Genomic DNA, 72,089 nt, shown 5'->3' with positions numbered 1-72,089 from the left:
TGCCTATACAACAATGCACCAATACCCCTACTCATTAAAGGGGATTAATGCACATTGACAATCAAACATCCAGACCACCAACCTGGCGTTCGGGCATCAGACCAAATACGCACTCAGGGTTCAGATGAAACTTGACAATGCTCTGAGATAACCATACATAAGGATCCCAAAATAGCAATGTCCAGAAATGTGGAAAAGGAACGATCTCACCCGTTTCGGTGTGGCCTATTCCCACAAGGGCAGCTTGTCCTCATTATAGGCGCCTCCACGACCCCTCATAAACTGGGCCTAGGATCCCTTTAGAGAACTTGCTGTCCCATCCCAAATTCTCCCCCTTCCGACGCGTTTCCTAATTTGTTATTCATCAGGGGAGCTTCAAGAGATAAAAGGTTTCTAGTGTGAAAACCTCTCATGGGTTAACTAGAAAGAGAAAAAAACGGGACAATAAAACAGGGGTTCCATAAACAACAATCCCCTATATACCTTTCCCTTAACTAAGAAACCAGGAGAAGCAGACTTACCAGACGGTGACAGTATGAATCATCTCCTGCTGTACACCGCTGTCAGCACTTGCCATGTTTAAATAATCGCCGCTCTCCCGCCGGTGTCTGACGTCACATCCGTAACTGCGCTCCCCACGTCCGCCTAGCGTGTTGGAACGCATACATGGACCGCACGTCCCTTAGGATGCGACGTCAGAGCCACCCGGCGCAGTCATGACATCACCAAACTGAGGCACATGACCAGAACGCACTAGCGTCCACAAAGTCCGCCCCTCCACAGATAAGAAGCAGCGCCCTGCATATCACTTCATTGCGCATGCGCTGAGACCTTAAAAGGGCAATTCCTTCTGTGTATACATTAACCGCTTCTGTCAAATAGAGCGGAAAGGTAGCGGAACAATAAATTACCAGATAATATGTACAGGCCTACAGTGACCCAGGGATTGCTCAAATATGAACTGAATCTTTTGGAAATTTCTGGAGGGAAAAGCCTAACAAATAAGATAACTATTCATTATTGGGGACTCAATAGGTGATAGCAAAAAAATAAATGCACTGTGTCTATCAAATTAACATGTAATGTTACAACATGTCTAGATAAATAATGTGCTAGATGCACACAGTCCTTAGAATCATACAAAGTGTATATGCATATTGCCAAACTATACCCCCTAATAACAACAATGAATGCAGTATTAAAATAGCATCAAGCCCATGCACTAGTGCATATATAATAACCAAAAACGTCAGCGGAATGCATATAGGATCCCCCTCTCTTACACCTTTCACGTGGGCTTAATCTTCAGAGGCACCTGTAATTCCTATACAAATACTAACCTAGTATATATTAAAGGTTGCTCTTAAATTTTTTATTGATATGTGTATAGACACTATTAACACGTACTGTATATACAGCTGAAATCAGAACTTTACATCCACTTTCTATAAAGACACATCTGCAGATATGTCTTTATAGAGAGCGGAGGGAAAAACCTGCAGATGTGTCTCTATAGAGAGTGGAGGGAAAACCTGCAGATGTTTCTCTGTAGAGAGCGGAGGGAAAAACCTGCAGATGTGTCTCTATAGAGAGTGGAGGGAAAACCTGCAGATGTGTCTCTGTAGAGAGTGTAGGGAAAACCTGCAGATGTGTCTCTGTAGAGAGCGGAGGGGAAAACCTGCAGATGTGTCTCTATAGAGAGCGGAGGGAAAACCTGCAGATGTGTCTCTATAGAGAGCGGAGGGAAAACCTGCAGATGTGTCTTTATAGAGAGCGGAGGGAAAAACCTGCAGATGTGTCTTTATAGAGAGCGTAGGGAAAAACCTGCAGATGTGTCTTTATAGAGAGCGGAGGGGAAAACCTGCAGATGTGTCTCTATGGAGAGCGGAGGAAAAACCTGCAGATGTGTCTCTATAGAGAGCGGAGGGGAAAACCTGCAGATGTGTCTCTATGGAGAGCGGAGGGAAAACCTGCAGATGTGTCTCTATAGAGAGCGGAGGGAAAACCTGCAGATGTGTCTCTATAGAGAGCGGAGGGAAAACTGGCAGATGTGTCTTTATAGAGAGCAGAGGGAAAAACCTGCAGATGTGTCTTTATAGAGAGTGGAGGGAAAAACCTGCAGATGTGTCTTTATAGAGAGCGGAGGGAAAACCTGAAGATGTGTCTTTATAGGGAGCGGAGGGAAAAACTTGCAAATGTGTCTGTATAGAGAGCGGAGGGGAAAACCTGCAGATGTGTCTTTATAGAGAGTGGAGGGAAAAACCTGCAGATGTGTCTTGATAGAGAGCAGAGAGAAAAACCTGCAGATGTGTCTTTATAGAGAGCGGAAGGAAAAAAACTGCAGATGTGTCTTTATAGAAAGCGGAGGGAAACTTCTGGATTCAACTGTAATTCATCTGTATTTTTCTAACTGGTTACCCTTGAAAAATGTCTTACTACGCCATTGCATTATAACTGATCTGTCTGATTTTCTCTAACCTTAGCATCACATGGACATTATCCATCTAATACCGTAACTTTTTAGTTTATTACAATAAATGGATTATTTTTGACACTTGATGTTCAATATATAACACATGCAACTAAAATAAAGAAAAAAGTGTTTGTTTTGTTGCGGTATAATCACTCGGACATAATGTAAAATTCAATTATTATTTCAAAAAGTTAAAAAAAAACTGAACGATGCCATCATAAACAGTTATGAAAACCTGACGCACTTCTGGTGCTATTGCAAAGGTGCCAGAAACACGTCAGTTCTTCATACCTGTTCATGATGGCATTGTTCAGTTTTTTTAACTTGTTGAAATAATAATTGGATTTTGCATCATCTCCGAGTGAGAATGCCGCAACAAAACCCCCGTTTTTTTCTTTACTTTGGCTGGACTGCACCAGCGGGAGCGAGCACCTCCGGAGAATATACAGCGGATGGACACAATTAACACAAGCTTTCGTGAGCTCCTTGACCACTGAGGAAGGATCTCCGGTCGTGATGGTTACTATACCCCTTAAAACATACATCCCTTTTTTAATAATTCCTTGTTGTCTTCCTGTTTTCTTTTTTTTTTTTTTTTTGAACATAGTTAAACAACTCACAAACACAAAAAGGGAGGGTGGGCGGGAATCTGTCGCCGTCCGGAGTCCAAAAGGGGAGGTAAGACCCTCCCTCATCGCTTTTATACTCCCCCCCCCTCCCCTACAGGGATCCTTTCACCACCAATCCCCTATACCTTCCCATAATGCCCCTCATTATAACTTTATTAACCCCTCACTCCCTCCCTTCCCTCTGGTCATGTCGCCCCTCCCCCCTATGGGGTCCATGGCTTTCTTGACCACTGAGGAAGGATTTCCGGTCGTGATGGTTACTATACCCCTTAAAACTTAACCTAAAAATAATACACCGACTGCATGCGACTTGGTTAAACAAATTGGCCACAGCAGCCTTTATTACCTATTATTAACATACTACCACAAAAGGGGGCGCCGTCCAACGGGCGACCCCAAACACAGAATAATAGGTAACACATAATAATAAACGGTACATGAAACCCTATGTAGGCCCGGTCCAGAAACCCTTTTCTACACCAATATCCCTGGCCGCAACACTCCGACCCAGAGATGAGGTATTAATCACCCCACGGATTAATACCCCCCAAACTTTGCAGAACCCCGTGCCTGCAATTTCCCGAAACCCAGAGACACCATACCAAGACAGTGCCTCTCGGTCCAGCTACAAAATCCCTTCCAACCGCTTCTGGACCAGACCTACCCCCGCCACAGGACAGGACACGTGACACCTTACGTGGCCTGGACCCGCCACACGCCCAAGGCTTGCTCCACACCATCCCGCAAACCCAGGGCCCATAAATCAGAACCAATGTCATTAAGATGAACCCCATCACCTCTCCGAAACTGCCACTTCGCCGATTCCAGGTCCACATGCCTCACCACCACGCCGCCGTTTCTCCGCACGAAACGCGCAACCACCCTGTTCACTTGTGCCCGGGCGCGATTAATCTTCTCAACCGACCGGGCCCCCCTCCACCATAATCTGGCCACAATATCCGACCACACCACTATCAGGCCCGGATACCTTGCCCATAACCGCAGTAGGTCGATCTTAATGTCCCGAATCAGATCGCGGGATGCCCGCGAACCCAGGTCATTCCCCCCCACGTGCAAAACCAACACGTTCGGGGGTCTGTCCATCCTGCAATAGTACTCGAATTCCGGCACGACCCTGCTCCATTCCATGCCCCGCACTCCAATCCACTTGACCGATGCCAGCGACCTGTCCAGACCCAACTGCCGACCATTCGGGCGAGCGTCGGCCCGACGGGCCCCCCAAAAAACGAACGAGTGCCACAGGATCCAGATCAGACACACTCCTACAATAAAGGAAACAATTTTAACAACAACACCAGCATTCCAGATTGCAACAAAGAACAACAAAAACCTAACGGCAGAACAAACAACTCCCCACCAGAGCCCTCAACGAGATAATAACTGCGGGCGCACATAACCACGAAAACGAGAGGACTCCCACCGACCAATCCGTCTCACCATGTCATCTCCAAGACCCCAACGAGAAGCCTCGGTAGCCGCCCCAATCCTGAACGAATGGGACCCGTAATCCTCTGGGCGCTCACCCGCCCAGCGCAAACAACTCCTCAGCACTGCCACAAACTGATAACGAGACAACCAAGCCCCGTCCTCGTGACGTAGCAGCGGGCCCGGAAGACCGCCCCGCAGACCACAAAACTGACTCACCACCTGCACCGGGCACAAGCCATCCCCTTGCACCGCATACAACACTACCAACCTGCCCCGACCCATCTGGTCCGTCTTGGACCGCCGAAGCCGACACTCCACTCTCCGTCCCACTACCGACACATCCTCGAATAGCAAACCACCCCCAATCACCCTTGACGGGCTCACCAATTCTCCTATCCGAAAGGCCCCGAAAAAAGCCAACACGAAAGCAGTTTTAAACAACACCGTCTCATACGCTGAGACACAAATGCCCTGCAAACCATCCACCAAACGCCGTAACAAGTCCAACGAAATGGGCCGCCTAGTGTCCCGCACCTTAACCCCTTTCCGAAAACCTTTCAATGCTTGCCGTACCCAAAAGTCCCTTGAAACGTCCTGCTCACCCCTAACCTTTAACCAGAAGGCCACGGCCGCCACCCTAATCGCCACCGCCGACGCTGACCTCCCAGCCCTAAAATCCTCACTCACCAATGCCAAGAGCGCCAGTAAATAATCCGCTCGCCCGTTACCAAACATCTCACCCAGCACTGCCTGCCACTCAACCCACACCTTAGCATAACGGCACCAAGTCACCTCGGTCACCGAATTCCTAATCAAACCCGCAATCACTGCCTCACCAGGCTCCACAATTCCTCTGGGCACACCGCTCCGACCTCGTCCGCCCCCGGCAGTAACTCCCGAAACCTGTGGAACTGAAAACGAGATAAAGCGTCAGCCACCCCGTTATCCACCCCAGGCACATGTTTTGCAACCACATGAATATTCCACAGCAAACACTTGAGCACCAAATGCCGCAAATATGCCACTACAGGTCCAGATTTCGCTGACAAGCTGTTGATTGCATGTACAACTGCCTGATTATCGCAATGGAAGCACACCTTACGTCCCGAAAATTGCGACCCCCACAACTCCACCGCCACCACGATTGGAAACAACTCAAGCAGGGCCAGATTTTTGACCAGGCCACCCTGTCGCCAATCCTCGGGCCACCTTCCCACACACCAATGACCCTGAAAAATGGCGCCGAAACCCGCCGACCCGGCCGCATCCGTATATAGTTCCAGAGCATCATTGGGCACCACCTTCTTCAACCACAAAGTGCGGCCGTTAAAATGTCGCAAGAAGACGTCCCAAACCAACAAGTCTGCCTTGATCTCCCGCGTGACCCGCACGAAATGCGCCGATGACCGTACGCCTGCCGTAGCTGCCGCCAACCTCCTGGCGAAAACACGCCCCATCGGCATAATCCTGCATGCAAAATTCAGCTTTCCAAGCAAAGACTGTACCACCTTAAGCCGCACTTTTTTTGCTGCCAGCATTGCTGCAACCGCACTCCGCAAATCCACAATCTTGTCCTCTGGCAACCTACATTCCATGGCCAGCGAGTCGATCTCAATCCCCAGGAACCGCATAACCGGCGCCGGCCCCTCCGTTTTTTCCTGCGCCAAAGGGATCCCGAACCGATCCGCCACTCTCTGTAAGGCGAACAACAAACCAGCGCAAACCATGGAACCCGCCGGACCAACACACAGAAAATCATCCAAATAATGAATAATGGACGACAAGCCGGACACGTCCCGCACCACCCACTCAACAAAGGAGCTAAACGCCTCAAAATATGAACAAGAAATCGAACAGCCCATGGGCAAACAACGATCAACATAAAACTTCCCGTTCCACCAGCAACCCAAAAGGTGCTGACTCTCCGGATGCACCGGCAACAAACGAAACGCCGATTCTACATCCGCCTTTGCCATCAATGCACCGCGTCCTGCCGCCCGTACCAAGTCCAACGCTTTGTCAAACGAGACGTAGTACACCGCCGACAATTCCGGCGCAATGCCGTCATTCACAGACGACCCCTCCGGAAATGAAAGATGATGAATGAGCCGAAATTTATTCGGCTCCTTCTTTGGCACCACCCCCAGCGGGGACACCACCAAATTACTGCACGGAGGGCTCTCAAATGGGCCCCCCATCCTGCCCAGCTCAACCTCTTTACCCAACTTCTCACCCACAACCATAGGGTGGTCCCTTGCCGACCGTAAGTTGCGACAAACCGGAGGCAATGCCTCAACCGCCGACGGAATCCGAAAACCGTACAAAAAACCAAACCGCAAAAGCGACGCCGCTGCCCCGTCCGGGTACCTACTTAAAAACGGCGCCATCGCTTCTATTTTCACCGGCGTCCTCCCTTTTTCCAGACCCGTCCCCAGCCTTGCCTCTCCCTTTTTTAAAGCATTTGGACAAGCTATGTCTCCCCCCGCAGCCGGAGCACTCATGCTTGAACATACACGCTGCGCCAAATTTGCACTGGCCTTCGTTAAATTGCCAGCACAATCCCTTTTTCTGAATCCCCGAGGGCCCGGCTCCCGGTCCCCCGGCACCGCCATGAAAGGGCTGGCTCGGGGCCGCCATTAAGCGCATCCATAAGGAAATGTCCTTATGGTCCCACCGCATGCCGGGCCGCAACGCCTTCCGCTGCCTAAACTGCTCATCATACCGCAGCCATGCCAAACCCCCGTACGTGCGATACGCCTCCCCGATTGCATCCATATAGCCGAATAGAGCCGAGCAGTGCTCCGGCTCCTTTTCCCCTACCACGCTAGCCAAAATTGCGAACGCCTGCAACCAATTGGAAAAGGAACGAGGAATGAGCCTATAACGGCGTTTTTCTTCCTCCTCCTTTTCCTTCTTGGAATCGCTCGGCTTCACCTTGTCTAGGTTAAATTTTTCCAGGGGCAGCAGGGAAAATATCTCCACATACTCCCCTTTCCAAATTTTTTCCCTCACCTCTTTTTTGAGGTGCGCCCCTAGCGGTCCCTCAAAGCACACATACACCTCGCTCTTAGCCCTATCATCCAGCCGCACCACCTCATCTTCCTTTTCCTTCTCCTTTTCTCCCGCTTTATCGCCTGCAGTCTCCACTACTCCGCTACCTACACCCGCCCCCACCGGCACCTTCTCGCCGCTAGCCGCCGCCGCGCCATCCACCGCCGACCCTGTCCAGGCCGTCGCCGCCGCCGGCGCTCGCGCTAAACCCTGCAAAAGCCCCAGCAACTGGCTAAGCAAAACTGACCCCTCTGGCGCTGCCGTGCCCACAGCCACCTCCCCAACACCCGTACCCCGCGCCGCAAGCAATGCCGAATCCACGGCTAGCTCACCCGACCGTGACGCGGAGACGGAATTCGATACTTCGATGTCGTCCGCCAGCGGCTCCTCTAATTCATCCCCCGACCTGAGGGCTCCTTCTTCCTCTTCGCTGTAGCCGTCCTCCACCGTCCCAGCTCCAGAGGACGCAGCCGATGCGTCCCCTCCACCACAGCCACCCTCCTGGGCAGCCGCGTGGGCACTGGCGGTGGGCGTCCGCTGTTTTCTTTGCGGCGACAGCCCACAAGACCGTCCTGTCCCCTGGGCCGCCGCCGACCGAGTCCTCTTCCTGGAGGAGCCTCTCCCCGAGCTCAGGGGGCTCCCCACCGCCAGTTCCCGCCCTCCCGGGCCTCCGACCGAGACCTCCCGCTGGGTCCTCCCCCCCGAGGGAGACCGCGTCCGCCGGGTGCAGAGCTGATGACCTGAGGGACCTGGCGCGCCCTGCGGGGGTCCCACCGTCCCTCCTCTCCTCCGCAGCCGTGCAGGTATCCGGGTGGCGCCTGCCCACACCGGTCCCCCTGCTGGCTGCCTGCGCTCGGCCCCCCCAACGTCCCCGGGGAGTAGTGCTGGCCTCCATCCCAAGCCGGGCCCGCTCCTGGTCCGAAGCAGCCGCCGGGACGTGCCCCACCGCCGGGGGCCCGGCGTCCAGAGCAGGCCCCAGGCTGGACACGCCCCCTCTCCGTGCCTCCGGTTCATGCTGGGCACGGCCCGGTCCCCGGGCTGCCGCCGGCCTGTTAACTCGAGCCCGCGGCCTGGGACCGGAAGTAGGCCCCAGGCCGGGCCCGCCTCCATCCAGGCCACCGCTGGCCTCATTCCATCGCCGGGCTCGCTCCCGGCCGGGAGACGCCGCTGGGCTCTGCACTCCAGCCCGAGGCCTGAGACAGGAAGAAGGCCCCGGGCTGGCCACGCCCCCTTCTCGGCCGTCGCGGCCGCGTCGGAGATTCCTCCCGGCGGCCGGAGCGGACGCAGGGAGCTGCCGCTGCCCGCCCCGCCGTGGAGGGTCCCGGGGGGGGCTCTCACTTGGCCTCCTTGCTCCCCCCGCACCCGGAGAGTACCGGACAGGGGGCCTGGAACGCCGCCCACGGCGAGGGGGGGAACAAGGGGCAGGTGCCGACGGGGACACAAAGGCAGCCCTGACGTGGGATTGCACTGCCTGGGCCCCGTGCACCGTCATCGCCGCTCTAATCAGCCGATTCAGCTCCTGGAGGTCCGCCATGCTGGTCCTTGTGGTCCTGGTCCTGGGTCTCCAATCTGTCGCCGTCCGGAGTCCAAAAGGGGAGGTAAGACCCTCCCTCATCGCTTTTATACTCCCCCCCCCCTCCCCTACAGGGATCCTTTCACCACCAATCCCCTATACCTTCCCATAATGCCCCTCATTATAACTTTATTAACCCCTCACTCACTCCCTTCCCTCTGGTCATGTCGCCCCTCCCCCCTATGGGGTCCATGGCTTTCTTTTCTTTAACTCGATTACATGGAACTAATCATGTGCCATTGTTAAAGGGAACCTGTCATCAGAAATTTAACTTGAAACCTAAATGTTTCCCCCTCTGCAGCTCCTGGGCTGCATTCTAGCAGGTTCCTGTACTTTTTGTGGCCCCTTTTAAACCAAATTAAATACTTTATAAACTTGTACCTTTTGCTATGTAAATTTTGTAAATCGTCCATGGTGGCGGGCTCTCTGCTGACCGTTGCTGTTCCTCCAGCACATTGACGCCGTCCCCCCACACTCCATTTCATCCATCAGGACGCCGCCCACTGCGCCCGAGGTGCCGCCCACGCCAGGATCGCTGGTGACGTGTGTCACAATCACAAGATTATGGGCGGCGCTGTGATTGCATCGCAAGTGCCCGCCCATAATCTCGTGGACGCACTTTCCGCCACTGCCTTCAGCATTCTGCGCAAGCGCTCGCCGGCCAAATGACCCAACGTCACCTCTTTCCCATGTTACCCTGCAGCAGGGCAAGATGGGAAAGAAGTGATGTCGGGTCATCTGGCCAGCAAGCACTTGCGCAGAACGCTGGAGGAAGAGGGGAAAGTGCGGTCACGAGGTTATGGGCGACACTTGCTGATGACACTCACAGCGCCGCCCATAACCTCGTGCCTGCGCAAAACGTCACCAGCAGTCACACGTGCACACAGTGCACAGTACCGCTACAGTCACACAGCACATGCGCGGGACCACGGGCGCCCAGGGGCGGCGTCCTGAGATATGAAATTCAGCGTTGGGGGGCGGCGTAAATCTGCTGGAGGAACAGCAACGGTCACCAGAGAGAGCCCGCCCCCATGGACAATTTACAAAATTTACATAGTAAAAGGTACATGTTTATAAAGTATTTAATTTGGTTTAAAAGGGGGCACAAAAAGTACAAGAACCTGCTAGAATGCAGCCCAGGAGCTGCAGAGGGGGAAACTTTTAGGTTTCAAGCTAAATTTCTGATGACAGGTTCCCTTTAAAACTTTTTCTATTAGGCTATGTAGGCAATTTACAGTGCCTTGCAAAAGTATTCAGCCCCCTTGAATTTTTCAACCTTTTCCCACATTTAAGGCTTCAAACATAAAGATAAAAAAATTAAATGTTCTGGTGAAGAATCAACAACAAGTGGACACAATTGTGAAGTTGAACAAAATGTATTGCTTATTTTAAACTTTTATGAAAAATAAATAACTGAATATTGGGGCGTGCAATATTATTCATCCCCTTTAAGTTAATACTTTGTAGCTCCACCTTTTGCTGCGATTACAGCTGCAGTCTCTTGGGGTATGTCTCTATCAGTTTTGCACATCGAGAGACTGAAATTCTCGCCCATTCTTCCTCTGTAAACAGCTGGAGCTGAGTGAGGTTGGATGGAGGCGTTTGTGAACAGCAGTTTTCAGCTCTTTCCACAGGTTCTCGATTGGGTTCAGGTCTGGACTGTGACTTGGCCATTCTAACACCTGGATACGTTTATTTGTGAACCATTCCATTGTAGATTTTGCTTTATGTTTTGGATCATTGTCTTGTTGGAAGACAAATCTCCGTCCCAGTCTCAGGTCTTTTGCAGACTCCAACAGGTTTTCTTCAAGAATGGTCCTGTATTTGGCTCCATCCATCTTCCCATCAACTTTAAACATCTTCCCTTTCCCTGCTGAAGAAAAGCAGGCCCAAACCATGATGCTGCCACCACCATGTTTGACAGTGGGGATGGTGTGTTCAGGGTGATGAGCTCTGTTGATTTTATGCCAAACATATCGTTTGGCATTGTGCCTAAATAGTTTGATTTTGGTTTCATCTGACCAGAGCACCTTCCTCCACATGTTTGGTGTCTCTCAGGTGGCTTGTGGCAAACTTTAAACAACACTTTTTATGGATATCTTTGAGAAATGGCTTTCTTCTTGCCACTCTTCCGTAAAGGCCAGATTTGTGCAGCGTACGACTGATTGTTGTCCTATGGACAGACTCTCCCACCTCAGCTGTAGATCTCTGCAGTTCATCAAGAGTGATCATGGGCCTCTTGGCTGCATCTCTGATCAGTCTTCTCCTTGTTTGAGATGAAAGTTTGGATGGACGGCCGGGTCTTGGTAGATTTACAGTGGTATAATCCTTCCATTTCAATATGATCGCTTGCACAGTGCTCCTTGGAATGTTTAAAGTTGTGGAAATCTTTTTGTAACCAAATCCAGCTTTAAATTTCTCCACAACAGTATCATGGACCTGCCTGTTGTGTTCCTTGGTCTTCATGATGCTCTCTGCGCTTTACACAGAACCCTGAGACTATCACAGAGCGGGTGCATTATACAGAGACTTGATTACACACAGGGGCTTATATTTATCATCATCAGTCATTTAGGACAACATTGGATCATTCAGAGATCCTCAATGAACTTCTGGATTGAGTTTGCTGCACTAAAAGTAAAGGGGACAAATAATATTGCACGTCCCAATTTTCAGTTTATTCTTATTTACAAAAGTTTAAAATAAGTAATAAATTTCATTCACCTTCACAATTGTGCCCCACTTTTTGTTGATTCTTCACCAGAACATTAACATTTTTATCTTTATGTTAGAAGCATGAAATGTGGGAAAAGGTTGAAAAATTAATGGGGGCCGAATACATTCGCAAGGCACTGTATATGTGTAAAGCAATGACACGAGGAGGTAGTTGCAGGTGAGGGATTCCCTGTTTTAGGCCCTGTGCCCCAACTCACAGGAAAAGTGTTGTGGTACTTTCTGGGTGTGTGGATAGGTGCGGTGCTGTTCATACGTTTCAGGAGGCCGCATGATGCCGCTGTTTTGGTCAAGCCAGGACCGGATCATGGAGGCAACAGAGGCAGAGGCTGCTAGTTCTTATTAAACATCAGTCTTTTACTTAGGCGGGCTTTGCACGTTGCAACATCGGTAACAATGTGTTACCGATGCTGCAGCGATAGTCCCGCCCCCGTCGCACGTGCGATATCTAGTGAAAGCTGCCGTAGCGATTATTATCGCTACGGCAGCTTTACACGCACATACCTGCCGTGCGACGTTCCTCTGGCCGGCGACCCGCCTTCTTCCTTAGGGGGCGGGTCGTGCGGCGTCACAGTGACGTCACACGGCAGGCGGCCAATTGAAGTGGAGGGGCGGAGATGAGCAGGATGTAAACATCCCGCCCACCTCCTTCCTTCCTCATTGCAGCCGGGACGCAGGTAGGAGATGTTCCTCGCTCCTGTGGCTTCACACACAGCGATGTGTGCGGCCGCAGGAACGAGGAACTACATCGTACCTGTCGCTCCCCCGGCATTATGGAAATGTCGGAGGCTGCAGCGATGATACGATGACGACGATTTTGCGCTCGTTCATCGTATCATCTAGGATTTACACACTACGACATCGCAAGTGACGCCGGATGTGCGTCACTTTCGATTTGACCCCACCGACATCGCACCTGCGATGTCGTAGTGTGCAAAGCCCGCCTTAGTCTCAGGATGATAATTATACACCAGATGTAGCGGGCACACTTCTTCCTGGATGTTCCTTTAGCACAAAGCACCATTATACACACTTCCTCCAAGTTCACCTCAGTTGTTACTGTCCTGGTTGTTCCCAGACCTTTTACCACCACCCAGCTTAGCATAACAGATGCAACGTCAAAGTCATTGTTGTCCATCTGCGGTTCCGTGTCCTCCCAGCCACAGGGAGTAACGATGCCCTCGGATCTGCCTCAGAGGACGGCATACTAATTTTGTGTCCAACACCATTCTGGCCCATTACCTCTCAGCTGTAAGCTACACGGGGCCTGCTACTAAGCTTCCTAGTCTAGGCCCTAACCACAAGGGTCATGTTTGGCTTCTTTACCATTCTCAGGTTTAGCTGTTTATCTCTGTTCTGGGTTACAACCACCCTTCGTGTGTCTGTTCATTCTCTCACTCTATTCTTGTTTTGTATCAGCATTGTAGCCTGCACAGATCACCCACAGAATGCGACCAAAAGACGACTCAACAAAATGTATGTCCATCTTACTCACTAGCTGTTCTCTATCTGAATTCTAAGTTGAAGTCTATCTTTTCCTAGTGACTGCTAGTCTTCCTGTGCACTAATCCCACTGCTTAACTGTTTCTTGCCCTGCAGTCAATTACTGGATAACCCATCTTACCAAAACATCCTACATAACTTTTCACCTATATTCTTATAATGTTTAGCCACTAGATGGCGACGTTTACTTGCAGACACTATACATCTTTATACTACATTGCTTAACTAACACTGCTACATCGTTAAATTACACTACATCTTATGCCTTCCTATACCTTACGTTACTTTCCTACTTAACATTACTTCATATCTTATCACACATATATATATATTTAAGAGCACTTTTGTTGTCTTCAGGGGTAGAAACTCGACCACAATCTTACATGTTTTTACAGCCATAGTTTAGGATCTGCTTTATCATCAAAATTTCTTGCCATGTGTTTTAATGTTTTTATGTAATCATTTATTGATTAGCAAAGTATTACATTTTAAAAAAAAAAAAGTTTCCTCTTTTTAGTAAGCTTTTATTTTTAAAAGTGTCTTGTCAGGATGTGCTGCAGAAAACTGAAGAAGATGTAAGTCTTCAAAGACGAGCTATGGATGTGAAAAGTCATTGTTGCATCTGGAGAATTTGAAGAAAAGAAAGAAAAGGACTCCAATCAGAGACAATATTACCTATAAAGTACCTGGATGTTAATGCCTATTTGTAATACTAAACAAATATCTTCAGTACTATTGTTCCTGTGTGGTCCGCAGTCATAAAATGACTGATAACTGCAGCTCCCAATATCTGCGTACTATTGTTAAGGAAGTACCGGAAGTTGTAGGTTCTTGCAATACATATGTATATGGATCTTACCTGACATTACCATTGATGTACCATGTACTGATGGTGGTTCTTGTGATGTATTCCTGAACTGATGAAGATTGTGATGCTGTATTTCTCTACTGATGGGCATTCTAGTGATATTTTACTTTAATGCTGGTGGTTCTGGTGATGTATTTCTGTACTGATGGTGTTTCTGGTGATGTATTTCTGTACTGCTGAGGTTCTAGTGATGCATTACTGTACTGTTGGTGGTTCTGGTGTTGTATTTCTGTACTGATGGGAGTTGTAGTGATGTATTTCTGTACTGCTGGTAGTTCTGCTGATGTATTTCTATACTGATGTGGTTCTGGTGATGTATTTCTGTACTGTTGGTGGTTCTGGTGATGTATTTCTGTACTGATGGGGGTTGTAGTGATGTATTTCTGTACTACTGGTACTTCTGGTGATGTATTTCTGTGCTAATGTGTATTTTAGTGATGTATTTCAATACTGCTGGTGGTTCTGATGATGTGTTTCTGTACTGATGAGGATTGTGCTGCTGTGTTTCTGGTGATGATGGCGCTCCTACTTATGTATGTTTGTACTTCTGGTGATATATTCTTGTGCAGTTATTAATTCTAATCCTGTACATAGGTAACAATCCATAATTAGTAAGTTTACATTATACAGGGCTATGTTAATAAAGTATACAGCCATCGGAGTTACAGGTTACAATATTAGGTTACAATATTTTTTTTTAATATACAGTGCTGGCCAAAAGTATTGGCACCCCTGCAATTCTGTCAGAGAATACTCAGTTTCTTTTTGAAAATGATTGCAATCACAAATTCTTTCGTATTATTATCTTCATTTATTTTGCTTGCAATGAAATAACACAAAAGAGAATGAAACAAAAATCAAATCATTGATCATTTTACACAAAACTCCAAAAATGGGCCAGACAAAAGTATTGGCACCCTTAGCCTAATACTTGGTTGCACAACCTTTAGCCAAAATAACTGCGAACAACCGCTTCCGGTAACACTCAATGAGTTTCTTACATTGCTTTCCTGGAATTTTAAACCATTCTTTTTTGGAAAACTGCTCCAGGTCCCTGAGATGTGAAGGGCGCCTTCTCCAAACTGCCATTTTGAGATCTCTCCACAGGTGTTCTATGGGATTGAGGTCTGGACTCATTGTTGGCCACTTTAGTAGTCTCCAGTGCTTTCTCTCAAACCATTTTCTAGTCCTTTTTAAAGTGTGTTTTGGGTCATTCTCCAGCTGGAAGACCCATGACCTCTGAGGGAGACCCAGCTTTCTCACACTGGGCCCTACATTATGCTGCAAAATTTGTTGGTAGTCTTCAGACTTCATAATGCCATGCACACGGTCAAGCAGTCCAGTGTCAGAGGCAGCAAAGCAAACCCAAAACATCAGGGAACCTCCGCCATGTTTGACTGCAGGGACCATGTTCTTTTCTTTGAATGCCTCTTTTTTTTTCCTGTAAACTCTATGTTGATGGCTTTTTCCAAAAAGCTCTACTTTTGTCTCATCTGACCAGAGAACATTCTTCCAAAACGTTTTAGGCTTTCTCAGGTAAGTTTTGGCTTTTTTATGTCTCGGGGTAAGAAGTGGGGTCTTCCTGGGTATCCTACCATACAGTCCCTTTTTATTCAGACGCCGATGGATAGTACAGGTTGACACTGTTGTACCCTCGGACTGCAGGGCAGCTTGAACTTGTTTGGATGTTAGTCGAGGTTCTTTATCCACCATCCGCACAATCTTGCGTTGAAATCTCTCGTCAATTTTTCTTTTCCTTCCACATCTAGGGAGGTTAGCCACAGTGCCATGGGCTTTACACTTCTTGATGACACTGCGCACCGTAGACACAGGAACTTTCAGGTCTTTGGAGATGGACTTGTAGCCTTGAGATTGCTCATGCTTCCTCACAATTTGGATTCTCAAGTCCTCAGACAGTTCTTTGGTCTTCTTTCTTTTCTCCATGCTCAATGTGGTGCACACAAGGACACAGGACAGAGGTTGAGTCAACTTTAATCCATGTCAACCGGCTGCAAGTGTGATTTAGTTATTGCCAACACCTGTTAGGTGCCACAGGTAAGTTACAGGTGCTGTTAATTACACAAATTAGAGAAGCATCACATGATTTTTCAAACTGTGCCAATACTTTGGTCCACCCACTTTTTATGTTTGGTGTGGAATTATATCCAATTTGGCTTTATGACAATTTTTTTTATTTTTTTAATTGAAGACAAATTAAATGAAGATAATAATACCAAAGAATTTGTGATTGCAATCATTTTCAAGAAGAAACTGAGTATTATATGACAAAATTGCAGGGGTGCCAATACTTTTGGCCAGCACTGTATATATCAGATGCATTAAATGGGTTTTCCAAATCTGTGATGAGTCTACAGTTTTTCTATGTGACTGAAGACTTCTGAATCTTCCAGTGTGTGCCCTGCATGCTCTCATGATTCTGTGGTGGTGAGAGTGGGAGACCAAGAAACTGCAAACATGTGATTTACATACATACATACATACATACATCACATGCTAACTAGACATGCTCTGCCTTGCTCAAGACAAGTAATTGAGTGTGGACAGAAACGTCTAGTCTGAATGTTGCAGGAAGTATACAAATAGCATTCTTGAACTCCAATGTCAGTCCTCTCTTGCTGCCAGCAGAATCCATAAAGTGTGCAGTCCATAGTGTGTGAAAATTCAGAATTCTGCAGTCACTTACTGACAGCAGATTTTCATGACAAACAATATGAATGAGCGGTTACATGACAACTACTTAAACCACATGGTGGGTAGGGGGCACCAATCAGAATTCTTGCCCCGGGTGCTGAAAAACCTAGATCCACCTCTGTCTTTGACACATATAAGCCCCTGAATAGTTGAGTCTGGGCAATTAGAATGAAAATTCTTAACACCTTCATGAACACACACTCAAAGACACATACTGTACATTTATTTTTCTTCTTGTTGCATTCTCCCCAAAGAACAGCAGATGGAGATCTTTACTTATTTTTCAGTATATTCAGTGGAGAGTATGAGTATGTGCATCATAGTTTGGAGATAAACCTCTAATATTAGAGCACCAGGGGACGCGGCCGTCTATAATATCTAATTTCCTTATGCCCTGCATGGGATTTCTACCCTTGACTTTATTTCTATACCTATATATATATATATATATATATATATATATATATACAGTTAGGTCCAGAAATATTTGGACAGTGATACAATTTTCGCGAGTTGGGCTCTGCATGCCACCACATTGGATTTGAAATGAAACCTCTACAATAGAATTCAAGTGCAGATTGTAACGTTTAATTTGAAGGTTTGAACAAAAATATCTGATAGAAATTGTAGGAATTGTACACATTTCTTTACAAACACTCCACATTTTAGGAGGTCAAAAGTAATTGGACAAATAAACCAAACCCAAACAAAATATTTTTATTTTCAATATTTTGTTGCGAATCCTTTGGAGGCAATCACTGCCTTAAGTCTGGAACCCATGGACATCACCAAACGCTGGGTTTCCTCCTTCTTAATGCTTTGCCAGGCCTTTACAGCCGCAGCCTTCAGGTCTTGCTTGTTTGTGGGTCTTTCCGTCTTAAGTCTGGATTTGAGCAAGTGAAATGCATGCTCAATTGGGTTAACATCTGGTGATTGACTTGGCCATTGCAGAATGTTCCACTTTTTTGCACTCATGAACTCCTGGCTAGATTTGGCTGTATGCTTGGGGTCATTGTCCATCTGTACTATGAAGCGCCGTCCGATCAACTTTGCGGCATTTGGCTGAATCTGGGCTGAAAGTATATCCCGGTACACTTCAGAATTCATCCGGCTACTCTTGTCTGCTGTTATGTCATCAGTAAACACAAGTGACCCAGTGCCATTGAAAGCCATGCATGCCCATGCCATCACGTTGCCTCCACCATGTTTTACAGAGGATGTGGTGTGCCTTGGATCATGTGCCGTTCCCTTTCTTCTCCAAACTTTTTTCTTCCCATCATTCTGGTACAGGTTGATCTTTGTCTCATCTGTCCATAGAATACTTTTCCAGAACTGAGCTGGCTTCATGAGGTGTTTTTCAGCAAATGTAACTCTGGCCTGTCTATTTTTGGAATTGATGAATGGTTTGCATCTAGATGTGAACCCTTTTGTATTTACTTTCATGGAGTCTTCTCTTTACTGTTGACTTAGAGACAGATACACCTACTTCACTGAGAGTGTTCTGGACTTCAGTTGATGTTGTGAACGGGTTCTTCTTCACCAAAGAAAGTACGCAGCGATCATCCACCACTGTTGTCATCCGTGGACGCCCAGGCCTTTTTGAGTTCCCAAGCTCACCAGTCAATTCCTTTTTTCTCAGAATGTACCCGACTGTTGATTTTGCTACTCCAAGCATGTCTGCTATCTCTCGATGGATTTTTTCTTTTCTTTCAGCCTTAGGATGTTCTGCTTCACCTCAATTGAGAGTTCCTTAGACCGCATGTTGTCTGGTCACAGCAACAGCTTCCAAATGCAAAACCACACACCTGTAATCAACCCCAGACCTTTTAACTACTTCATTGATTACAGGTTAACAAGGGAGACGCCTTCAGAGTTAATTGCAGCCCTTAGAGTCCCTTGTCCAATTACTTTTGGTCCCTTGAAAAAGAGGAGGCTATGCATTACAGAGCTATGATTCCTAAACCCTTTCTCCGATTTGGATGTGAAAACTCTCATATTGCAGCTGGGAGTGTGCACTTTCAGCCCATATTATATATATAATTGTATTTCTGAACATGTTTTTGTAAACAGCTAAAATAACAAAACTTATGTCACTGTCCAAATATTTCTGGCCCTGACTGTATATAGATATATATATACACACATATACATACATATATATATATATATATATATATACACACATATCCATATATATATATATATATATATATATATATATATATATATATATGTGTATATGTATATATATATATATATATATATATATATATATATATACATACACATATTTCTTTGTTGCTGTAAGATGTTTTTGTTGTTGTATTGCCAGGATAATGCCAATAGTAATGTTGCAATTTTCACTGTGGTTCTGGAGCTGTTTTCGAATCCTTCCTTTCATAAAGAGTTTTCAGCAGTTTGCTTATCATCACAGACAAGATTACATTGACATGAAACTCTTCTATAAATAGATGACAAGACAGGATCCACCAATCACATTAGGTGATGTCACATCTGCCCCTGCTCCACTTCCTTACACAATGATCTTTGCACACGCTCATTAGATTCTTTAATATAAAAATAGGGTGGGATCTGACCATTGTGACTAATGAACACTACAGTTCAAAGTTTAGGGTTGCGTAGATATTTCCTTATTTTTGAAAGAAAAACACTTTTTTTTTTTTTTTTCAATGAAGCTAACATTAAATGAAACAGAAATCCCCTCCATACATTGTTAATGTGGTAAATGACTATTCTATCTGCAAACATCTGGTTTTGAATGCAATATCTACATAGATGTATAGAGGCCCATTTCCAGCAACCACCACTCCAGTGTTCTATTGGTACATTGTGTTTGCTAGCTGTGTTAGAAGGCTAATTAATGTTTTGAAATCCCTTGAAAACCCTTGTGCAAGTATGTTAGCACAGCTGAAAACAGTTTTGCTGATTAGAGAAGCTATAAAACTGACCTTCCTTTGAGCTAGTTTAGAATCTGGAGCTTTACATTTGTTGGTTGCATTAAACTCTCAAAATGGCCAGAAAAAGAGAACTTTCTTGTGAAACTCGACGGTCTATTTTTGTTCTTAGAAATGAAGGATATCCCATGCGAGAAATTGCCAAGAAACTGAAGATTTCCTACAACGGTGTGTACTACTCCCTTCAGAGGAGAGCACAAACAGGCTCTGACCAGAGTAGTAAGAGAAGTGGGAGACCGCGCTGCACAACTGAGCAACAAAACAAGTACATTAGAGTCTCTAGTGTGAGCAATCCACGCCTCACAGGTCCTCCACTGGCAGCTTCATTAAATAGTACCCGCAAAACGACAGTGTCAACGTCTACAGTGATGAGGTGACTCCGGGATGCCGGCCTTCAGGGCAGAGTGGCAAAGAAAAAGCCATATCTGAGACTGGCTGATAAAAGGAAAAGATTAATATGGGCAAAAGAACACAGACATTGGACAGAGGAAAATTGGAAAAAAGTGTTATGGACAGACAAATCGAAGTTTGAGGTGTTTGGATCACACAGAAGAACATTTGTTCATTCAGACGCAAAACATTTAAAAATATGCTGGAAGAGTGCCTGACGCCAACTGTCAAGCATGGTGGAGGTAATGTGATGGTCTGGGGTTGCTTTGGTGCTGGTAAAGTGGGAGATTTGTAGAAGGTATAAGGGATTTTGAATAAGGAAGGCTATCACTCCATTTTGCAACGCCATGCCATACCCTGTGGACAGTGCATGATTGGAGCCAATTTCATCCTACAACAGGACAATGACCCAAAGCACTCCTCCAAATTATGCATGAACTATTTAGGGAAGAAGACGGCAACTGGTATCTATGTGTAATGGAGGGGCCCAGTCACCAGATCTCAGCCCTATATTATTATTATTATTATTTATTATTATAGCGCCATTTATTCAATGGCATTTTACAAGTGAGAGGGTATACGCACAAGAATCATTAACAGTACAAAACAGACTGGTATAGGAGGAGAGAGGACCCTGCCCGCGACGGCTCACAGTCTACAGGGAATGGGTGATGGTACAATAGGTTAGGACAGAGCTGGTTGCGCAGTGGTCTATAGAACGGTTGTGGGAGCAGCTTGACCGTATGGTGCGCAAAATGTGCCCATCAAGCCAATACAACTTGTGGGGGGAGGGGGGAAGCATGGGGTGAAATATCTCCAGATTACCTCTGCAAATTAACAGCTAGAATGCCAAAGCTCCACAAAGCTGGAATTGCTGCAAAGGAGCATTCTGTGCCGAAAGCAAAGTCTGAAGGAGAAAATTATTATTTCAAGTAAAAATCCTTATTTATAACCTCGTCACTGTCTGGACGATATTTTCTATTCATTATGCAACTCATTTGACAAATAAAAGTATGATTTTTCATGAAAAAGACAAAATTGTCTGCGTGACCCCAAACTTTTGAACAGTAGTGTATATGTCCACCTCACAGTATAATCCCCATCCTGGGCGACTCCTGGAATACATCTTCTCCTGTCCCCTTCTTTGTACCTCTTTGTGTATATATCCCCAATTTGAGCCCTTCCTGGTATGTATGTCCCCCTCCTGGTATATATGTCTCCATCCTTGTTTATTTGTCCCTTTTCTTGTATATATGTCCTCCTCCTGGACCCCTCCTGGTATATATGTACCCATCCTGGTATGTATATATATATTATGCAAAAAAAAAATACATTTAGCACAAAAAACCTGATTTAAACCATAAGACATTTTCTGATGATTGCTCCCCAATAACAGAGTTATCCATACATCCCCCATCACAGTTACAATACCTATAGAGATTCCTAGCAGTCTGTAGTGAGTGGTCAAGTAGCAAAACCTTTCAATGGAAAAAAACTATTACTTCTTTTTTTTTTAAATTTTGTCCTCAAAAGAAGTGACGCTGTTAGCACAAACTATCATGGGAAAGTAGATGCCCTGCACTCCATACAGGAGAGGTAATACGTTTTTTAATCCTGTAAAACCCCTTGTTATTTTTTTCCCAAAATTCTGGTTTTAATAACTTCATAAAGTGGGAATCAAATTAAATTAAAACCCGCTGCAAATTCAGTTTATTTTTAAATTTACAAACTTTTTGCTGTTTACAATAAACTAATAAAAAAGTTACAAAAATTTAACATAACTAATATAACCAGTGGCTTCTCCAAATTAATCACACAATGAGTCTTTTCTGACAATTGCAGACTTAGAATTATTTACCCCTTCATAAAAAGCATTTTAACTACTTAGTAGAGCCCCTCAGGCTTTTATGACCAGTTTCAAAGATGATGCATAGGCATAGCTACACATTAGCTTGTGGCACAGTTGCTGAAGAATCTTAGCCCATTGGTCATAGGCAGAGGTCTATAGGTCAATATTATTCTTGATTATTTCAAATCCCACTGAAGATTTTCTATAGAGTAGAAATCAGGGCATTAATGACCACCTAAGAATCTTTCAGGATTCCCGGTGGACTCTGAAGCAATTCATCACTAAGATACCACCATACTTCACTGTATGCCTTACTGTGCTCAGTCATGATTCACTGAGAAGGCAACAGCAAGCAACTGCCCTTCTTTAATATAGGCATCACCAAGCCATCTCCATGCTTCATTGCACGCATCACCAAGCCACCGCCCGCCATGTTTTATGATAGGCATCTTTGAACCACTGAAATGCTTCCCTGTAGACATGACAGAGTCATCACAAAGTTTTACTGTTGTCATCACCAAGGTACTATAATAATTCACTGTAGGCATCACTAATCTATCACCATACTTTCCTGTAGGTGTCAGCAACCTACTACCATACTTTCCTGTAGACATGACCAAGTCACCACCTTGCTTCATAGTAGGCAACACTGAGCTACCACCATACTTCACCGTACGCATCACCAAGCTATCACCATTCTGCAGTGTAGGCATCACTGAGCTACCACCATACTTCACTGTAGACATCACCATGCTTTCTTTTAGACATGACCGAGTCACCATCGTGCTTTACAGTAGGAATCACAGAGCTACCACCATATTTCTCAGCAGGACTCGCTGAGCTACCATCATACTCAACTGTAATCATCATTGAGCTGCCACAATACTTTACTGTAGCCATCACCTAGCCACCACCATATTTCACTGTAGATATCATCTAGCCACCATCATGCTTCACTGTAAGCATCACCAAGCCCATGCTATATTTCACTGAAGTCATCACTGAGCCACATGCTTAACTGAGTCCTCAAATTGCTTTACTGTAGACATCACAGAGCTCCCACCATACTTTACTGTAAGACAGGTGATATTTTCAACAAATGTTTAATTCTTCCTTCTTCAGACATAACTGTGATCCATGTCTCCAAAGTGTTCCATTTTTTATGTCATTGCTCCACAGAATAGAATCTTAAAACTTCTGTGGCTTATTTATATGGGTTTTAAGCATATTTAAGGTGACTTTTCTTGTGCTTTTGTGTGTCACTAAAAATGATGTCTTGGAGTTCAGCCAAGGATATCTTTCACATTTAGTATGAGCTTTACTGCAAGCTGAAACCTTAATGCCTGCTGCCACCAAATCTTGCTGCTGGTCTTTTGTAGTCACATGGGGGTTTTTGACCACTGGCCTCCTCAAGAATCTGGCTGCAGTTAGTGACAGCTTCCACTTTCTGCCACAGCCTCTTGGAACTTTGAATTTATTAATTCTTCTCCCAGCTGTGTCTGTAGGAATATTCATTGCTTTTGTATAATTTTTCTTGCTTGTCCAAAACAACGAACTCTTAACTTTTTGCATTACCCTCTTGACAACTCGGAGAAATAGACAACTCAAGGTCACTGTCAATGAAGAATGGGCTAAGATTCCTCAAAAACACTGCCAGAAGCTCATGTCTGGCTGTGCACCATCTTTGCAGCAGGTTATAACAGCCAGAAGGGCTCTACTAAGTACTAAAGACACTTGTCATGAACATTTGATGACCCCATGTGACCTGGAACATCTTCATGCCGTGTCTCTAGGGAAGGTATACAACTGCTTGGAAGGACAGATTGATTAGTAATATACGTTGCGTACTTTTAGTTCACTGGAATGGTGGTGGGATACATTTTCCATATTTCCCTCATCTGCTTATAGTGATTATTAGTCATGGGATCAGTTAATTAACCAAAATTTAACTTGTAATAGAATACAAATACACTTAGATTCCAGATTTCAATGTGTATTCTCTCCTCTGACCAATAGAGGGAAATGTAGCGTAAAGGATGATATTTAGAGTCAAAAGTAACGAAAAGTTGGATTACGCATTGTGTACACATCATTGATTGCTTATAACAAATATCCATTCTCTTGGCTAAAAGAAGAGACGAGATGCACGCCAGCGAGCAATAATCCTCATACCTTTTCTTTACTCTATGATTTTAGGCCTCTCATCTCAGCCGGACGTCAGCCTTAGTCATCAGTGATGGAAAAGCAAAAAAAGGAGCAGTTCCATGCAGCAGGTGTTAGTAGTGACACATTATATTGCAATCTACAGGAATCAGAGGATACAGATGTAGTTGAATTTTAGACATATGATCTCTCAGGACAGCTGGACAACACCCCAAAATCTGGACAGTCCCACTGGATTAGAGATGGTTGGGAGTTATTAGCATGTAGGTAGCTCTACTCCAATATTGGATTGTCACGAGGGTACCACGACGGAGAGTGGTCCCTCCTATTTCTGGTGTCAGGAGATCACAGCTCAGGGCTTCATACACAATTGCTCAGGTTAACACTGCTGGTTGTGCTATTTCTCCTTTATCCAGAGCTGCTAAAACGAAGTAGATACTCTGGTCTCCTGAACTCGACATGAAAGCTGTTATGATTCAGTGACCGAGGAGGATCAGAAAAAGGACAAAACCTCGGAAATCCAAAAAATAACCAGAGTGGCTGGAACCTTAACGGACTGCAGACCTAATACTGACACACAACTAGAAGTAGCCATGGGGCGTTCCTACGATGACCTGGTCGCCTCGACGCAGCCGGAGAGCTAAATATTCTTACAGAGAGAGATATTAGAAAAGCTAATCTGCCTCGCAGCAGTCCCAAAATATATAGATAGCCCCCCACATGTAAAGACTACGGTGATATAGGAAAACACAATACATAGCTAGAGAATAGATTCAGCAAAGATGAGGCTCAAACTATCTGCATAGGAAAGGATAGGAAAGAGCACTGACTGCAGCCGTAAAAACCCTAGTAGATACCAGCATACCTGATATGGAAAAATACTGAGCCTACACAGGCTCTCCCCCACTATATCAGTACTCTGGGTTACTGGGATCCAAGAAAAACACTGATATAGAGGAGGGACTGAATCTAGTACCAATCATGACAAAACACCATACATAGCAGAACATGGAGTAAGGTACACAGATCCTCCCAGCAGGGAATGACCCAACCCCACCAAGAACTCCACACAGGCAATATAACAAGAAAGTGAAAACCATAAGCAGAGGTACAAAGACCAACTTATCTGAGAGGAGTTCTGGTAGAGACAGAGAAAAGGGCTGGTTTCAGAATGTCCTTAGCACACAGGAGATACATTGAGCACCGGCAAGGAACAGGAGGAAATTCCTCAGTTATATAGGCCCAATCCGAATGACCTGATTGCCAATCCTCTTTAGCTGTCTGCTTCCCATTCAGCAAGTCAACTGCACTACCAGCACTGACCAAAAGAGGGAGCCCAAAACTGGAATCTAATTCAAATGTATTCACAACAGAAAGCAATAGTCAGCTGTTCTCTATTGCTAATTAGCTCTGCTATGAAGACTTCCCTCCTAGTGCAGGTACCCACTGTTAAAAGTTTTTGCTATACTTGCTTCTAGACAGAAGGTGTGAGCTGAGGACCAGGAAGCCATTTAGAAAACATTTACTGATTGAAAGTTGTGTTATTTTCCCTCTTTTAGTCTTTATTTTTTCCCCTTCCTCATTATTCCCTCTTGTTGTTTGGAGTGCTTTGTATGATTGCTGTTTATTTTACCCTTTTCTGTCCAATCCTCTCTGCGTCTTTACCCTAGAGCGGGATTAGCATTTCCGCTGCCTTATGCACTATACAGGGCTGAGCCCGGGGAACGGCAGGGATAGGCAACGTGATTGGCGACGGGGTGAAAGAACCCATATAAGGACGTCAGGGAGTGCAAGGAGCAGTCTCAGGTGAGTTTAGGAGGTGACCCTGCTCCCTTTTCCCTAGTACGAGGGGCCACCATTGTATTGTGTACACTGTCTGTTGCGGCACTCACCAGAGGTTTTCGTGTACCGTGTACTGCATGACATGCTCCAGCCATTGCACAGGTATCCAAAAATCACTGACATGATTGTGAAGTGTCTGACACCTAAAAACACAAATAATTAAAAGTTTTGTGAAGTTTTAGGAGAATATATAGTCAAGTGTACTACTTCTGTACTAAACATCTATATAATGAGAACGGGAAAATGCCAAAAATGGTCAGAAATTAGGAGGATCTTTCAATGATGCAGCCTGTAAAGGGGGTGTTACACGCAGCGATATCACTTGAGATATCGATGGTGAAAGCACCCGCCCCTGTCGTTTGTGCGCCACGGGCAAATCGCTGCCTGTGGCGCACAATATCGTTAGGAGCCGTCACACGAACTTACCTGGCTAGCAACGTCGCTGTTGCCGGCGAACCGCCTCCTTTCTAAGGGGGCGGTTCGTGCGGCGTCACAGCGGCGTCACTAAGCGGCCGCCCAATAGAAGCGGAGGGGCGGAGATGAGCGGGACGTAACATCCCGCCCACCTCCTTCCTTCCTCATTGCCGGCGGCAGCAGGTAAGCTGCAGTTCGTCGTTCCCTAAGTGTCACACATAGCGATGTGTGCTGCCTCGGGGACGACGTACAACCTGCGTCCTCTACAATCAATGATTTTTTAAAAAGGAGCGACGTGTCAACTATGGACGATAAGGTGAGTACTTTCCATCATTAACGGTCATTCCTTGCTGTCACATGCAACAACGTCGCTAATGATGCCGGATGTGCGTCACGGAATCAGTGACCCCGGCGATATATCGTTAGATCCTTCGTTGCGTGTAACGGGGCCTTAACTTTCCATGATCTTTTCTCAGCTCAGACACAAGATATTAAGATATGATTTTCACATTTGAATTCTTTTCAGCCGGGACAAATTATTTTAGAATATATATATATTTTTTTATTTTCTAATGTTTTTGCCCTTTTAGTAGACACAGGCCTGCCCAGGTAATACAGATTTACGATGTATCTCCACAACAAGTCACAAGATTTCTCATTACTAGTAATGTCGCTACCGTACCTGGCAGGAAAAACAAGCGATTTTGTAATGAGCTCCATATGTTATGTGTAAGATTTGCTGCTCCGACCCTACGACCTTGGTCTATGTTAGCAAGTTACTCATGACCTCCATCTAAATGATATCATCAGGTCACATAGCAATCACACCAGGCCCGAAAATGCATAATTCATAAATGTTCACTGGGCGCACATATATATGTGGAAAACAACTGACATTACAGCTATGGGTGCTTCTTAACCCTTTCATTACCATAGTATTTATGTATATTTACTACTATTTTTATCAAGTTAGATTATCCAAGGAAAACAGATTCTATTATTTTTTCTTAATTTATACTTAAAAAATAAGATCTATTGGAAATGAGTGGATCACTTTAAGGCAAATTTTCCTGATCAAATGGATTTCATAGATAATTCGATTTGCAGTGAAGTTACGAAAATATTGTTCTTTATTAAGGCACCACTCCAGAGTATTTTTCTCCAGTACTTGAGTAGGGCTTCAAACCTTACCCCTAATCTTATAGTTCCCCTCTGACGTTTTCATCTTGTTGGGTGCGGCTCCAGTCCCACGGCACCATCTTGTGCCTGAAACTTCTGACCGGCTGGAAGTCAGAAGTTACGTCACAAGCACTAAATCTAAATGCAAGTCTATGAGAGCCAGAATGAGGCTTGTATAGACTTACATTGATTTGTGACCTCTAATACCCTGCAGCAAACACTGGAACTGCCTGCAGGTCACAAATCAACCGAGAACGACAGAATAAACAGTGAAAATAAATGAAGACGCTGGAGAGTGAGAAAAAGATAGGAGGCCTCTTACATATAATGAACCATTCCAGCAGTGAAATAAAAAAAAATACTGGAATGGTGCTTTAATCTCTGAGGGTTTCTGTAGACTGTTAAGCTTAATAAATGTAAGATGTAAAATAAACAAAATAAATACCTAATACCTTACCACTCACCTCTCCAGCTGCCCATCTACTTGTAGCCCACCAACTGGCTCTCAGATGGTGGGTGTGATGGTGAGATATGGGGGTTGTGTATCATTTTGTGTAGGTTCGTATTTTAGGAGCCTTACTCCATCCATAATGTGTATTCCTTTTCTTGTCTGCAGGTTAATTAGCTCAGCTCAGCTACCATTTGCGTGCCTTGTGTGTACATTGTCCTGTTTGCAGGGTAATCACCCCCTGCTGGGCTTTTGTCCCTAAGTCTGGGGGAGGGGGCCTGGAATCCACCCAACTTCTCTGTTTACCTGGGGGATTATTTAGTCATGTCTGAGAAGTAGAAGAGCAAAGCAGGAAGATTTTTCCTCTCTGGGAGAAGCTGAGGCTCCCCGGATAGACCTGGACATTTTTCGCTTACTGGACTGGATTCGTGTTCCTGGACTATTTTACCATCTGTGTGGTTGATTATTTTATGGACCCTCTGGATTACATAGAACATCTATCTCTTTTTGTTCTTCTAAAAGCAGCCTCGATGCTGGATGGAGAGTGTTGACAAGTTGCCTCTTCTGAATTACCAATAGGGCTCCGGTTGGGTTCAGATCAGGAGACACTCGACCAGTATACATTCCTAGTGGTCTTCATATTTTTCAGCATGGGCTCTAGCACATTGTAGGTGGCTCATTGTGCATGGGATTTAGAAGAGGTTTCCTTTGTAGACGACACCCATACATGCCAATCCTCTGCAGTGTGTGCCGTATTGTGTCACGAGAAACAGTTACTCCATTTTGACTGTGTATTTCTTTAGCTGAATTCAGTGAACTTACATGCAGATTTATTTCTGCCTCTCTCAGCAGAAGACGCTCCTGTTTAGGTGATAACTTCTGTGGTTGGCTTGGCCATCTCGGTGAAATGGTTGCATTTCCATTTTTGTTACGGTTTTGCATCACTATCTGGCCGATGAGTAATGCTTTGCAGATCTAATTTTACTCTTCATGTTTCTCATGTAAAGAAATTATTTTATTTATCAGGTCTTGTCACATTTCTCTTTCATGTGGTGCCATTGCTGACGGCATGAAATGGGAAGGAGTTTTCTTTTATAGACACCCATCTGCTGGACACCTGACTAATGAAAAACAAGACTTACCTGTGGTTGAGTTCTTGTAAATTATAACTTTGTAGTCAAAACTTTATCTTTGCTTCTAACACATTGGGATGCACTCATTTTTCAACACAGTCTTGAATGAATTAATTAGGAAAATTACTTTTTTGGTGTGCAAAATAATAAATCTTGTTTGAAATCAGTGGAAAATGTTGTTTCTGAAAGGAAACTAAAGGTTTTCTGACAAATCTGTTGGGATGTACTCATTTCTGCCGAGCATTAAATGTAGACTAGATCTTAAGTTTGACATTGTGTAGAAGATACACATTTGCCTATGACATGGCTGCAAACAATAGATTTGTTGATAACTTGATGGAATACCTTTCTGATAATTCGATTACCACTGTTATATATATTTTACCAAACATACAGAAGTCTTTAATGGCCCCAACCAATTGTCTCAGAGCTGATTTAGTTTTTTCCTAAACTAGACACATTTTTTTATCAAACTACTTGGTCCATTAGCTATGTCCACCTGGTCATATATCCAAGGCACCAATTTTCTCTTTCAATTGAAAGATGTTATTGACATTGATCATACACTGTGAAGTTTAATCATACTCCTGTCCCGTCCCTCCCTGGGGGAAAGGTGAGAGTGAATCAGATCAGGACTGGTTAGGAGTAGGGCCAGGAAAGAGATTCAGGTCTCTCATCATTAAGAGTATCTCTGAGATTAGGGCTAGCAGGCTAAAGGCCACTTCACACATAACGAGATTGCTACGACATCGTTGCTACGTCACAGTTTCTGTGACGAAACAACAACTTCACCAGCGATCTCGTTATGTTTGACACATACCAATGATCCGCCCCCTGCTGTGAGATCGTTGGTCGTTGCTGAATGTCCTGGGCCATTTTTGGCTCGTTGGACTCCTGCTGGGCAGGATGGATCTGTATGTTTGACACCTACCAATGATCTCGTTAACGACCTAGATGAGAACTTAAAGTGTAACATGTAGGCGTGTACTTACGTCACCTTTTCCTCGCCCCCTCTGCACCGATTGGTTGGCGCTGAGAACAGTACTGCATTCTGATTGGGTATCGCTTCATGCTTTGCTCCTTTTGAGCCTTGCTTTGAGGATAGAACCTGCGACTACACCAGGATTCATTCGTACTTTAGTGGAGTCGCAGGTTCTATCCTCAAAGCAAGGTTCAAAAAGGGACAAAGGATGAAGCGATACAAAGTTGCCTTCTAGGCCGGCCGCCTAATCAGAACGCAGTATTGGCCACCAATCAGAGCAGAGGGGTGTGGAAAAGGCGACGCATATGCACGCCTACGTGGCTTACAGCGTCAAACACTACGCCCCTATTCGAGGTCGGAATCGTTACATAGCTGCTGTGTGACAGGGTCCCAATGACCAACGAGATCGTTATACAGGTCGCTGCATCGTTACTAAAGTCGAAAGTCGTTAGGAAAATGACTGTGTGACATCTCACCAACGATCTCACCAACGATTTAACAACTGTGACGTAGTAACGATCTCGTTAACGATCTCGTTATGTGTGACTGGACCTTTACAAGAGTTAATCTCTGCCAGTCTGCTTGCTCCCTTGGTCATATGTTGTAGGGAGGCCCATCACATCTGTCCCCTTTCCTATTTATGCTGGTTGAAAACTTCAACCCATGTCAGCTATAGTGCATGAAATGCTGCATGAAGTAAATAGCAATTTGGCAATTGGTGGCTGTTCACATTCAGCCATCAAGAACTGTCCACGGGCTATTTACTTCAAGTAGCATTTGCTTGGGCCTGTCCCACCCACAACCATGATTCAGTCATGGGTACGGGATTGAAAAGCACCAGGTAAGTGCTGCTATAAACAGTTCTACTTTTTCATATGTGAGGCCGTATGGCACATTTTAAAAAAATAATTTAGAGTAGGACTGACTCAAAGAGATTTGCAGTGACTTGGCGGGGCAGCTCAAGAAATTGCAATTTTTTGCCAAAAATCTCAAATTTTAATAACAAGTACAGTTGGGAATTTTTAGTGCAGTAGTGCACATTTAGTGCTGGCTATCTTGTTTTTACTCAAATATTATGCCTGGATATCCATCTCTTGGCTTTTGAATTAATGGATGTTCTTCAAATCATATTCTTATGGCACTCACATGATGCAATTTGGCAATTTTCTTTGCCAAGAGACTGCTATCGATGAGCTGGATGATGCTGTCTCTTTTCTTGGGAAATCTTCTTCATCAACCTAATAACTAGAGATGAGCGAACCGGTCGCGGTTCGGCTCGAGGTCGGCTCGCCGAACGGGGGTCCCGTTCGAGTTCGGTTCGTCGAACGTTCGACGAACCGAACTAGAACCAATAGGCTATAATGGGAGGCAATCACAAACACATAAAAATGCATGATAAATGTACACAAACAGTTAATAAACATTGCCATAACACTTACCGGTCCTCGCGATCCCTTCTGCACTCTGTCTCCTGCCGCTATTCCATCCGATGATCGCTGAATCCTCCCGTGACCGGCACTGCCAGCAGAGATGCAGGACCTATCGTGACGTCAAAATAGCCATGTGACCAGTCACGTGGCTATTATCTCATTGGCTACAGACTGGTCACATGACTATGACGCGTCATGTAGGACCTGCGAGTGCATCTCTCCGGTACACGGTGCACATATGTGTATCGCCGTGTACCGGCGACATGCTCTAGCACACGGTCGACTCCCCGTTCCGTTAGGGACCGGCTGACACAGCCGGTCATTAACGGAGATCACCGTTGCCATAGCAACGCAGTTAGCGGTGACGTCACTGCTAACCGCAGCTCCGAGAGCACCGTTGCTATGGTAACGCGTCTGTCAGCGTTACCGCTGTTACCGCTGACAGCCAGCACTGATCACTCACGGAGTGAAGGCTGCACGCTGCTTCCCGATTGTAGTGAGGATTGTACTGAGGATGAGGTTCCCCAGCCCCAAGTGATGGGCTGGTGAACCTCATCCTCACTATAATCGTCACTACTACTACACTAGTGAGGATTGTACTGAGGATGAGGTTCCCCAGCCCCAAGTGATGGGCTGGTGAACCTCATCCTCACAACAATCCTCACTACTACTACACTAGAAAGAAAGAAGACAGAAGAGCAGGATCGTGGAGGGATGACAGGGGGTAATAAAGATGGAGTCTCTAATGTGTCTGTGTATTTATTTCTATTAAAGTATTTTTTCTCTGTGTGGTGTCTTTTTTTTAACCCTTTATTGGAGATTCTTAATGGCCGGGTCAAACGTGCCTGACATTAAGAATCTCTGGCTTAATACTGGCTAGTAAAACAAAGCCAGTATTAACTCATGATTACCCAACAAGCCACCCGGCTCCAGGGCTGTTGGAAGAGTTGGATACAGCGCCAGATGATGGCGCTTCTATGAGAGCGCCATTTTCTGGGACGGCTGCGGACTGAAATCCGCAGCAGAGGCGCCCAGAAACCTCGGGCTAACCTGTGCTGCGGATTCCAATCCCCAGCTGCCTAGTTGTACCCGGCTGGACACAAAAATGGGGCGAAGCCCACGTCATTTGTTTTTTAATTATTTCATGAAATAAGTGAAATAATTAAAAAAAAATGGGCTTCCCTATATTTTTGGTTCCCAGCCGGGTACAAATAGGCAACTGGGGGTTGGAGGCAGCCCGTGGCTGCCTGCTGTACCTGGCTAGCATACAAAAATATGGCGAAGCCCACGTCATTTTTTTGGTGGGCAAAAAACTTCTGCATACAGTCCTGGATGGAGTATGCTGAGCCTTGTAGTTCTGCAGCTGCTGTCTGCTCTTCTCCATACAGACAGACAGCAGCTGCAGAACTACAAGGCTCAGCATACTCCATCCAGGACTGTATGCAGACTTTTTTGCCCCCTGAAAAAATTATGTGGGCTTCGCCATATTTTTGTATGCTAGCCAGGTACAGCAGGCAGGTACGGCTGCCCCCAACCCCCAGTTGCCTATTTGTACCCGGCTGGGAACCAAAAATAAAGGGAAGCCCTTTTTTTATTATTTCATGAATTTCATGAAATAATTAGAAAACAAATGACGTAGGCTTCGCCCCATTTTTGTGTCCAGCCAGGTACAACTAGGCAGCTGGGGATTGGAATCCGCAGCACAGGTTGGCCTGAGCTTTCTGGGCCCCACTGCTGCGAATTGCAGTCTGCAGCCGCCTCAGAAAATGGCACTTTCATAGAAGCGCCATCTTCTGGCGCTGTATCCAACTCTTCCAGCACCTGCCTGCTGTACCTGGCTAGCATACAAAAATATGGCGAAGCTCACGTCCTTTTTTTGTAGTTTTTTGGCAAAAAAAATAAAAAATGCTTCCCTGGATTTTCCATTGCCAGTGAAGGTAACACCAAGCAGTGGGGGTTAGCAGCCAGTAGCTGCTTGGATTACCCTTAGCAAGCAATACAAAAAATGCAGCGGGAGCCCATATATATTTTTTTTAATTATTTATTTAAATAACTAAAAATAAAATGGGCTTCCCTGTATTTTGATTGCTGGACATCACAGTGCTGTAAAAATAAATCTTTAAAAAAATGACGTAGCGCTCCGCGGTATTTTTGATTCTCAGCAGATAAAGCAGACAGCTATGGGTTGCCACCCCCATCTGCCTGCCGTTACCTTGGTTGGCAATCAAAATACAGGGAAGCCCATTAATTTTTTCTATTTAAAAAATAGTTAAAAAAAAAAATGACGTTGGGTCCCCCCATTTTTGATAGCCAGCCAGGGTAAAGCAGACGGCTGTAGCCTGAAAACCACAGCTGGCAGCTTTACCGTGGTTGGGGATCCAATGTAGAGGTCCCCTCAGGCTCTTTTTTATAATTATTTTATAAATATTAATAATTACACAATAAAAGTAGGGTCCCCCCCAAATTGGATCACCAGCCAAGGTAAAGCGGACAGCTGTGGTCTGGTATTCTCAGGGTGGGAAGGTCCATAGTTATTGGGCCTTCACAGCCTAAAAATAGCAGGCCGCAGGCACCCCAGACGTGGCGCATCCACTAGATGCGCCAATCCTGGCGCTTCACCCCAGCTCATCCCGTGCCCTGGTGCAGTGGCAAACGGGGTAATAAATCGGGTTGATACTAGCTGTAAAGTCACCTGAGATCAAGCCCAGCAGTTTGTGATGTCATGGCGTCTATTAGATACCCAACATCATAAACTGTCAGTACTAACAAAAAAAAAAAAAATCGACAAAAGAAATTTATTTGAAAAAACAGTCCTCAAAACATTTCCTCTTTCACCAATTTATTGTAAGAAAAAAATAAAGGGGTCCCACGATGACTCTGGACCGTCAAGAATATGGGGGGGAGACACTCAGGGAACGTATCCCCCATTTTCTAGGAGTGCGGACCCTTCATGTGAGGAGTGTGGGTGCAATGAATCTGCACTCACTCTCCCCGGGTCCACAGCAGCAGAGTCCATGTCGTAATGGTTGCTACCAAAGCTGCAATGCCCTGCTCATGAGGTAAGGGCATGCCTAATCAGGAGAACTACTGTAGAGGAAGCTCTGCTCACTGGTATATAGGTGCTCAGAGGTAATAATAGATAAAATTAGTGAGTAACCTCGGCACTCTAAATCTCCCAGACTAAGTCAGTAAGTCACAACGGATAGTAATGCAAAATCACTCTTTATTGGTCCGTATTAAGAAAAAAAATTTTTCATAAGCATATATGTTTTTGTCCAAAACAAGTTACAAATGACGTTTCGGCCTGAGCCTTCGTCAGATTGGACTTATCTGCTTGTAATCATGAAAAATGACAATAATCAGTATCACATAAGAGTGAGAGAACAATAACATAAACTCGAACAATGTAGAGGTACAATTGGGATGCAGCAAAAAAATTGCAACACAGCAAGAAATGAAACACATGATACAAATGTCATAATACAGTACAAGGACAATATAGTAATGACAAATATGGGGTCAGAGTAGGCTTAGACAGCTCTGGTACGAAAGAGATGTCAATCATAAAGTAACATGTGCAGTAGGTGTAGAGCTACAGTATGCATGGCAGAACTAATGGGTAGACTGACCATAGAAAAAGAACGGAGAAAAAGTGGAGAAAAAGTGGAGAAAAAGTGGAGTAAAAATGGAGAAAAAGTGGAGAAAAAATGGAGAAAAAGTGGAGAAAAAAGTGGAGAAAAAGTGGAGTAAAAATGGAGAAAAAGTGGAGAAAAAGTGGAGAAAAAAGTGGAGAAAAAGTGGAGAAAAAATGGATAAAAAGTGAAGAAAAAGTGGAGAAAAAAATGGAGAAAAAGTGGAGAAAAAGTAGAGTAAAAATGGAGTAAAAATGGAGTAAAAATGGAGAAAAAGTGGAGAAAAAGTGGAGAAAAAGTGGAGAAAAAGTGGAGAAAAAAGTGGAGAAAAAGTGGAGTAAAAATGGAGAAAAAGTGGAGAAAAAGTGGAGAAAAAATGGATAAAAAGTGGAGAAAAAGTGAAGAAAAAGTGGAGAAAAAATGGAGAAAAAATGTAGAAAAAATGGAGAAAAAAATGTAGAAAAAGTGGAGAAAAAGTGGAGAAAAAGTGGAGAAAAAAATGGAGAAAAAGTGGAGAAAAAGTGGAGAAAAAGTGGAGAAAAAGTGGAGAAAAAGTGGAGCACCCTTTGGTGCCTTTCATGTGACACTAAGGGGTGCTTAGCTTTGTATTTAGCCAAAAAAATGAAAAAAAAAATGACGTAGGGTTCCCCCTAGTTTTGTAGCCAGCTAGGGTAAAGCAGACGGCGGCAGCCTGCAGACCACAGCTGGCAACCTCACCTTGGCTGGTAATCCAAAACTGAGGGCACCCCACGATGTTATTTTAAATTAAATAAATAATTAAAAAAAAAAAACACGTAGGGGTCCCCCAAAATTGGATCACCACTAGAGTTGAGCGCGGTTCGTGGTTCGTGGTTCTCCAGTTCGCGGCTCGAGTGATTTTGGGGCATGTTCTAGATCGAACTAGAACTCGAGCTTTTTGCAAAAGCTCGATAGTTCTAGAAACGTTCGAGAACGGTTCTAGCAGCCAAAAAACAGCTAAATCATAGCTTGGTTTCTGCTGTAATAGTGTAAGTCACTCTGTGAATCAAACTATTATCACATTTCAGTGTATAGTGTGCGTGAACAGCGCCTTCAGATCACTGCTGTTTCTATAATGGCGATCGCCATTTTTTTTTTTTTTTTTTCTTGTCTTCCTTCCCTAAGCGCGCGCGTCTTGTGGGGCGGGCCAGCATGTCAGCCAATCCCAGACACACACACAGCTAAGTGGACTTTGAGCCAGAGAAGCAACGGCATGTGTGATAGGATCTGCATGTCACATGTCCCTGCATTATAAAACCGGACATTTTCTTCACGGACGCCATTATCTGCCTTCTGCGTCTTTGGTGTCAGACATCACTGTCGCAGCTCCGTCTTCCTGAGTCCTATAGCCGATACAGCTGTATGCGCTGCATACACAGCGTTAGACAGCTTAGGGAGAGCACTTTATAGCAGTCCTTTTAAGGGCTCCAACCGGCAGGGTCAGAGAGCCATAGGTGACAGGTCCTGCAAACAGCAACAGCGTCTGTGTAGCCCAGGTCAGGGATTTCCTACCTGCATTTCACCATTAGGAGGGAATAGAAAGGCAGGCTTCCATTCCTCTACCCAGAGCACCACAATCCTGCCACTGTACCCTCTTGTCCTCTGCACACTCCAACTGATAACTAAGCCATTATACTAGCAAACACTCAGTGTACCTAGTGGCATCCTATACGTGGCTATTGGACTTTGCTATAGTCCCACTAGTGCAAAGACATTTGCAGAGCGCGTCTGCCTGCATTGCACACTACAACTCATTCTAACCAAGCCATTATACTAGCAAACACTCAGTGTACCTAGTGGCATCCTATACGTGGCTATTGGACTTTGCTATAGTCCCACTAGTGCAAAGACATTTGCAGAGCGCGTCTGCCTGCATTGCACACTACAACTCATTCTAACCAAGCCATTATACTAGCAAACACTCAGTGTACCTAGTGGCATCCTATACGTGGCTATTGGACTTTGCTATAGTCCCACTAGTGCAAAGACATTTGCAGAGCGCGTCTGCCTGCATTGCACACTCCAACTCATTAAAACCAAGCCATTATACTAGCAAACACTCAGTGTACCTAGTGGCATCCTATACGTGGCTATTGGACTTTGCTATAGTCCCACTAGTGCAAAGACATTTGCATAGCGCGTCTGCCGGCATTGCACACTCAAACTCATTTTAACTAAGCCATTATACTAGCAAACACTCAGTGTACCTAGTGGCATCCTATACGTGGCTATTGGACTTTGCTATAGTCCCACTAGTGCAAAGACATTAGCAGAGCACATCTGCCTGCATTGCACACTACAACTCATTCTAACCAAGCCATTATACTAGCAAACACTCAGTGTACCTAGTGGCATCCTATACGTGGCTATTGGACTTTGCTATAGTCCCACTAGTGCAAAGACATTTGCATAGCGCGTCTGCCTGCATTGCACACTCAAACTCATTTTAACTAAGCCATTATACTAGCAAACACTCAGTGTACCTAGTGGCATCCTATACGTGGCTATTGGACTTTGCTATAGTCCCACTAGTGCAAAGACATTAGCAGAGCACATCTGCCTGCATTGCACACTACAACTCATTCTAACCAAGCCATTATACTAGCAAACACTCAGTGTACCTAGTGGCATCCTATACGTGGCTATTGGACTTTGCTATAGTCCCACTAGTGCAAAGACATTTGCAGAGCGCGTCTGCCTGCATTGCACACTCCAACTCATTAAAACCAAGCCATTATACTAGCAAACACTCAGTGTACCTAGTGGCATCCTATACGTGGCTATTGGACTTTGCTATAGTCCCACTAGTGCAAAGACATTTGCATAGCGCGTCTGCCTGCATTGCACACTCAAACTCATTTTAACTAAGCCATTATACTAGCAAACACTCAGTGTACCTAGTGGCATCCTATACGTGGCTATTGGACTTTGCTATAGTCCCACTAGTGCAAAGATATTAGCAGAGCACATCTGCCTGCATTGCACACTCCAACTTTTTTAAACTAAGCAATTTTACTAGCAAACACTCAGTGTACCTAGTGGCATCCTAAACGTGGCTATTGGACTTTGCTATAGTCCCACTAGTGCAAAGACATTTGCAGAGCACGTCTGCCTGCATTGCACACTACAACTCATTGTTACTAAGCCATTATACTAGCAAACACTCAGTGTACCTAGTTGTATCCTAAACGTGGCTATTGTACTTTTGTCTATTCACAGTATTGGAACGATATTTGCAGCACGTCTGCCTGCATTGCACACTCTAACTTTTTTAAACTCAGCCATTTATAGTAGCAAACACTCAGTGTACCTAGTTGTATCCTAAACGTGGCTATTGTACTTTTGTCAATTCACAGTATTGGAACGTTATTTGCAGCACGTCTGCCTGCATTGCACACTCTAACTTTTTTAAACTCAGCCATTTATAGTAGCAAACACTCAGTGTACCTAGTTGTATCCTAAACGTGGCTATTGTACTTTTGTCTATTCACAGTATTGGAACGATATTTGCAGCACGTCTGCCTGCATTGCACACTCTAACTTTTTTAAACTCAGCCATTATACTAGCAAACACTCAGTGTACCTAGTGGCATCCTATACGTGGCTATTGGACTTTGCTATAGTCCCACTAGTGCAAAGACATTAGCAGAGCACATCTGCCTGCATTGCACACTACAACTCATTCTAACCAAGCCATTATACTAGCAAACACTCAGTGTACCTAGTGGCATCCTATACGTGGCTATTGGACTTTGCTATAGTCCCACTAGTGCAAAGACATTTGCAGAGCGCGTCTGCCTGCATTGCACACTCCAACTCATTAAAACCAAGCCATTATACTAGCAAACACTCAGTGTACCTAGTGGCATCCTATACGTGGCTATTGGACTTTGCTATAGTCCCACTAGTGCAAAGACATTTGCAGAGCGCGTCTGCCTGCATTGCACACTCAAACTCATTTTAACTAAGCCATTATACTAGCAAACACTCAGTGTACCTAGTGGCATCCTATACGTGGCTATTGGACTTTGCTATAGTCCCACTAGTGCAAAGATATTAGCAGAGCACATCTGCCTGCATTGCACACTCCAACTTTTTTAAACTAAGCAATTTTACTAGCAAACACTCAGTGTACCTAGTGGCATCCTAAACGTGGCTATTGGACTTTGCTATAGTCCCACTAGTGCAAAGACATTTGCAGAGCACGTCTGCCTGCATTGCACACTACAACTCATTGTTACTAAGCCATTATACTAGCAAACACTCAGTGTACCTAGTTGTATCCTAAACGTGGCTATTGTACTTTTGTCTATTCACAGTATTGGAACGATATTTGCAGCACGTCTGCCTGCATTGCACACTCTAACTTTTTTAAACTCAGCCATTTATAGTAGCAAACACTCAGTGTACCTAGTTGTATCCTAAACGTGGCTATTGTACTTTTGTCTATTCACAGTATTGGAACGATATTTGCAGCACGTCTGCCTGCATTGCACACTCTAACTTTTTTAAACTCAGCCATTATACTAGCAAACACTCAGTGTACCTAGTTGTATCCTAAACGTGGCTATTGTACTTTTGTCAATTCACAGTATTGGAACGTTATTTGCAGCACGTCTGCCTGCATTGCACACTCAAACTTTTTTAAACTCAGCCATTTATAGTAGCAAACACTCAGTGTACCTAGTTGTATCCTAAACGTGGCTATTGTACTTTTGTCAATTCACAGTATTGGAACGTTATTTGCAGCACGTCTGCCTGCATTGCACACTCAAACTTTTTTAAACTCAGCCATTTATAGTAGCAAACACTCAGTGTACCTAGTTGTATCCTAAACGTGGCTATTGTACTTTTGTCTATTCACAGTATTGGAACGTTATTTGCAGCACGTCTGCCTGCATTGCACACTCTAACTTTTTTAAACTCAGCCATTATACTAGCAAACACTCAGTGTACCTAGTTGTATCCTAAACGTGGCTATTTTACTTTTGTCTATTCACAGTATTGGAACGATATTTGCAGCACGTCTGCCTGCATTGCACACTCTAACTTTTTTAAACTCAGCCATTATACTAGCAAACACTCACTGTACCTAGTTGTATCCTAAACGTGGCTATTGTACTTTTGTCAATTCACAGTATTGGAACGTTATTTGCAGCACGTCTGCCTGCATTGCACACTCAAACTTTTTTAAACTCAGCCATTATACTAGCAAACACTCACTGTACCTAGTTGTATCCTAAACGTGGCTATTGTACTTTTGTCAATTCACAGTATTGGAACGTTATTTGCAGCACGTCTGCCTGCATTGCACACTCAAACTTTTTTAAACTCAGCCATTATACTAGCAAACACTCACTGTACCTAGTTGTATCCTAAACGTGGCTATTGTACTTTTGTCAATTCACAGTATTGGAACGTTATTTGCAGCACGTCTGCCTGCATTGCACACTCAAACTTTTTTAAACTCAGCCATTTATAGTAGCAAACACTCAGTGTACCTAGTTGTATCCTAAACGTGGCTATTGTACTTTTGTCTATTCACAGTATTGGAACGTTATTTGCAGCACGTCTGCCTGCATTGCACACTCTAACTTTTTTAAACTCAGCCATTATACTAGCAAACACTCAGTGTACCTAGTTGTATCCTAAACGTGGCTATTTTACTTTTGTCTATTCACAGTATTGGAACGATATTTGCAGCACGTCTGCCTGCATTGCACACTCTAACTTTTTTAAACTCAGCCATTATACTAGCAAACACTCACTGTACCTAGTTGTATCCTAAACGTGGCTATTGTACTTTTGTCAATTCACAGTATTGGAACGTTATTTGCAGCACGTCTGCCTGCATTGCACACTCAAACTTTTTTAAACTCAGCCATTTATAGTAGCAAACACTCAGTGTACCTAGTTGTATCCTAAACGTGGCTATTGTACTTTTGTCAATTCACAGTATTGGAACGTTATTTGCAGCACGTCTGCCTGCATTGCACACTCAAACTTTTTTAAACTCAGCCATTTATAGTAGCAAACACTCAGTGTACCTAGTTGTATCCTAAACGTGGCTATTGTACTTTTGTCTATTCACAGTATTGGAACGTTATTTGCAGCACGTCTGCCTGCATTGCACACTCTAACTTTTTTAAACTCAGCCATTATACTAGCAAACACTCACTGTACCTAGTTGTATCCTAAACGTGGCTATTGTACTTTTGTCAATTCACAGTATTGGAACGTTATTTGCAGCACGTCTGCCTGCATTGCACACTCAAACTTTTTTAAACTCAGCCATTTATAGTAGCAAACACTCAGTGTACCTAGTTGTATCCTAAACGTGGCTATTGTACTTTTGTCTATTCACAGTATTGGAACGTTATTTGCAGCACGTCTGCCTGCATTGCACACTCAAACTTTTTTAAACTCAGCCATTATACTAGCAAACACTCACTGTACCTAGTTGTATCCTAAACGTGGCTATTGTACTTTTGTCAATTCACAGTATTGGAACGATATTTGCAGGACATCTGCCTGCATTGCACACTCAAACTTTTTTAAACTCAGCCATTATACTAGCAAACACTCACTGTACCTAGTTGTATCCTAAACGTGGCTATTGTACTTTTGTCTATTCACACTACTGCAAATCTATGTGCAGCACCTCTGCATGACAACCTCGTGCTCTGTTTTTAATAAGCTATAATGATAGCACAAAATACTGCCATTTTGTGGCATCATAGAACTGGCTGTTGTATTCCATTAGTGCCCCACTGGTGACAAGCTATTTCTAGCACCTCTACATCACACCCTCATGCACATTTAGCTACGCTAATGTTATAGCAAACTCATGGAATTCATTGCTGCATTTCATAATTCGGAGGGATAGAAAGTCAGGCTTCCTTTAGCTTTTCCTTCTGTTCATAGACAGCATCTCCAAGACAAATTTCCCCTCCACGTCTAAGTGTGGAGAGGCAGCTAGTGCGCATGCGTGTGCCGATGTACCCCAGCTGCAGCATAATTACAGTGTTTCGCCTAGTGAGTATGCTCAGCCTGACTGTGCCATTCCTGACGCTAAGTCTTCATTTCGGGATACAGCGCATGCTCCCACACTAAGTGTGAAAAGCCTCTTTGCACAGGTGCTTGCATTCTGTGCCGGGTCTAAGTCCTGTTTTGTGCCTAGACACCATGCTAAAGCTGATAGTCTTTTTTCAGAGACTGTATTTCATGCTACTGAGCATGCTCAGGCACTTCCTGCATCAGAGACTAGGTCCGGTAATGAACTCTTTGGCCCTGGCCCTGATGTGGGGGTCCCATATAGACCACAGGGCATCAGGTGTCCTCCCAAATGGCTTGCAGAGGCCCACACCTATGACTTGTCACCGCATTATTGATGGTCAGACGATGACTGGTGAGGTGTTTGGGTCATGGCAGCCATGAGGTCATCATTGAAGTTGCGTTTCCAAATAGGACGCTAGTTATGCCACTCATGACGTGTCACTCTGCTTTTGTCTCCAGGAGGTGCATTGTGGTTCACCCTGGTTTGGGGCGGACCCAGGTTATAAAAGGGGCTGGAGCCAACAAGGAGGTGCGCAGTCTTCTATTATGCTCCGAAAGAGCACACCTCCATGTGTTGAACCCATTGCGGCTTTAGGCCAGAGGTAGGCAGGGATAGGGTGGTGGATGCAGGCCACCACCACAGTTGGTAACGCAGAACGGTTAAGACCAGCTCCTGTCCTAACAGTCCTGCTTGTGCAGCCCAGTGGCATTAACAGGCCTGCTGCTGCTGATGCGCCTGCTGTCCACAGGTGTGGCCCCTACGCACACGGTCAGCGTACTCAATGGCCCCTGTGTTGTTAACAGGGAGTTCCTGGGCTGGGTGGGCATGTGGACCCTGTGACGCTAACAGGGCTCACAGTCTCCAGATCCGAATGGCGTCTAACTCGGTTCAGGCTACTATTAGTTTCATAGCCACACAGCTCTGTATCCTCCACCAAACCTTCAAGTTGCCAACCTCTCCTTTTCCAACTGGGAGCACGGTGGACACTGACTGCTGAAGGTGATATATACCTTTCTCTTTCTTTTCTTATTAATTTTTGTTATATAGCGGTCACAGATTATATACCACTTTATCCAAATCTGCCAGTCCCACTGTAACAGATGTTGTTTCTTCAGCAAATGTTACAGTTGTTTAACCACCAAATCCACGGACCAAAATTTTTTTCCCCTTTCCAACACACCTGTTCCCCTTTCCAACAGCATCTGTCCTTTTTCAACTCATTTTGGGATATGACCAAAAGTGCAACTGTGCAGGGACACCGTACTCAACGCCATCTCAGCACAGCAGCCATCCCTCGGTCCCTCCGATGTGGACAAGTAAAAGACCATTTCCTCCTATCCATGACAAAGTGTTGAGATTCACTCTGTGCAGCACTGGTGTTTAGTGGAAAAGTAGATCTAAGATTGCGTACCACATTCTGCAGATACTCCTGTATACGTGCGTCTATTTCTATGGCAGGAATTAGTTCGCCAAATTTTGTCTTGTACCGGGGATCTAACAGTGTGGCAACCCAGTATTCAGGATTACTTCAAATTCATACAATCCGAGGGTCATGTAGGTAGTGCAGCAAGAAGGCGCTCATGTGTCTTGTGCATCCAGGAGGACCAAGTCCTTGGTGTGTTGGTGGCAGAGAGGTGAGAATCGTGCATCCTTCCTCTGCCCTCTACCCACAACCTCGCACAACCGAAATGTGAGCAAGCTCTCACTCATCTGCTGAGTCTTCCATGCCCATCGCCAGTTCGTCCTCCATTTCTTCATGGGCTCCTGCACTTTCATCAACACTTTTTGCTGATACTATGCGCCCTTGTTAATCCCTCTCCCTCACCATGACTGCCGCATAGGTGCCGCTGACCATCTGGACCTCGTAGATCTTGTTATCCCTTCCGCATATGACTCCTCCTGTACTTCCTCCCCTTCCTCTTGTCCCAACACCTGACTCCGAATAATAATTACAGTGTGCTCCATCATGTAGATGACCAGAATTGTCACGCTGAGAATGACATTGCCAGTGCTAAACATCTTCGTCGACATTTCAAAACTGTGTAGCAGGGTGCATAGGTCCTTGATCTGACACCACTCCAGCAGCGTGATCTGCACCACCTCTGGATCAACTTATCCCAGGCTATATGTCTTACCGTATTTCAGCAGGGCTCTGCGGTGCTGCCACACACGCTGCAACATGTGCAGATTCCAATTCCTGCGTGTCGGAACATCGCATTTCCGGCGTTTAACTGCCAGACCCTAAGACTTCCGGAGTGATGAAAGTTGTTGAGCTGCTGTGTGCGCACGATGGAAGTGAGCACATAGCGAGCGTGCCCGCTGCACAAGGCCATGTAGGCCGTGATGGTGTTTTAAAAATTGCTGGAGAATTCGGATCAACACGTGAGCCATAAAAGGCACGTGTGTCACATTGCCCTGAGGATGGCCCGCAGCCAGGTTTGCATCATTGCCGCACACGGCTGTTAAGTCACCAACGGAGTCCGCTCCGTCAATTTGTACTCCGGTCGCCAGGTGACAACGTGTTCCTTTCATGAATAGTGCTGATGATGGGAGAGTAGTCGATGCCAGCGGCGCAGGTGGACGCAGGTTATGCTCACCCACTGGGCTGCATTACCTTGACAGATGCAGAATCTCTGGCTGAATGTAGCTGGTGGGTATCTCACAGATGAAATACCATCATTCAGCTACAACCAATGGGAAGACACCACACCCTTTTTTATGCCCATCCTGTCTGCAGACCACTGCCAGACATAGCTATGAACCTCTGGTTAATTTTACCCCCAGTTCAGTTTTATGATTTTGTGTGCTTGTTACCTGACTACTTTTCCTGCTTGCTGTTTATGTACCTTGTTGGCCGATACGCATTTCACCTCTGCTTGTTTTCTGATTAAGTCCTGGCCGTCCCATTCTGTTCCTGTTCCTCAATTAATGTTTTGACCCTGCCTGACTACTATTCTCTGTAATAGCGGTGTGACTCACATTTCCCATACATTTCAAAGTAAAACTTTGACCGCCTGATGGCATTGAGCTCTGCTGCCAGCATAGTAAGGAGGTGTGTGGTAGTCCTTGTGCGCAGTTGCAAGGAAGGGTGGCCTGACCACACAGGGTTTGCGCAAAGGTAGAGGACCCACACGAGGTTGAAGAGGCAGAAGCAGTGTATTAACTTCTACATACAGAACAAGGATTGAAACAACTCGTGGGGACGGCAAGACTTGTACAGCAGACCCTTCTCCATCTCTCACCATAGTTTGCCAGTGCCCAGTCAGTGACATGTAATGACCCTGTCTATGCTTACTGGTCCAAGTATCTGTGTTGAAATGCACCCTGTCGCACACAGATTTTCTCAAGGAAGTGGTGATGTTGTGTGCGACATGCCGGTGTAGCGCGGGCATGCTTTTCTTGGAGAAGCAGTGGTGATTGGGCATCTGGTACTGGGGCACAGCGACAGACATAAGGTCTGTAAAATCCTGTGTGTCCACTACGCGTAAAGGCAGCATTTCGGTAGCCAACAGCTTACAGAGGGATAGAGTCAACCACTTAGCTTTGTCATGGGTCGCAGTAAGTGGCCTTTTATTTGACCACATCTGAGGGACAGAGATCTGGCTGCTGTCTGTAGACGGTGTTGAGTAGGGTGTCCCTGGAAAAATGCAGGTTTGTGAGAAAAGTGCAGGCGGAGACATGATGTTGGCTTCATCTTGCCTTCAGATCTGTTCATCTTGTATCATTTTTAAAAAACACAGCAAGCAAGGGTTACTCCAAGCGGAGTCTCCCTTTTTTTCCAAAAATTGGGCCCCACACAGACACCTTATCAGTGGCAGCACTTGTGCCCTAGTTGCAAACAGGATGTTTTGATTTGCATCAAGCACATTCCAAATCCACAAGCATTTACTCTCCCCAGGATGACACAGGGGTAGTAAATTCCTTCTGGATCCATGACTTGTTCATTTTGATGAACGTCAGTCTGTCCACATTGTCACTGGACAGACGCGTGCGCTTATCTGTCAGCACACACCCAGCAGCACTGAAGACACGTTCAGAGACAACGCTGGCAGCTGGACACGACAAAATCTTCGAGGCGTAACTGGAGAGCTCTTGACATTTTTCTAGATTTGAAGCACAAAAGGAGCAAGGCTCCATTTGCAAAGTCATTGCATCGATGTTCATTTGGAGATACTCCTGTATCATCCTCTCCATCCGTTGACTATGTGTCAGACTTGTTGTCTCTGGTGGCCTTGCAAAGGAGGGTCTAAAAAAATTATGAAAAGATTCCATAAAATTGCTGTTACCAGCACCAGATACGGTCCTACTGGTACGGGTAGACTGTTGAAGATGACGAGGCCGTCCCATGTTTGTCAAGTTACAACTGGGAGAATCACTCCCTTCACCTGCACGGTTGTTTGGTGGAAAAGCCGAGCTAAGATCGAGTAACAGCTTCTGCTGATACTCCTGCATACGTGCGTCCCTTTCTATGGGTGGAATTATGTCACAAAATTTGGACTTGTCCCGGGGATCTAATAGTGTGGCAAGCCAGTAGTCATCATCACTTCTAATTTTGACAATACGAGGGTCATGTTGGAGGTAGTGCAACAAGAAGGCACTCATGTGTCTTGCGCAGCCATGCGCACCAAGTCCACGCTGTGTTTGTGGCATAGAGGTGCTAACCGTTCTTTCTTCCTCTGTCATCTCCCCCCAACCTCTTTCAACTGAAATTTGACCAAGGTCCCCCTCATCTGCTGAGTCTTCCATGTCCATGGACAGTTCGTCCTCCATATCTTCATGTCCTCCTGCACCTTCCTCAACATCTCACCTGCTACCATGCGCCCTTGTTGATCCCTGTCCCCCATGGTCCCATGCCTGCCGCGTTGGTGATGATGAACGTCTGGACCTTGGTGATGTTGTTGTGTCTTGCGCATATGAATCCTCCTGTAGTTCCTCCCCTTCCTGTTGTCCCACCCCCTGACTACGAATAGTGTTTAGCGTGTGCTCCAGCATGTAAATGACTGTAATCGTCATGCTGATAATGGCATTGTCAGCGCTAAACATATTCGTCGCCATGTCGAAACTGTGCAGAAGGGTGCATAGGTCCTTGATCTGAGATCACTCCATCAGGGTGATCTGCCCCACTTCTGCATCTCGTTGGCCCAGGCTATACATCATGACGTATTGCACCAGGGCTCGCCGGTGCTGCCACAGTCGCTGTAACATGTGGAGAGTTGAATTCCAGCGTGTCGCCACATCGCATTTCAGGCGATGAACCGGCAGGCCGAAAGACTTCTGGAGCGATGCAAGTCGCTCAGGTGCGGCGGTTGAACGGCGGAAGTGAGCACTGCAGACAGTTTCCGTGCCCTGGTCAGAAGGCCATCTAGGCCGGGATAGTGTGTTAAAAATTGCTGGACAACAAGGTTAAACACGTGAGCCATACAAGGCACGTGTGTCACCTTGCCCAGGCGAAGGGCCGCACCCAGGTTTGCAGCATTGTCGCACACGGCCTTACCAGGCTGCAGGTTGAGTGGAGACAACCATTTATCAAAATCAGTCTCCAGAGCTGCCCACAACTCAGTCGCTGTGTGACTCCTATTTCAAAGACATGTCAAGCTAAAGACCGCCTGATGCCGTTGCGCTCTGCTACCAGCATAGTAATGAGGGGTGCGTGATTCCTTCTGCGCAGTGAGAACGCTGGTGGCCTGACCAGGCAGGCTTGGGGCGGAGGTGGAGGACCCAGATGAGGTGGAGGATGCAGAAGCAGTGGCGGAACTTGGACAGACAGAGGATTGACACACAAGTCGTGGGGACGGCAAGACTTGTGCAGCAGACCCTTCACCATCTATCACCATAGTTACCCAGTGGCCAGTCAGCGACATGTAACGTCCCTGTCCATGCTTACTGGTCCAAGTATCGGTGGTGAAATGCACCCGTTCACACACAGAGTTTCTCAAGGAAGCGGTGATGTTGTGTGCGACATGCTGGTGTAGCGCGGGCACACCTTTCTTAGAGAAGTAGTGGCGACTAGGCATCTGGTACTGGGGCACAGCGACAGACATAAGGTCTCTAAAATCCTGTGTGTCCACTAGGCGGAAAGGCAGCATTTCTGTAGTCAACAGCTTACAGAGGGATAGAGTCAACCTCTTCGCTTTGTCATGGGTCGCAGGAAGTGGCCTTTTATTTGACCACATCTGAGGGACAGAGATCTGGCTGCTGTGTGTAGACGGTGTTGAGTCGGGTGTCCCTGGAAAAATGCAGCTTTGTGAGGAAAGTGCAGGCGGAGACATGATGTTGCCTTCATCCAAAGTTGGTGCTATCGATGTCTGAGAGAGCTGTACACACTCACTTGTTTCCCCTTCCAAACCAACTGACGACCTACCAAGCAAACTGCCTGTTGCGGTTACAGTGGTGGAAGTTGTGGGTGGAAAAACAGGTGTGACAGCTGTCCCCACAGTCCTAGAAGATGACGAGCGCGCGGATGCACTGGAAGGGGCAGGCGGTGGATGGTTCGCTCCGCTAGGCCGCATTGCAGCACGGTGAGCTTCCCATCGGGCCATATGATATTTATTCATGTGACGATTCATGGAAGAAGTTGTCAAACTGCTGAGGTTTTGACCTCTACTAAGAGAACCATGACAAATTTTACAGATCACATAATTTGGGCGATCTTTTTCTATGTCAAAAAAGGACCTGGCTAGGCAAGGCTTAGAGGCCATGCGACCTGTTGATCCACCCCGAATAATGCTCAGAGGCAGAGTGGTGGCTGAGGATGCAGTTGTAGACGTGCTACCAGTGCTCCGACTGTGTCCAGGAAGGCGCCAGGTTACTTCGACGTCGGTTGCATCCTCCTCCACCGCCTCTGTTGACCTCCTCGAGTGTCTGACTGTGGGTTGACAGTAGGTGTGATCTAGAACTTAATCATCAATTGTTGTGTTTGCACTCCCCTACCCCTCAGACCGAGTTTCTTCTTGCCCTGACCGAATATTTAAGTTGTCATCCCAATCGGGTATCTGCGTCTCATCTTCATCAGTATGTTCCTCATTGCCTATAACCACAGTTGTTGGAAAGGCAGCATTTTGGTAGCCAACAGTTTGCATATGATGAAAGTCAACCTCCAAGCCATTTCATGCCCTTCTAAAAGCATGTAAAACACAGCGAGGGGACTCCAACCACAGTCTCCCTCGTTGCCACTAACTGGGCCACACACACCCCACTTGACTGGCATCGGTTGAGCCCCCTTTTGAAAAAGAAAAAGATGCTTTGCATGAAGCACTCTCAAAAATACGCGTGCCTTTCCCGTCCCCTGGCTGACCCAGGGGAAGAAAAGTCCTCTGAGAGCCATGACTTGTTCATCTTGGTTCTTTTAGAGACACAGCGAGGGGACTCCAACCACAGTCTCCCTCGTTGCCACTAACTGGGCCACACACACCCCACTTGACTGGCATCGGTTGAGCCCCCTTTTGAAAAAGAAAAAGATGCTTTGCATGAAGCACTCTCAAAAATACGCGTGCCTTTCCCGTCCCCTGGCTGACCCAGGGGAAGAAAAGTCCTCTGAGAGCCATGACTTGTTCATCTTGGTTCTTTTAGAGACACAGCGAGGGGACTCCAACCACAGTCTCCCTCGTTGCCACTAACTGGGCCACACACACCCCACTTGACTGGCATCGGTTGACCCCCCCTTTTGACAAAGAAAAAGATGCTTTTCATGAAGCACTCTCAAAAATACGCGTGCCTTTCCCGTCCCCTGGCTGACCCAGGGGAAGAAAAGTCCTCTGAGAGCCATGACTTGTTCATCTTGGTTCTTTTAGAGACACAGCGAGGGGACTCCAACCACAGTCTCCCTCGTTGCCACTAACTGGGCCACACACACCCCACTTGACTGGCATCGGTTGACCCCCCCTTTTGACAAAGAAAAAGATGCTTTGCATGAAGCACTCTCAAAAATACGCGTGCCTTTCCCGTCCCCTGGCTGACCCAGGGGAAGAAAAGTCCTCTGAGAGCCATGACTTGTTCATCTTGGTTCTTTTAGAGACACAGCGAGGGGACTCCAACCACAGTCTCCCTCGTTGCCACTAACTGGGCCACACACACCCCACTTGACTGGCATCGGTTGAGCCCCCTTTTGAAAAAGAAAAAGATGCTTTGCATGAAGCACTCTCAAAAATACGCGTGCCTTTCCCGTCCCCTGGCTGACCCAGGGGAAGAAAAGTCCTCTGAGAGCCATGACTTGTTCATCTTGGTTCTTTTAGAGACACAGCGAGGGGACTCCAACCACAGTCTCCCTCGTTGCCACTAACTGGGCCACACACACCCCACTTGACTGGCATCGGTTGAGCCCCCCTTTTGACAAAGAAAAAGATGCTTTGCATGAAGCACTCTCAAAAATACGCGTGCCTTTCCCGTCCCCTGGCTGACCCAGGGGAAGAAAAGTCCTCTGAGAGCCATGACTTGTTCATCTTGGTTCTTTTAGAGACACAGCGAGGGGACTCCAACCACAGTCTCCCTCGTTGCCACTAACTGGGCCACACACACCCCACTTGACTGGCATCGGTTGACCCCCCCTTTTGACAAAGAAAAAGATGCTTTTCATGAAGCACTCTCAAAAATACGCGTGCCTTTCCCGTCCCCTGGCTGACCCAGGGGAAGAAAAGTCCTCTGAGAGCCATGACTTGTTCATCTTGGTTCTTTTAGAGACACAGCGAGGGGACTCCAACCACAGTCTCCCTCGTTGCCACTAACTGGGCCACACACACCCCACTTGACTGGCATCGGTTGAGCCCCCTTTTGAAAAAGAAAAAGATGCTTTGCATGAAGCACTCTCAAAAATACGCGTGCCTTTCCCGTCCCCTGGCTGACCCAGGGGAAGAAAAGTCCTCTGAGAGCCATGACTTGTTCATCTTGGTTCTTTTAGAGACACAGCGAGGGGACTCCAACCACAGTCTCCCTCGTTGCCACTAACTGGGCCACACACACCCCACTTGACTGGCATCGGTTGACCCCCCCTTTTGACAAAGAAAAAGATGCTTTGCATGAAGCACTCTCAAAAATACGCGTGCCTTTCCCGTCCCCTGGCTGACCCAGGGGAAGAAAAGTCCTCTGAGAGCCATGACTTGTTCATCTTGGTTCTTTTAGAGACACAGCGAGGGGACTCCAACCACAGTCTCCCTCGTTGCCACTAACTGGGCCACACACACCCCACTTGACTGGCATCGGTTGACCCCCCCTTTTGACAAAGAAAAAGATGCTTTGCATGAAGCACTCTCAAAAATACGCGTGCCTTTCCCGTCCCCTGGCTGACCCAGGGGAAGAAAAGTCCTCTGAGAGCCATGACTTGTTCATCTTGGTTCTTTTAGAGACACAGCGAGGGGACTCCAACCACAGTCTCCCTCGTTGCCACTAACTGGGCCACACACACCCCACTTGACTGGCATCGGTTGAGCCCCCTTTTGAAAAAGAAAAAGATGCTTTGCATGAAGCACTCTCAAAAATACGCGTGCCTTTCCCGTCCCCTGGCTGACCCAGGGGAAGAAAAGTCCTCTGAGAGCCATGACTTGTTCATCTTGGTTCTTTTAGAGACACAGCGAGGGGACTCCAACCACAGTCTCCCTCGTTGCCACTAACTGGGCCACACACACCCCACTTGACTGGCATCGGTTGAGCCCCCCTTTTGACAAAGAAAAAGATGCTTTGCATGAAGCACTCTCAAAAATACGCGTGCCTTTCGCCTCCCCTGGCTGACCCAGGGGAAGAAAAGTCCTCTGAGAGCCAGGTCCACATTGTCAGTGGACAGACACGTGTGCTTATCTGCCAGCAGACCCCCAGCAGCACTGAAGACAGGTTCCGAGAGAACGCTGGCTGCAGGACACGACAAGATCCTCAAGGCGTACGTGGCGAGCTCAGGCAATTTATCCAGATTGGAAGCCTAAAATGAGCAGGGCTCAAGTTGCACAATAATGGAATCGATGTTTCTTTGCATATACTCATATATCTGTGTGTCTCCCTCTTTTTCCTTGTCCAGCTGTTTTGTTTTCACATGAGTATATGTCCTTGTCACTTTCCCATGTGTTTGTGTTATGTTGTGAGTTGTTTGTCACCTTTTGGACACCTTTCAGGGTGTTTTCTAGGTGTTTTACTGTGTTTGTGATTGCCTGCCATTGTTTCCTATGGGCTCGAGTTCGGTTCGTCGAACGTTCGACGAGCCGAACTCGAGCCAGACCCCCCGTTCGGCGAACCGCCTCGAGCCGAACCGGGACCGGTTCGCTCATCTCTAATCACCACCCAAGGTAAAGCAGACAGCTGGGGCCTGATATTCTCAGACTAGGGAGGTCCATGGTTATTGGACTCTCCCCAGCCTAAAAATAGCAGGCCGCAGCCGCCCCAGAAGTGGCGCATCCATTAGATGCGCCAATCCTGGTGCTTCGCCCCAGCTCATCCCGCGCCCTGGTGCGGTGGCAAACGGGGTAATATATGGGGTTAGTACCAGATGTGTAATGTCACCTGGCATCAAGCCCTGGGGTTGGTGAGGTCAGGCGTCTATCAGATACCCGACATCACCAACCCAGTCAGTAATAAAAAAAATAGACGACAAACACATTTTTATTTGAAAAAACACTCCCCAAAACATTCCCTCTTTAACCAATTTATTAGAATGAAAAACAAATCCAGGTCTGCTGTAATCCAAGGGGTTGCCATGACGATCCACACTGTCCCAGTCAATGAAGAGCAGGATGTTCCCCATTGGCTGGGAGAGCAATGCAGTGACCTGAGCTAACATCAATGGGTCAGCCCAGGTCACTGCAGGGGATGACAAGTGCTGCTGTCAGCGAGGTACATTACCTGCGCTGATCTCCAGCACACTGACAGCCCCTGTCACTGAGTTCAATGACCGCCGCCTTCACAGCCAAGTATCGCGAGAGGCCCGTGACGTCACCGCTAGTCAGTCTCGGGTCGGAAGCGAGAGGTGATGTGACAAGCGGCGGCCATGGAGGACAGTGACAGCGCTGAGGTCGGGATGACGGGACTTCATCACCGCAGGTAAGCCGAGCGGGACCATGTGTGTGTGTGTGTGTGTGTGTGTGTGTGTGTACGTGTGTACATGCCGCGGGCAGGAGGGGGTGGAGTGAGCTGAGCGGGGAAGTGTGGGCTTCCTGCACGTAACTAGGATAAACATCGGGTTACTAACCAAAGCGCTTTGCTTGGATACCCGATGTTTATCTTGGTTACCAGCTTCTGGCAGGCTGCCAGCAATGGCTCCTGCACACTGTAGCTGTAAAAAGCCCTGCTTTTTGCTGCTAGAACCGTTCTCGAACGTATCTAGAACTATCGAGCTTTTGCAAAAAGCTCGAGTTCTAGTTCGATCTCGAACAACCCCCAAAATCACTCGAGCCTAGAACTGGAGAACCACGAACCGCGAACCGCGCTCAACTCTACTAATAACACATAGAGCTGTTAGGTAATGTGAAAACATGTTGTAATTTGCAGTAAAAAAAACATTTTTAATCACTGGAGCAAAACAGTAACAATGCAGTGACATGACAAGAATCTGCACAATGCACTTTATAATACTTACCTAACAGTCGCTCTGCTGTGGATGAGGGCCTAATGGGTGTCTCCGTTGTCCATTGCGGACGCCTCCCCTTTCAGACATCTTCGACTTCTTTCTGAAGCGTGTGGGCATGACGCGGCTACGTCATACACACTCACCGGTCCTGCAAAGGCGCACTACAATACTTTGATCTGCCCTGCTCAGGACCGGAATACCGGAGAGTGTGTATGTGGCGCCCTAGGACCTGGTCGCCACAGCAGCATTGCCCTCCCAAAGGGTTAATGCTGAGCCTGGAGGTAATTGGGAGATCCATTGGCCAGCAGGTTTAACACCCAACACAGTTCTCCCTCCGGCCAGCAGGGGGAGCTCTGAACCTGGAATTCCAGGGAGCCTTCCTCTACCTGACCGGAGGGAGGAAGTGCAGCCAGTCTGTAGGGAGTAGTGGAAGTGAACAGACGCAGAGTGAGCTGTCCTGTGAATCTGGGGCCTAGAGCTGGAGCAGCTTGGCCCAGAGAAGCAGGAATAGCTGAGAGGCAGCAGAGAGACTCAGACATCGGAGTCTGTGGTTGCCAGGGTATAAAACCCGCCCTTGGTAGCCGAGTCCGAAGGGCAGGAGAGCTGCAAGCCCCTGGCCCAGAAACATCCAAGGTACAGCTGCAGCATCAGGGCCCGGTGTGGACTCCAGCGGAGAAGCACCAGAGAGAGGGTCTGCGCAGCCACCTACAGAAAGAAGGGACGTGCCATCGGTCCCAGCAGCAAAGAGGGCCATTGCTGGATTCAGAGAAGCAGGGTCCTATCATCACAAAGCAAAGTACAGGAGTAGGCCTCATACTCAGCTGGCCAGAAAGATCATCCCAAGTACTTCCAGGCCGACCGGATCCCCATCACCACCTGTAACGGTCTCCCAGGACTGGACTGTTCCCAGAGTAAAAGAGGAGAAGGTAAAGAGACTGTTGTTTGTGCCTGGTTCTTTCCTCGCCTGTCGGCCCTGCACCGTGTTAGCCACACAACACCATAGACTTTCACGGGCACCAACTGTATCCCGGGGCATCGCTCCACCTGTGGGGAGCAGTAACATCATAGCTGCCATAACATCACCCCGGAGTTCTCCCATAGCAGCGGCGGCTTAATAGCCGCATACCACAGGTGGCGTCACGAACATTAACTTCAACTCATCAGCCACATATTCAACTGACACCCACCAGGGCCACGGAGCCGGGCCCAGCCACCACTGACTACCACCGGATTAGTCCGGCCCGGCACCGGGTGTCCCCTAGCCCTGGGGTGGGCGAGTCAACTTTTGGCGTCACGAACAGGATTTCGTGCCCGGTTCCACCGGGTACTGTGCGCCTGAATAATTGCGCTTTAAAGACTGTATTACTGCGTGTTTCACTGTTTGAAAACTGCCGCCGCCATTATCCTCACTGAGCGCAGGAAGAAGGGGGGCGTGCCTGACAAAGAGCGCGAAGGGAGCGCGCCATCAGAGCAGAGCGCTGTTAACCCCGCGCGACCCGGAAGGAAATTTGAAAAGTGAACGGAGCCTGGTAAGGTTCACTAAGGGGGAGGAAGATGTCCGACGCAGAGGGAGGGCAGGTGGCTGCCATAGCCCGAGACGCCGCAGCGCCCGCCGAAGCGATCCCTGTCGCCGTCGCCCCATCCCCCGCTGTAGCGCCGGTAATGCCGATCACCATGCCGTACATACCGGGCGCAGAATGGCTGCCGCAGTATTCCGGGGAGTCCCATACCTTGAGCGACTTCAGAGAAAGCCTGCACAGCTTATTCCGGGTGTATCCGCTGACTGAGAGCCAGAAGGTGGGCATATTAATGGGACAGCTAGCCGGCGCAGCCCAGCGTGAAGTGAAGTCCTGGCCTGATACAGATAAAGGGACAGTAACCCAGATACTGGCCAAGCTAAAGAGTACTTTTGACACCCGCACCGCAGCAGAGATAAAGATGAGATTCTTTGGGTGCAAGCAGCGGCCCACAGACAGCATAAGGGACTATGCCTTAAACCTGCAGGAGGCCCTGAAAGCGGTTAAACAAGTGGACCCAGAGAGTGTACGTGAAGAACACAAACTCCTAACTGAGCAGTTCATAGAGGGGCTCCTGTCAGATGCCCACAGGACCCAGCTGCGTATCATGGTCCTGCAGAACCCTGCTCTGGACTTTGCAAAGTTTAAGGACCAGGCCATCCGGGTACTGAGAGAATCTACACCGAATGACCCAGTGCCCCTCCGGCCTCTTGCTATCACGTACCCCGGGGTGGTGCCTGCAACACGAGCCACTGCAGGGGCTGAGGCGCAGTCCCTGGATAAGGATCCCACTGCAGAGCTCAGACAGCAGTTCCAGGAGCTGACCAAGACTGTAGCTGCCCTTGCCAAGATCGTGCAGTCCCTACAAGTGACCCCATCGCCTGCAAAAATCGAGTTGGCCTCCAGCCCAGATGACGTCCCATGGATGCGACAGAGGAGGGTTCCGCCGACCCGAGGCAGAGACACAGACCGGTATGATTCAACGGGACAACCGATTTGCCGCCGCTGCAGCCAGGCGGGCCACATTGCACGATACTGTCCTTTAAATGGGCCGAGCCTGGGGCCAGGAGCCGACCCCCAGGTGTAAGGAAGCCCGGCTCAACCCCCAGCCGCAGCAAGTATGTGGGAGGACGACCGGTCCTTCCTATTGTGCTGGATGGGATCCCTTTGAATGCCCTCCTGGATACTGGGTCCCAGGTAACGACCATCCCCTATAAACTGTACAAAAGATATTGGGCTGATTCAGACATTGACCATGGCCCAGATGATGATTTAACAATTGTGGCCAGTAATGGTCAGCCCTTACCTCAAATTGGGTATAAAGAAGTAACCATTAAAGTGGGGCGGGTGGAATTGCCATGTCAGGGGATGATAATTGTAGATATTGATCGCAAAGAATCTGACCCGCTGGTAACCATTGGTACAAATGTGATAGAAAATTGTATTGCCGAAGTGATAATTTTGTTGCAGCAGGCGTCTGAAACTGCCAGCTCCGGGCAGCAGCGTGCCCTACAGAGGGAGATCAGAGCCCTGATGAGGAGGCAGCAGGTGGAGCTGGCCGGAGGAGAAATTGGCAGTGTGAGGGTAAGTGACCCCCTACCCATTGCAATACCCCCAAGAAGTGAAATGTTGATATGGTGTCGGGCAGCAATAGGCCTCAAGGGTCAGGATTACCATGCCTTGGTAGAACCGGTGTATTCAGACAGTAGGCCTGGAGTCCTGATAGCCAGAGGGGTAGCAGACGTCCGCAAGGGGAGAGTGCCCATCCGTGTCCTGAATTGTGGGGAGGAGGAAGCCAAATTGCCCCGGTACGCCACTGTAGCAAAACTGTACACTGTCAGCAACAACACCATCAAAGCAGTGGAACCCTTGATCCCGTCCGACCAGGCGGAAGACAAGGGCTCCAAGGGGCAGCTGGAAGACTGGTGCCAAAACTTACATGTGGGCACCGACTCCACCCCCTCACACCAAAAGAATGGGGTTTACCGGGTGGTACAGGAGTACGAGCGGGTCTTCAGCAAACACCCCCTAGATTTTGGGCAGGTGAAAGGGGTTAAACATCAAATCCCCACGGGTGATCATCCTCCCGTTAAAGAGAGATACCGCCCTGTACCCCCCGCACAGTATCAGCGTGCCAAAGAAATGTTACGGGAAATGAAGGAGGCTGGGGTTATCAGAGATAGTTGTAGCCCCTGGGCAGCTCCACTAGTGCTCGTAAAGAAAAAGGATGGTACAATGAGAATGTGTGTAGATTACAGGCAAATTAACCGCATTACACATAAAGATGCTTATCCCCTACCCAGAATAGAGGAGTCACTAACAGCCTTAAAGTCAGCTAACTATTTCTCCACCTTGGATCTCACCAGTGGGTATTGGCAGGTTCCCGTGGCAGAGGCGGACAAGGAGAAGACTGCATTCACGACGCCGATGGGCCTCTGCGAGTTCAACTGCATGCCATTCGGGCTCTGCAACGCCCCAGGGACATTCCAACGGTTGATGGAGTGCTGCTTGGGCCACCACAACTTCGAAACCGTGCTGTTGTACCTGGATGACGTCATAGTCTACTCCAAGACTTATGAAGACCACCTGAAGCACTTAGCAGAAGTGTTCGAGTCTTTGTCAAAATATGGCCTGAAGATCAAGCCGTCCAAATGTCACCTCTTGAAGCCAAAGGTACAGTACCTGGGTCATGTGGTCAGCGCAGAAGGTGTGGCACCTGATCCGGAGAAAGTCACCGTAATCAAGGACTGGCCAAGACCCACCACGGTAAAGGAGGTGCGGCAGTTCCTTGGGCTGGTGGGCTACTACCGAAGGTTCATTGATGGTTTCACCAAGATAGCAGCGCCCCTTCAAGATCTCCTGGTGGGCCAGCCAAAGCAGGCTAAGAAGCAGAGCCCTCCATTTGAATGGAGCAGCCAACTAGAAACCTCCTTTGTCCAGCTGAAAGGGGCTCTCACGGGAGAAGAAATTCTGGCCTACCCTGACTACAGCCAGCCGTTTGTACTGTATACAGACGCCAGCAACGTGGGCCTGGGAGCCGTTTTGTCCCAGGTGCAGGGAGGCAGGGAGAAGGTGATAGCGTACGCCAGTAGGAAGCTTCGGCCCACAGAAAGGAATCCAGAAAATTACAGTTCCTTCAAGCTGGAGTTCCTCGCTATTGTTTGGGCAGTGACTGAACGCTTCAAACACTATCTGGCGTCGGCCAAGTTCACCATCTTCACGGACAACAATCCGTTGACACACCTGGCAACAGCCAAGTTAGGGGCGTTGGAACAGCGATGGATGGCCCGGCTGTCTAACTTTGACTTTACCATCAAGTACCGGGCTGGCAAGAAGAATAACAATGCTGATGCGCTGTCCAGAATGCCTCACTTACCCGAATCTGGAGAAGACCTGGATGAACTCGAAGAGATAGAGTTACCGGCTTTCCATCATCAGGGCGTTTCCCAGTGTGAGCATGCTGTGGGAGTGAAGCGCTCGAGCCAACACGAGGTCCCGGTTAACCCATTACTCCACCATAATTGGGAAGAGACACAGAACGGTGACCCGGCGGTGCGATTGGTCAAAGAAAAGCTAGCACAAGCTGAGACTCATCTTGGTCCAGATGCTCCAGAAGAAGCCCAGCAGTTGTGGAAAGAGAGGGGACGACTGTTCACCTACCAAGGCAAGCTCTGCAAGAGACACGTCAACTGGCGAACAAATGAACTTGTCTGGCAGATCGTGGTTCCGCAGAGGGATGCTCCAATGGTCCTAGCAGCTTATCATGATAACGCAGGCCACTTTGGGTGGAAGAAGTTGGAGGCCCTACTCCGTGATCGGTTCTATTGGGTGCACATGAGAAAGGTGATCGAGAAGTGGTGCCGAGACTGTGGCCCGTGTAACCTGAGGCGGAAGGATGATGCCAGCCAAAGGTCTCCCCTACAGCCAATTGTTACGAAGCAGCCCCTGGAGTTGGTGGCCCTGGACCACGTGAAGTTAACACCAAGCCGGTCAGGCTATGTGTACGCCCTCACAATTGTGGACCATTACTCTCGTTTCCTGGTAGTAGTGCCTGTGAAGGACCAGACAGCCAGAACAGCAGCTAAAGCGTTCCAGGCATCCTTTTGCCGGCCTCACGGTTATCCGGAAAGGGTACTGACCGATCAAGGCCCTGCGTTCGAGGCGGAGGTGTTCCAAGAGTTTTGTAACATGTACGGTTGTAAGAAAATCAGAACAACACCGTACCACCCCCAAACCAATGGACTGTGCGAGAAAATGAACCATGTGGTTATTGATATGCTGAAGACTCTACCTCTGGAAGAAAGGAACCAATGGCCAGAGAAGCTGCCAGATCTGGTCGACCTGTACAACCATATCCCAGTAAATTCGACCAACTGCAGCCCCGCTTACCTGATGCGAGCCAGACCTGGCAGGTTGCCTGTAGACTTTGAGATGGGGACTGTGTCGCCTGAGGCGGTTCAAGAAATAGAGGATTGGGATACAGAACGGCAGCAGCAGTACCGTAAGGTCCAGGAATGCGTAGAGAGGAGCCTGTCTCAAGCCAGAACAAGACAAGAGCAGCAGTACAATCAAACGGCCCCAGCAACTCCCTTAGCACCTGGAGAACAAGTCCTCAAGAAGAAGCGGAGGACGCATAAATTGGATGATCAGTGGGAGAACGAGCCCTACACCATTATCCCCTCCAACTTTGACAACAGTAAGGTGTGCCTCATAAGCAAGGACGAAGGCAAGACTTGTCAAGCAATATCCAGAGACCGCCTGAAGACGTGCCCTGAGCGGTGCAAAGTTCAAAGGGAAGTGGAGGAAGTTCGAGAAGAAGGGGAAGAGATGATACAAACGATCCTCGGCAAATTCCCCAAGACTTGGACCCGCATAAATGGTGCCGTAGTGGTACCGGTCCTGACGTTCCCACAGTTGGTCGAGCCAGAAACAGAACAGGTTCCGGATCCACCCAAAGAACCGTCCGCCCCGACACGCGGTGACACGCCAGCAGTGGAACAGGAGGATCAACCCCCTGTCAGTGGTGAACCTGTCATACCCTTGGCGACTCCTAGACCACATAGGCAATCATCATGCATACCTATTGGGGTTAGGCCTACCGGTAGTGCTGAGATAGGAGACACACTAAGTAGTCAGGGACAAACACCAGAGCTACGCAGGTCTCAACGCAGCACTCGGGGACAACCCCCTCTAAGGTATAGGGAATCAACTATATAAAGAAAGAGTATTTATTAGAATGTAAATAGTTATGTGAAAAGTCTGTAATGTCGTGTACAAAATGTTTTTTTTGTGATTGCGAGAATGGACAATTGGGCCACTGGACTATGGGTGGCCAACACCTAAATTGTTTATAGTTAGCACCAGTGTGCTCAACACCCCTGAAGAAAAACCCGTCCGGCGTGCATAGAGTGGGGTCATCAATGCTCTGACGCACGCCCAGAGCCTACGTTGGGGGTTTGATCGCGGCGGGTCCCCCATGGAGCAGTGTAATGGACACCCGGCAGGGAGCCACACTGGACTCTTATAGTACTGTCTGAAGTTGTAACGTTAAAAATAATGTGCCTCCCATATTGGGATGAAATGTATGACATGTTATGTTTTGTTTCCACAGTCCGGGAGTACTGAATTTAACTAAGGGGGAGTGTGGCGCCCTAGGACCTGGTCGCCACAGCAGCATTGCCCTCCCAAAGGGTTAATGCTGAGCCTGGAGGTAATTGGGAGATCCATTGGCCAGCAGGTTTAACACCCAACACAGTTCTCCCTCCGGCCAGCAGGGGGAGCTCTGAACCTGGAATTCCAGGGAGCCTTCCTCTACCTGACCGGAGGGAGGAAGTGCAGCCAGTCTGTAGGGAGTAGTGGAAGTGAACAGACGCAGAGTGAGCTGTCCTGTGAATCTGGGGCCTAGAGCTGGAGCAGCTTGGCCCAGAGAAGCAGGAATAGCTGAGAGGCAGCAGAGAGACTCAGACATCGGAGTCTGTGGTTGCCAGGGTATAAAACCCGCCCTTGGTAGCCGAGTCCGAAGGGCAGGAGAGCTGCAAGCCCCTGGCCCAGAAACATCCAAGGTACAGCTGCAGCATCAGGGCCCGGTGTGGACTCCAGCGGAGAAGCACCAGAGAGAGGGTCTGCGCAGCCACCTACAGAAAGAAGGGACGTGCCATCGGTCCCAGCAGCAAAGAGGGCCATTGCTGGATTCAGAGAAGCAGGGTCCTATCATCACAAAGCAAAGTACAGGAGTAGGCCTCATACTCAGCTGGCCAGAAAGATCATCCCAAGTACTTCCAGGCCGACCGGATCCCCATCACCACCTGTAACGGTCTCCCAGGACTGGACTGTTCCCAGAGTAAAAGAGGAGAAGGTAAAGAGACTGTTGTTTGTGCCTGGTTCTTTCCTCGCCTGTCGGCCCTGCACCGTGTTAGCCACACAACACCATAGACTTTCACGGGCACCAACTGTATCCCGGGGCATCGCTCCACCTGTGGGGAGCAGTAACATCATAGCTGCCATAACATCACCCCGGAGTTCTCCCATAGCAGCGGCGGCTTAATAGCCGCATACCACAGGTGGCGTCACGAACATTAACTTCAACTCATCAGCCACATATTCAACTGACACCCACCAGGGCCACGGAGCCGGGCCCAGCCACCACTGACTACCACCGGATTAGTCCGGCCCGGCACCGGGTGTCCCCTAGCCCTGGGGTGGGCGAGTCATGTATGACGTCAAACCCATCATGCACCGCGGCTAGAGAAGAAGGAGAACAAAGATGGCCGAAAGTGGCAGCTCCAGCACCAGACAATGGAGAAGCCCATTAGGCCCTTATCCGCAGCACGACCGTTAGATAAGTATTATAAAGTGTTTTTTATCTTGTCACAGCGTCCTGGGCTCTTATATACAGCATGTTAGAATGCTGTATAGAAGAGCCCGGTGGTGGTGGCTGCAGCTTATAGGCCAAAAAAGTGGTGACAGGTTCCCTTTAAAGTTCATCAATATTCACTGCTTCCTCCGCCCACCATTTGTCCTAGTGTCTGTGATTGGTTGCAAACTGCTATACACGCCCCCCACGCTGTATCCACAGCTGTGATTGGTTGAAGTCAGTTTGCTCTATGGTAGTGAAAAAATAAATAAATAATTTAAAAAATGACCCTGGGCTCCCGCCTTATTTTGATAGTCAGTGCGGATAAAATGACAGCCACCTGTGAGCTTTACTGTGGCTGGATATCAAAACACAGGGAATCCTATAGTGTTTTTAAAATATCATTTCAATAAATAATTTAAAAGAGGCGTAGGGTCCTGCCATGTTTGATAACCAGCCACGGTAAAGCAGACAGGTGGGGGCTGGTATTATCAGGATGAAAGGAGCCATGGATATCGGGTACCCCCCCAGCCTAAAAATACCATTCCATCAATCCGGCACCACTTTCACTTTGGGCTGGGGGGCTCTGACAGAGGCATGACCCGCAATCTGACAGCCTGGCAGCGGCTTCAACCTTAACTTTTGTTACAGTGATTTCCCTGGCCAATCACAGCCATGCCAATACTTGAGATGGCTGTCATGGGGCCGGAAGAGCTCACATCGGAAACGCTTGCTGATTGGCTGCGCTCCAACCTCTCAACAAGCTTTATTCAGATGACAAACCTGAACAGGAACTGGTTGTTCAGATTAAAGTCTGTGCTCCGGTCGAGGACCCGGACACCTGGTGTTTGGTATGAAACACGAACTTTACAGTTTTGGTTTCCTCATCTCTATTTATAAGCAAATTAAGCCTGTGAGCAGTGCCCATTTATCTCTAATGGAGATGACATATTGTCTCCTGAAGTCCGAATCCTGTCCCCTGGGCATCAGCAGGCTCAGTAGCACTGAGTTTAGTGAAGCGTTACCAATGTATCATAGTATCATAGTATCATAGTTTTTAAGGTTGAAGGGAGACTCTAAGGCGGGCTTTGCACACTACGACATCGCAGGTGCGATGTCGGTGGGGTCAAATTGAAAGTGACACACATCCGGCATCGCATGCGACATCGTACTGTGTAAAGCCTAGATGATATGATTAACGAGCGCAAAATCGGCGTAATCATATCATCGGTGCAGCATCGGCGTAATCCATAATTATGCTGACGCGACGGTCCGATGTTGTTTCTCGCTCCTGCGGCAGCACACATCGCTGTGTGTGAAGCCGCAGGAGCGAGGAACATCTCCTACCGGCGTCACTGCGGCTTCCGTAGGATATGCGGAAGGAAGGAGGTGGGCGGGATGTTTACATCCTGCTCATCTCCGCCCCTCTGCCGCTATTGGCCGCCTGCCGTGTGACGTCGCTATGACGCCGCACGACCCGCCCCCTTAGGAAGGAGGCGGGTCGCCGGCCACAGCGACGGTCGCAGGGCAGGTGAGTACATGTGAAGCTGGCGTAGCGATAATTTTCGCTATCACACGATATCGTACCTGCGACGGGGGCGGGGACTATCGCGTGCGACATCGCAGCACCGGCTTGCGATGTCGCAACGTGCAAAGCCCACCTAAGTCCATCTAGTTCAACCCGTAGCCTAACATGTTGATCCAGAGGAAGGCAAAAAAAATGTATGACTATATAATTTTACGACCTTGATGAGTTCTCCTTATAATTGAGTTGCACTTATGGTAAATCAAACATTGTTTCTGCATTTGCATTTCGTTCACTATTTATAGCTGAATGTATATTATGAATCACATCTAATTGCATGTCCTCTGCACTTAATGCAACGTCGGATATATTTTTGTATTTTTATGATATACTATACAGTGTCTCCACCCATATCCTGTCCATCACCATTAACTTTAGAATGGCGGCAGCTATAGGCATAGAAGTGGTGTCTAGGTATAGTAAAGTATCCATGCGCTACGCAATGAAACCACCTATAGCGCCACCTGGTGGAAAACAACGGAGATAGCATTTTTATCTCAAAAACGGAACGAGATAGAAAAAAAAAGTGAATTACAAAGCTGTTGGGCATCATCAATTCAATACGAATCGACACCTTGTATACAGAAATTCTATGATTAGAATGTGTAAAACTCACAAGGCTGCGGACGTGAAGCGATACCTCATGGAGACCTTCCTACAAGTCATTGGGTATGGTGGCTGTGTGGAGTGGCCTCCACGCTCACCTGACCTGACCCATTGGACTTCTTTCTGTGAGGTCACATCAAACAGCAGGTGTATGCGACCCCTCCACCAACATTGCAGGACCTACGACGACGTATCACAGATGCTTGTGCAAACGTGTCACCTACCATATTGCACAGCGTGCAGCAAGATACAATATGCTGTGCAGAGGCCAGATGTGCATTGCAGCTGACGGAGGCCATTTTGAGCATCAAAGTTAAATGAGCGCCATATGCGTGACCAGCATTCAATGTTTTGGGGGGTCATGGGTTTCATATCATAGCATTTCTGTATGCAAGGTGTCGATTCGTATTGAATTAATGATGCCCTACAATTTTGTAATTCACTTTTTCACTATCTCATTCCGTTTTCGAGATAAAACTGGTAACTCTGTTGTTTTCCACCAGGCGGCGCTATAGGTGGTTTCATTGTGTAGCGCATGTCTACTTTACTATACCTAGACACCACTTCTATAGCTGCCACTACCACTGCCTATAGCTGCTGCAATTCTTAAGTTAATGGCGGTGGACAGGATATGGGAGGACACACTGTATATACTAGTTTTGCTTTAGTTAGCTGACTAATAGATAGATAGATAGATAAATAGATAGAGGGATAGATAGCTAGATAATAGATAGATAATATATAGATAATAGATAATATATAGATAGATAGATCGAGAAATAGATAGATAGATAATAGATAGAGGGCAGGGCAGATCAAAGTATTGTAATGCATCTGCGCAGTACCTCAATGCTAGTGTGGATGACGTAAGACACGTCATGCACCCAGGCTTCAGAAGCTGGTCAACAAAGATGGCCGAAAGAGGAGGCGCCGCACCCGGAGAACGGAGACACCCATCCGAACAGTCTGCAGCTCACCACCTGTAAGGTGTGTATTATAAAGTGCTTTTTACGTTCTGCATTGCGGTCTGGGCTCTTATATACAGCTGTATGTACACGTTAGAATGCTGTATATGAGAACCCACTGGTGGTGGCCGCAGCTTATAGTCACCAAATTGGTGACAGGTTCCCTTTAAGTATTTTTGTTGATTTTCCTCAATCTGCTGATTCCAGATATGAACCAAATAAAATATGCAACACATCAAATTTTTTTTCACAAAAGAGAATTGTTTAATTAAAAGTTTTAAAGTCGAATATCAGGAGTAATAAGAAATTCTGAAGAAGCGATAGCCCGTAATATATTTGTTTCATGCAAAGAACAAGTCTATCGTCTACCCAAGAGAGCAGTAGTGGTGTAAATTTTAATTGTTAGGGTGAAATTCTCTCTTTTGGAGGCTCTGGAATATTTATGATCAGGGTATGTCGTACTGTAAACATCCCCAGTAGTCAGCCATCATGTTTCTGTTGCATTTGCCCTGATATCTAAGTTCCATGGTCCTGATGTCTTGGTGAAAGCGGTCTGAAACGCAGGAACGACAGTTAACGATCAAAATTACTTACCTAATCGTTGATCCTTGACACGTCGTTCCTTTCCCGATTATCGTTGCTGCTGCAGGACGCAGGTTCTTCGTCGTTCCTGAGGCAGCACACATCGCTACGTGTGACACCCCGGGAATGAGGAACTACATCGTACCTGCGGCCGCCGGCAATGAGGAAGGAAGGAGGTTGGCGCGATATTCCGGCTGCTCATCTCCGCCCCTCCACTTCTATTGTGCGGCCGCTTAGTGACGCCGCTGTGATGCCGCACAAACCGCCCCCTTAGAAAGGAGGCGTTTCGCCGGCCCCAGCGACGTCGCTAGGCATTGTAAGTCCGTGTGACGGGTGTTAGCGATGTTGTGCTCCATGGGCAGCGATTTGCCCGTGACGCACAACCGAGGGGGGCGGGTGCTTTCACCAGCGACATCGCTAGCGATGTCGCTGCGTGTACAGCGTCCTTTAGTCATAGCTCCAAGATTGGAGGATAAGTAGTTCAGGTGGCTATGATGGAAATGCAGTTTTACACTCATGTTTGACACTCTTGTTTACTTTACTCCTTTGTAAATTGTAACAGAAAATATCAGGATTATTCCTGCATCATCCACGAACTGTTTGAGTGTTGGATGACATATTGAACGAAAATCTTTTTTAACAGAGTTAAATTTGCTGCAACTTGTAAGCCTCTTGAATGATTGAATAATGCTGTCAGTTTTCACACTGCTTCTATAGCCTGAAATTCTGAAGTTGGCAATTTTTAATTGTTATTAAGCAGTCTTCCTAATAGTTATTCCAATTGCATATTCAGCATTTTTTTGGAATATTCAGTATATCTAAATAATGTCTCCTTCACAACCTATGACATACTGGTTCTGTCTGTGCCTTTTATTCGGGCTTCCACTCTGAACCCACATCTTTCCCTGCACATTGTGGTTGATCTGATCAGCCAAATTGTGCCTCTAAAGGCTCCGTTACACGCAACAACATCGCTAACGAGATGTAGTTGGGGTCACGGAATTCGTGCCGCACAGCCGGCCTTGTTAGCGACGTCCTTTCGTGTGACACGTACGAGCGACCGCTAATGATCCCAAACACTCACCAAATCGTTGATTGTTGACAGGTCATTCATTTTCAATATATCGTTGCTGGTGCTGGACGCAGGTTGTTGGTCGTTCCTGAGGCAGCACATATCGCTACATGTGACACCCCAGGAACGACGAACAACAGGGTTCCTGCGTCCTACAGCAACGAGGTGGGAGTGACGTTCATGTGGCTGCTCCCCGCCCCTTCACTTCTATTGGTTGCCTGCTGTGTGACGTCGCTGTGACGCCGCACGAACCGCCCCCTTAAAAAAGAGGTTGTTCACCGGCCACATCGAAGTCATTAGGAAAGTAAGTTGGTGTGACGCGTACCAGCGATATTGTTCACCACGAACAGCGATATGCCCGTGACGCACAAACGACGGGGGCAGGTGCTATTGCTAGCGACATTGCTAGCGATGTCGCTGTGTGTAAAGCGGGCGTTAACGAGATGTCATTGGGGTCACGGAATTCACATCCGGCCTCGTTAACGATGTCGTTGCATGTGAAACGCAGGAACGACCATTAACGATCAAAATTACTTACCTAATCGTTGATCGTTGACGCGTCATTCCTTTCCTGATTATCGTTGCTGTTGCAGGACGCAGGTTGTTCGTCGTTCCTGCGGCAGCACACATCGCTACGTGTGATACCGCAGGAACGAGGAACATCACCGTACCTGAGGCCGCCGGCAGTAAGGAAGGAAGGAGGTGGGCGGGATGTTCATCCCGCTCATCTACGCCCCTCCACTTCTATTGGGTGTCCGCTTAGTGACGTCGCTGTGACGCCGAACAAACCGCCCCCCCTTAGAAGGAGGCGGTTCACCGGACACAGCGACATCGTTAGGCAGGTAAGTATGTGTGATGGGTGTTAGCGATGTTGTGTGCCATGGGCAGCGATTTGCCCGTGATGCACAACTGACGGGAGCGGGTGCTTTCACCAGCGACATCGCTAGCAATGTCGCTGTGTGTAAATCAGCCTTAAAGCAGCCTTTACAAGCGAGGATGGATGGAATATTGACCCATGGCTCTTAACCAGTTAAATCACGCTGTCAATCTCTGAGAGAGTCATTCCCCGCCCCAATCTGCCCCGTGATGTAATCGAGGAATATCAATGGGTTGTTGTGACAGCCGTGAACCCCTGTATTTATCGCTACGATCCTCCTGTGAATGCCGGTGCGATCCGCCATTCACAGGAGATTATGTTTTGCTTCATTCAATCATATAACTCGTTCCACAATAAAAAATAAAATACTTCCTACTGCTATATTGACTGAAAAATAGAAAATAGAATAAATGGAAAAGTTTTGGCTTTTGGAATAAGGGGAGGCTAAAATGAAAATGGAAAATCTCTGGATGCTGAAGGCAATATAATTATAATTATTTATTGTATGTTATTTCCATAAGGTCCTGTGTACATGGCCCAGTTTTTGCTGTGTTTCTAGTGCAGTTTATCGTGCAGTTTGTTGCCCAAATCTGCATATCTATGCTTATCCCAGCAAAGTCTATGAGGACTCATATATCTTTGTACCGTGTTAGCCAGTAGAGATAAAAAAAATTGTTTAAAAGAACTGAGAGTCCTCAGTGGTTGATACCTTTTAATGGCTAACTGAAAAGATGGTAATAATTGCAAGCTTTCGAGACTACTCAGGTCTCTTCATCAGGCATGGTATAACACAAAATCTGAAGAGTCACATATTTATACACAACAGGACATAGAAAAGTGCAGTAAAAAAAAAACAAAAAAAAAACAAGTTATATAAAACAGAACTATCACTATGGCACGGGGGCAAACTGTTGTGGCCATAAACTTTGCTGCAGTTCAGTGTGAAAGTTTTATTGTCCTTTGATAAGGGTCTGGTCCGGGCTGTGACACGCTCGGATGGTCAGAGGAGCACATCTCTTAACTGATGTAAAAAGACATGAATCCATGAGACACATTCATTCCTACTCTGAATGTGTCAAAGGTCATCATAAGTTTGTACTCCCAGAGTCTCCTGTCTCTCTGGGACTTGAAGTTTCCTTTCAATACCAGCAATTTCATGTCCATGATGCTGTGGTCTGGGTTACAGAAATGTTTGGCCACAGGTAGATCCATCCTTTTTTCTCTAATTGTGTGGCGGTGAGAATTCATCCTTGTCCTGAGCTGTTGTCCTGTCTCCCCTACATACAGACCCCCAGTTGGACATTTGGTACATATAATTAAGTACACCACATTGGTTGTGGTGCAGCTGAAGGTACCTGGGATCTTGTAGTCCTGATGTGATCTGGGAATCTTTATCTTGTCCTTTGTCAATATTAATGGACAGGTCTTACATTTTTTCTGGTTGCAGGGAAATGTTCCTGTTGTTGTTGGAGAGGACAGGGAGCTTCTGACAATGATGCTTCTTAGATTCGGGGGCTGTCTAAAACACAGAAGTGGGGGGTCTGGAAAAATAGATTTTAACCGGGCATCTTTTTGCAGTAATGGTTGTAGTTTCCGTGCAGCTCCTCTAAACACCTCCAGATGTGGATTGTAGGTGACTACAAGAGGGACCCGGTTGTTTTCTTCTTTAGTTTTATAATTTAGGAGATGGTTTCTTGATATTCTGGTGGCTCTTGTAATCTGGTTTTCAATTGTTCTTGGGTGGTAGCCTAACACCTCCAGATGTGGATTGTAGGTGACTACAAGAGGGCTACCACCCAAGAACAATTGAAAACCGGATTACAAGAGCCACCAGAATATCAAGAAACCATCTCCTACATTATAAAACTAAAGAAGAAAACAACCGGGTCCCTCTTGTAGTCACCTACAATCCACATCTGGAGGTGTTTAGAGGAGCTGCACGGAAACTACAACCATTACTGCAAAAAGATGCCCGGTTAAAATCTATTTTTCCAGACCCCCCACTTCTGTGTTTTAGACAGCCCCCAAATCTAAGAAGCATCATTGTCAGAAGCTCCCTGTCCTCTCCAACAACAACAGGAACATTTCCCTGCAACCAGAAAAAATGTAAGACCTGTCCATTAATATTGACAAAGGACAAGATAAAGATTCCCAGATCACATCAGGACTACAAGATCCCAGGTACCTTCAGCTGCACCACAACCAATGTGGTGTACTTAATTATATGTACCAAATGTCCAACTGGGGGTCTGTATGTAGGGGAGACAGAACAACAGCTCAGGACAAGGATGAATTCTCACCGCCACACAATTAGAGAAAAAAGGATGGATCTACCTGTGGCCAAACATTTCTGTAACCCAGACCACAGCATCATGGACATGAAATTGCTGGTATTGAAAGGAAACTTCAAGTCCCAGAGAGACCGGCGACTATGGGAGTACAAACTTATGATGACCTTTGACACATTCAGAGTAGGAATGAATGTGTCTCATGGATTCATGTCTTTTTACATCAGTTAAGAGATGTGCTCCTCTGACCATCCGAGCGTGTCACAGCCCGGACCAGACCCTTATCAAAGGACAATAAAACTTTCACACTGAACTGCAGCAAAGTTTATGGCCACAACAGTTTGCCCCCCCCCCCCCCCCCCCCCCCGTGCCATAGTGATAGTTCTGTTTTATATAACTTGTTTTTTTTTTGTTTTTTTTTTACTGCACTTTTCTATGTCCTGTTGTGTATAAATATGTGACTCTTCAGATTTTGTGTTATACCATGCCTGATGAAGAGACCTGAGTAGTCTCGAAAGCTTGCAATTATTACCATCTTTTCAGTTAGCCATTAAAAGGTATCAACCACTGAGGACTCTCAGTTCTTTTAAACAATTTTTTTTATGAGGACTCAGAAAGGCTGTGCACACGATGCTTCTTTTTCCTTGTAGTTTTTGATGCAGAAAAATAAGCTTCATGTCGATTGTTGGTGCATTTTTTCCTGCATGTTTTAGCCCTTCCAGCCTTTTAATTCACAAAAAAATGCACCCAAAATCACACCCAAAAAAACGCACCAAAAATGCATGCATTTTTTGGTGCGTTTTTTGTTTCTTTTTTAGCCACAAGGCGTACCTTTTGGTGCAGAAAGTTTCTGCTGCATGCGTACATACCCTAAGAGCAATTTGCAGAAAAAAAAACAGACTGGAGGAAAAAGATGTGATTTTTGGATTCAGCAGATCAAAATTGATAAAGATCACATGATCTTTTGTAGTCAGCAAAATTGATGTAGAGCATATCGTTATCTTCTGTGCCTGTTACCCCAGCAATAATAATGGAGCTACAATGTTACACTTTATGGCTTAAGTGGAAATTTATAAGCAGATTTATATCCAGACTGCACCAGCTTTTCCTCCCCTCTCCCAGCATAAACTCTCAGCACTTTCTCAAGTAACAATCAACAGTTAATCATTTAGCTTATCGTCTTCTTTCTGTTCTATTCAATCCTTTGGAAAATTTCCCAAACTTTTTTCAGTACAACCAGAAACCTTGACAACAGTACTGAATGGGTAAATTGTGCAATAAAGGATATGCACTTTATAGGGAACATTCTTTTTTTTTTTTCCTTAAATTCATGTATTTTTGCTAAAATAGTTTCATGTAGTTAGGTTATATTAAAAATGTTGCACTTTTTGTAGTTTTTGATTAACTGTATATTGCTGGTTGCCAAATGAGTTAATTGAGGATCTGTAAGGCTGCTTTCACATATCTGGTTTTTGCCGTCCGGCACAATCCGGCAAAAAAACTGATGCAACGGATTTGGCGAAAAAACGGATCCATTGCATCAGTTTTTTCTATGCATTCCTTCCATTTTTTTGATGGAACCGTTGTGCTACTGAGCATGCGCATTTCAAAAAAACTTTTCCGTCGTTGGATTCCGTCATATGCCGGATGACAACGGATCTGGCACCCATAGGCTTCCATTATACAACATTCTGGATGG

Source organism: Anomaloglossus baeobatrachus, chromosome 1 (genome assembly GCF_048569485.1).
Source record: "Anomaloglossus baeobatrachus isolate aAnoBae1 chromosome 1, aAnoBae1.hap1, whole genome shotgun sequence".
NCBI lineage: Eukaryota > Metazoa > Chordata > Amphibia > Anura > Aromobatidae > Anomaloglossus > Anomaloglossus baeobatrachus.
The sequence above is the reverse complement of the archived record's forward strand: the minus strand, read 5'-3'. Positions refer to the sequence as shown.